This window comes from Bufo gargarizans, chromosome 10 (genome assembly GCF_014858855.1).
Source record: "Bufo gargarizans isolate SCDJY-AF-19 chromosome 10, ASM1485885v1, whole genome shotgun sequence".
Lineage (NCBI taxonomy): Eukaryota > Metazoa > Chordata > Amphibia > Anura > Bufonidae > Bufo > Bufo gargarizans.
This window is the reverse complement of record NC_058089.1, coordinates 46737449-46809180: the sequence shown is the minus strand read 5'-3', so window position 1 is coordinate 46809180 and position 71732 is coordinate 46737449. Positions and strand designations below refer to the sequence as shown.

At 47.4% G+C, this 71732-nt stretch overlaps 1 protein-coding gene, 1 long non-coding RNA gene and 8 other non-coding genes across 10 annotated transcripts; 1 reads left to right on the top strand and 9 right to left on the bottom strand.

Moving 5' to 3' along the window:
• Positions 1-29881: 29881 nt before the first annotated feature.
• On the bottom strand, positions 29882-29955 carry LOC122921173. Its single transcript, XR_006386990.1, has one exon. It is a non-coding gene; the product is annotated as a small nucleolar RNA SNORD30 (small nucleolar RNA).
• A 7262-nt stretch (positions 29956-37217) lies between these two features.
• Positions 37218-45683, bottom strand: LOC122920910. Its single transcript, XR_006386946.1, has 12 exons — positions 45631-45683; positions 45312-45336; positions 42320-42366; positions 42101-42147; positions 41255-41289; positions 41084-41125; positions 40797-40819; positions 40591-40628; positions 40361-40428; positions 39305-39349; positions 37964-37983; positions 37218-37780 (listed from the first exon to the last, which is right to left on the bottom strand). It is a non-coding gene; the product is annotated as an uncharacterized LOC122920910 (long non-coding RNA).
• On the bottom strand, positions 37844-37913 carry LOC122921179. Its single transcript, XR_006386996.1, has one exon. It is a non-coding gene; the product is annotated as a small nucleolar RNA SNORD31 (small nucleolar RNA).
• Positions 39423-39496, bottom strand: LOC122921172. The gene has a single exon (XR_006386989.1). It is a non-coding gene; the product is annotated as a small nucleolar RNA SNORD30 (small nucleolar RNA).
• On the bottom strand, positions 40495-40560 carry LOC122921162. The gene has a single exon (XR_006386979.1). It is a non-coding gene; the product is annotated as a small nucleolar RNA SNORD29 (small nucleolar RNA).
• Positions 40690-40757, bottom strand: LOC122921176. The gene has a single exon (XR_006386993.1). It is a non-coding gene; the product is annotated as a small nucleolar RNA SNORD31 (small nucleolar RNA).
• LOC122921182 lies at positions 40918-41045 on the bottom strand. The gene has a single exon (XR_006386999.1). It is a non-coding gene; the product is annotated as a small nucleolar RNA SNORD22 (small nucleolar RNA).
• Positions 41359-41439, bottom strand: LOC122921165. The gene has a single exon (XR_006386982.1). It is a non-coding gene; the product is annotated as a small nucleolar RNA SNORD28 (small nucleolar RNA).
• Positions 42649-42717, bottom strand: LOC122921171. Its single transcript, XR_006386988.1, has one exon. It is a non-coding gene; the product is annotated as a small nucleolar RNA SNORD26 (small nucleolar RNA).
• Positions 45684-54808: 9125 nt separating the features above from the next.
• Positions 54809-58199, top strand: LOC122920983 (MADS-box MEF2 type transcription factor MIG1-like). The gene is made up of 3 exons (XM_044270846.1): positions 54809-55177; positions 57001-57160; positions 57262-58199. Exons 1-3 carry the CDS (start codon positions 54994-54996, stop codon positions 58073-58075), a joined length of 1158 nt encoding a protein of 385 aa, XP_044126781.1. The 5' UTR covers positions 54809-54993; the 3' UTR covers positions 58076-58199.
• Positions 58200-71732: the final 13533 nt, after the last annotated feature.

Genomic DNA, 71732 nt, shown 5'->3' with positions numbered 1-71732 from the left:
CAGGCTCTCCATTATCTTATCTAATTCTGAACCAAAGAGTCTTCCTGGTTCATATGGCAAGCCACACAGATTGAATTTGGAGGCGTTATTGGCAACCCAGGGACGCAACCATAAGGGCCGCCGACTGGCGGCAGAGAGAGCCATGCCTTTGGCGGCTAATTTCAGGTGCTGTGTGGAAGCGTCACACAAAAAGTCTGTTCCAAGAAGCAAGGTCTTGAGCTGGTCTAGCACGTCAGTTCTGGAGACTCCAGATTCCTGGTCCAACTGAATTCTGAGAACGGGGGATCGAACAAACTCTGCGACTTCTAAAGGGAGGAACTGCAACTGAAGCAGAGGCTGCAGCGGCGGAATAGCTGCGTCTCAGCGTGCACTTGGCCCTCCGATCTAATGGATCCTGAAGGTTGCTTCCGTCATCAGAAGGAACTAAGGTCCTCTTAGACAACTTGGAGATCGCCATATCGACCTTCGGAGGCGGTACCCACAGTTCTGATTCCGACTCCTGGAGAGGAAACATCAGTTTAAATCTCTTTGTGAGAACTGGACCTTTTTCAGGATGCTTCCATTCAGTTAACATAAGCTTTTTTAAATCTTTGTCCACTTTAAAGGCCCTTGGTCCCCTAGAGGTGGACGGTGGAGCTTCTCCTTGCTCAACATCATGATCCCTTGATCGGATGGAGCGTATAAGTCTTTACGTCTTCTCAGCAGGAAAAAGATAAGTGCCATCAACCTCATCATTATAGGAGGAGGAACGGTCTTCAACCAAAATAATGTCTTCAGGTACAGGATAAAACTTTGGGCCTCTTAGAAGAAAGGGTGCTCTTGATTTCCATGATGGAATTACCCATGAATTCCTTCATCCAGCCGAACATGTCACCCATCGTGGGTTGCGTCGGAGGAGGACGGCATAAAGGACACCTATTGGTGCTTCTGTTTTCCCATGCTGGTCACCATTGGGAGACGCCATCTGAAAAAACAACTTGGAAAGTAGTTTAGCTTAGACTCACTGCACGCAGAGAGGGAGAGTCTGGCATCTGCTTTGATAGCTAACAGACCCTCCCCCTAGCATAGCTCCGCCCCCCGCCGGAGGTGACCCACTGTCACTACTTTATTTATAAAAATACCCGAAGGCTCCCCCCCGCCCCCCATTATGTGTGTAAATCTGGGGCATAAAAATACAAATTAGGCACACCAGGGGCCGAAGTGCAGCTAAAATAGGTGCCGAATATACGCGCGGCGCTGACCCGGAAGTCGTCATCTGACGCACTTACGGGTATGGCGCGCATGCGCGCGAAGCGCTGAGTGCGACCGAATACAGGCCGAGCCTCCACTCCAACGTGGGTTGCTGGGGGCTCACTCACCCGATCTCAGGGCTCCTGCAGCGGGATATCGCCGGGTTATAGAGGTGCCAACAGACCCCTACCATCTAACTGCGGCAGAAGCCGCAACCCAGCAGAACCTAGGAAAAAAAACGGCCACAAGGACCAAGAACTTGGCAGCAAACGAATCAAAAAGGTAACAGGCAGCACCTGAACCTGTCCTCAGTCCACAGGACAGATTAAAAAAAAGCACTGGTTTAAGGGCGGGCGTCCCTTTATAGGGGGTAGGTTAATTGTTTAATTGTCTTGGTAGCAATTTTAATCAATAAAAATTCCACCTGTCCTACCAGTTTCACAGGGGATAACTCCCCACTTGTGCTGCTGGTTAGGACATAAGGGAAGCAAATTTTCCCCACTTAAGGGGAAATAATTCTTTCCCGACTCTAATCAGACAACTCCCTGGATCAACGACCCCTCTCTAGTAACTATAACCTGTAATATTACACTCCAGAAATACATCCAGGCCCCTCTTAAACCCATTTAGTGAACTCACCATCACCAGCTCCTCAGGCAGAGAGTTCCATAGTCTCACTGCTCTTACTCTTACCATAAAGAATCCTCTTCTATGTGTACAAACCTTCTTTCCTCCAGACGCAGAGGATGTCCCCTCGTCACAGTCCTGGGGATAAATAGATGATGGGATAGATCTCTGTACTGACCGCTGATATATTTATACATAGTAATTAGATCTTCCCTCAGTCGTCTCTTTTTTCTAAAATGAATAACCCTAATGTTGATAATCTTCCTGGGTACTGTAGTACATCAATTCCAGTTATTACTTTAGTTGCCCCCCTCTGAACCCTCTCCAGCTCTGTAATGTCAGTCTTGTTCCCAGGAGCCTGGAACTGTACACAGTACTCCATGTGTGGTCTGACTAGTGATTTATAAAGTGGTAGGACTATGTTCTCATCACTGGTATCTATGGCCCTTTTGATGCAACCCATTCCCTTACGTCCTACCAGCAGCACAGATGGGGTTAACTGCCCCCCGTGGACTGGTAGGACCGGCGGAATTTTTAATGAGCCCAAAGATTAAACCAATAAAAGAACTCCAGCTCCCTTAAAGGGAGGGGTTCATCCCCCAGCCCACCGTGTTTTTTTCTGTCCTTTGGACAGGTGGACTGGCGAGTCTTCTCCCTGGTTTATTTTTTTATATACAGGGGGTTTGGGACGTTATCGGGTTGACCATGAGTCTCCTTTAGTCCCTCTTTTACTTATCTGAACATGCGCTTATATTTGCGCTCTTGCAGCATGGTTTTTCCATGCTCGCAGGTCCTCCCTCCGTCATCTCCCCTGCGATAGCCGGCAGCGCTCCCTGTTTGCCTGGGCGCCGCCATGACCGGAAGTGACGCGGCCCTAGCACAGCGTCACTTCCGGTTTCCTCGGCGTTAGCCGGCCGGTTTTTTTCTTTCCGGCCGTTTTTTTCTTGCGCAGGGGGGAATAGGTGGTTATGTGGGGACATTTTCTTATAGGCTTAGGCCTTTTCTTTCCCCTTTTTTCCAAAGGGAAGTTTGTTGTATAGCTGTGCTTAGGGGGAGGTTTTAGCCTGGACTTTGCCACTCCCCTGGGCGGAGCTACTCTATTTAAGCTCCCTGATTCCCTCAGTCGGTCTCTGGTTGCGCTGCTTTAACAAGCTAGCTCCAGAGTCTCCTGTTATTTGTGAGACATTGCCTTTGGACCGGTCTTTTTTTGCTTCAGCTATCTTTGTTCTCTCCTCTGGTTCGTGCTTAAAATCTGGAGGGTTTTTTCTTATTTCCATTTATGATGCTTAAATTCCTCTCCTTTTATTCCCTTTTAGCTATGGCCTCTCCCAGAGAGTCCGATCAGCCTCGGAAATCAGCCACCAAGAGGAGACACCTGGCTTGCTATGACTGCAATACGCCTCTTGAGGACAGCTGCCCATTTTCTAGGTGCAACAGCTGTCGTTCCGCCACTGCTACCGAGCCTTCCATGCAGGATATGTACCAGTGGGCTAAGACTTATGTCGACAACTCCATTAAAGGGGTCGTAAGCCTCCTTAACGAGAGACTACCGGTTCCCTCCCAAACACCTATGGAGGTGCCCGCCCCCACCGATAGGCCTATGCCCCTTTCTGTGGGGTCATCTTCCTCGGATGAGGAAGAAGCGACATCTGGTTTCTTTCCACCGGAAAAGACCCAGAAGCTTCTAAGGTCCATCAGGTCGGGGGACCATGATGTTGACGTAGGGGAGTCTTCCGATCCCGCCTGCCGGACCCAGCGGGTCTTTAGGGCAGATGAGACCCTTCTCTCCGTGATGCGCACGGAGTGGAAAAAGCCAGAAAAAGGCCCAGTCCTTACCAGGAAGTTTAAGCTAATGTTTCCTATGGCTATACCCTTAGTGGAATCATGGGGTTCCATTCCTAAGGTGGACATGGCGATTGCCAAGTTGTCCAGGCGCACTCTGGTCCCTGCAGACGATGGGTCTAGCCTGCAGGACCCTCTAGATAGGAGGGCAGAGTGCACCCTCAGAAGAGGTTACTCAGCGGCCGCAGCCTCGGCCTCGACTTCTATTGCTGCCACAGAGGTCTCCTCCTTCCTCAGAACCAAGCTGAACCAGATTCAGACGGATGTTGACCAGAGTGTCTCTCGGGACGATATTCTCGCTGCCTTTAAGTCCGTCAACTTAGCAATGGATTTTCTCTGTGACACAGCCCAACTCCAGTTAAAATTGGCGGCCAAGACTATGGCTTTAGTGTCTGCCGCCAGGAGACCTCTGTGGCTCAAACCTTGGAATGCGGATAACGCGTCCAAATATAACCTCTGTGGGCTCCCCTTTGAACCGAGCCGTCTATTCGGTTCTGAGCTAGACACCATCATGGAGGGTCTATCAGACAAAAAGGGGAAGAGCCTTCCCCAACAGCCCTTTCAAGGCAGGGGAAGACAAGCCCGCGGAGGCCGACCAGGACAGCAGGGACGTAAGGATTGGGGGGGGCCGCCTAGAAAATTTTCTAGGCGTTCCCGCAAACCCACCAGGGAGGCAAAGCCCTCCTGACTATGGGCCTCTCAGAGGCTCTTGGATAAACCCTGCTGTCCCTGCCGTTACGCCTCTCGATTTTCCCGTACCCCTCCCCCACCTCCCTGTGGGGGGGGCGTCTTCTCTTCTTCAGTCACGTGTGGGCCCAGGAAATACGAGACCCCTGGGTCCAAAATATAGTAACCGTCGGCTATCTAATAGACCTTATTTCTCCCCCCCAGGAAGATTCATTGCCACACGCAGTTTTTTGCCAACCAGGCAAAGGGTCTTGGAAGCCTATATCCAAGACTACCTTTCCAAGGGAGCCCTGGAGGAGGTACCGGCAGGGGAGAGGGGTCTAGGGATTTATTCTCCAGTATTCCTGGTACCCAAAAAGACGGGAGATCTTCGGATGATTATAGATTTGAGATTTCTCAATCGTTTCATAAAGAGGACCAGGTTCCACATGGAAACCATAAGGTCAGTCAGCCTCCTCCTCAACCCTGGGGATGTGATGGCTACTCTGGACCTCAAAGACGCTTACCTCCACATCCCGATCCATCCTTCCTCCCGGAAGTTTCTCAGGATCGCGGTCCAGATATCAGGAGTGTGCAAACATTTCCAGTTTGCCGCCCTTCCCTTCGGAATCTCGTCTGCCCCCCTGATCTTCACCAAGGTGGTAGTATCGGTAGTGGCAGCATTGAGACTCCAAGGTCTGACCATTGTCCCTTACCTGGACGACTGGCTTCTTCTAGCCCCTTCAGTCCCTCTACTTTCCCACCAACTTCATGTCGCAATTTCCTTTCTGCTCCGCCTAGGCTGGGTGGTCAACTGGTCGAAGTCGAACGTGAGCCCTTCGACTTCTATCCATTATCTGGGATTCATAGTCGACTCTTTGCAGATGTCCCTCCAGTTGACACCAGAAAGAAGAATGCGGATTCAGGACCTAGCAAGGTTCCTTTACGTACCACGACGAGTCTCCATACGGACCCTCATGAAGATGGTGGGGCTCATGTCAGCGGCTGCGGATGCAGTCCCTTGGGCTTTATGGCACCTCCGACCTCTTCAATCGGAGGTCTTAAGCAAGTGGAACGGCAGCCCCAGGGGGCTAGATTCCCTGTGCTCCCTATCCAATCAATCCCGGAATTCCCTCAGATGGTGGTTTCATCTACCAGAAGGGAAGTCTATGACCCAACCAGCTTGGCTCATATTGACCACAGACGCGTCCCTTGTAGGCTGGGGTGCTCATCTAGACGGGTCCCCAGTTCGGGGATCCTGGTCTCCTCAGGAGCGGCATCTTTCTTCAAACCTCCGCGAGATGCGTGCTATCCGGCTAGCCCTCCTTCACTTCGCCCCTCAGATTCGGGGCAAAGCAGTGAAAGTCCAGTCAGACAACATGACTGCCGTGCTTTATGTAAACAAGCAGGGAGGCACAAGATCCGTACCCCTTCTTTTAGAGATTGGGATAATTCTTCGGTGGGCAGAGCTGAACCTATCCCATCTATCCGCCACTCACATCAGAGGCTCCCTCAATGTCATCGCGGACCGCCTAAGTCGCGGCCTACCGACCATGGAATGGTCATTACATCCGGAGATCTTCAAACAATTAGTCCTCAGGTGGGGGATGCCAGAGGTGGATCGCATGGCAACCAAGTTCAACGCCAAGGTACAGAGGTTCTGTTCCCTTTACAGGGAGGACAACCCCCTGGCGATAGATGCTCTGACAATACCGTGGAGGTTCAGGCTGGCGTACATCTTCCCTCCTTTTTCCATGATCCCGAGGGTATTGATGAAAATCCGTCAGGATCAGGCCTCGGTAATAGCCATCATACCGTTTTTGCCCAGGAGATCCTGGTTTACCCAGCTCATTCAGATGAGTCGGGGACAATATTGGAGACTCCCCCCAGAGCAGACCCTGGTGTCGTGGGACACGCATCTCTGCCCAGATCTGCACAGATTCAACCTGACAGCCTGGAGGTTGACCAGTCCCTTCCCTGAGTCGGTCCTGAGAACATTATCGCATTCCAGAGCAGAGTCTACCAGAAAGGCCTACTCTCGGATTATGAGGATCTTCACCTCTTGGTGTAGCTCCAACCAGGTGGCGTTTGCAGATCCGCCCCTCGCAGCGATCCTACAGTTCCTTCAGGATGGGATAGACAGAGGTCTCTCCCCTTCTACCCTGAAGGTCCAAGTTTTTGCCATCTCGGCCTGTCTTAACAGACCATATTCTCGGGACCCGCTCATCAAGCGCTTCCTTAAAGGAGCGGAAAGATTGAAGCCTACAATACTGAGACCCGTTCCTCAATGGGATTTGTCAGTTGTTCTTAAGGGGCTAGCATCTCCCCCCTTTGAACCCTTGGAGGAGGCAAGTTTTAAACTTTTAACTCTTAAGATGGTTTTTCTTCTGGCCATAACTTCGGCCAAAAGAGTTTCGGAGCTTCAAGCTTTCTCCGCATCATACCCTTATACCATGTTTCTACAAGATAGGGTCCTTCTGAAATTTCTACCTTACTTTAGACCTAAGGTTTCTACCTTTCAAAATATTAATCAGGTAGTCTCTCTACCTGTATTGCTCTCTGCCTCCTCATCTGATGCTCCAGTCCGACATCCACTGGACATAGCTAGATGCCTTCAGATCTATGTGGATAGATCTAAAGAGTTCAGGATGGATGAAAATCTCTTTATCCTGTTTGCCGGTAAGTCAAAAGGCCGTAAAGCGTCTAAAACGACTATTAGTCGCTGGGTTAAGGAAGCCATTAGGGAAGCCTTTATTTCCCAAGCCTTAGATCCTCCGGAGTTTGTGAGGGCCCATTCTACAAGGGCCGTAGCTACCTCTGTTGCGGAGAGAAATCTTCTCCCCCTAGAGTTGATCTGTAAGGCAGCTTCCTGGAGCTGTGAGTCTACCTTCATCTCCCATTATAGGATCGATGCTAGGATATCGGAGTTCTCGGCCTTTGGGCAGACAGTCCTTACTTCTGCCGAGCATGAGGACCCTCCCTAGGGGATTCTTCTTGCTATCTCCCCATCTGTGCTGCTGGTAAGACGTAAGGGAATCGTTAATTTCTAACGATAATTTGTTTTCCCTTAGTCCTAACAGCAGCACACAAATTTCCCGCCCTAAAGTACTTTTTTTCTTGTAACATACACGGTGGGCTGGGGGATGAACCCCTCCCTTTAAGGGAGCTGGAGTTCTTTTATTGGTTTAATCTTTGGGCTCATTAAAAATTCCGCCGGTCCTACCAGTCCACGGGGGGCAGTTAACCCCATCTGTGCTGCTGTTAGGACTAAGGGAAAACAAATTATCGTTAGAAATTAACGATTATCTTATTGGCCTTGGCAGCAGCTGCCTGACATTGGTTTTTGCAGCTTAGTTTGCTGTTCACTAAAATTCCTAGGTCCTTTTCCATGTCAGTGTTAGATCTCTTGCACACTAAGGTATTTTATTTCCCTGTCCGTTCCGGGGTTTTTTGCGGTCTGTATGTGGAACCGTTCATTTCAATGGGTCCGCAAAAAAACAGAATGTACTCCGTGTGCATTCTGTTTCTGTATTTCCGTTCTGCTAAAAAATAGAATTTGTCCTATTATTGTCCATATAACGGACAAGGGAAGGATACAGGTGACTTGCAATATTCATTCCCATGTGCATAACCTTACATTTGTCAGTGTTAAACCTCATCTTTCACTTCTCTGCCCAAATGCTCCAATCTATCCAGATCCCTCTCTGTAGCAGTATACTGTAGATTTGTCTTTTATCGATACTAGGCTGTGCTACTGCACAGCCTAGTATCAGAGAATATGGATTGTGCTGCTCTCAGCAGCACAGGGAGGAAGTAAGCTGTCTCTCCGTCCCCCTCCCTGTGCTGCCTCCAATGAGAGCGCAGAGGAGGGGAGGGGCTGTGGCCTCTGCGCCACCAATGATAACTAACGTTTAATACATTACAAATGCAGGCGGCAGAAACACATTGCCGGAAACCTTCCTCCGACATGGCTTCTATCCACGGCAATTGCCACACCTGAAGGGTTTAACTGCCGCTGATCGCAGCGCCCTGTCAGAGGTCAGGTGCCGGCAATGTGTTTCTGCCGCCGGCTGTATTTGTATATTAAACGTTAATTATCATTGGTGGTGCAGCGCGCCCTTCCCCTGTATTAGAATTATTGATGGCAGTGGCCACAGAGACCCCTCACCTCCTCTCATTGGAGGCAGTGGCAGCTTCTGATCGGAGCCCCAGCAGTGTAATTGCGGGGCTCCGATCGGTTACCATGGCAGCCTGGACGCTACTGAAGCCCTGGCTGCCATGGTAAGTCCCCTGGCTGCACAGTGACGCACTTCCGGTCGCGCGTCCGAACTCACCGGCAACCTCAGCTCGCAATTCCAGCAGCGGCACGGAGGCGAACAGGTACAGGGGGTAAGGGGGGAAACGGCAGCGGAGGAGGACATAGGGAGGAGGACGGGCACCACGAATCTGGTCCCGTGCGCACCTCTCACCCGCTTACAGGCTATCATAGCTAGGGAACTCCTCCTTCTCACGCCGTCCTCAAACGGCCGGACGACAGGCAGGAGACAGAGACCAGTCCCCTGCCCGGACCTGTTGGAAAAAAACAAACAAACACAGAATTAAATCAACAATAGAAATAAATAATTTCTCCCCCGACACACAGGGGGAGAAACTCTAGGGGTAGAGTCATGCCTGCCTGACCGAACCCACAGGACAGAAAAAAAACAACTGGTCCTGTTGGGGACGGACTATATAAGGGGGAAGGGGGGATTAATTAACTAATGAATTAATTATTGATGATGCCGAATTTTATTCAACAAAAATTCCGCCTGTCCTAACCAGCTTCACAGGGGCAAATACCCCACTTGTGCTGCTGGTTAGGACGAAAGGGAACAGTCCTATCCTAATTTTTGGGGTGACAAGGTGACAAAAAAACTGCGAATCGCATGTTTTTTATTTATTTTTTTCTGTTACAGCGCTCACTGCATAGGAGATATTTTTTTAATAATGTAATAGTTTGGACTTTTCGGATGCAGCGCTATGTAATATGTTTATTTATTTATTTATATAAATAAGTTTATTTATTTATTGTTTATATATTTTATATGTAAAATTGAGAAAGGGGGGACTTAAACTTAATATTTTAGGGTACTTTCACACTAGCGTTTTTCTTTTCCGGCACTGAGTTCCGTCACAGGGGCTCTATACCGGAAAAGAACTGGTCAGGCGTATCCCCATGCATTCTGAATGGAAAGTAATCCGTTTAGGATGCATCAGGATTGAAAGGGATTTTTCATAATCTTACTTTTGATACATCACAGATTAAACATAGATTATACAAGCCTCATCTCTTGTGGAATACAGTACATCGAATTAGCACATCTCACATCCTTTGCCAGTTGCTGGACACAATAGCTGCCTCACTTAACAAAAGGCTATTTAACATCTCACCTCACATACAATGACAGAAACCTACGACAAGTCATTCAATTTATTAGCATGTAGAGTAAATCTGTTCAATATGTAAAATAACCCCTTTCATGTATTGTATATAGCTGTCACGGAAGGTGTACAGAAAACTAGAAGACACAAAATGAAGATCCGACTGACTGGATCCAAAACTAAGGAACAAAAGGGAGAGCCCTGAAACAGACCTGGCTCTCTCCCTAACTGCTCAGCCTATGCAAAAATCTCAATGGTAGATGATCGCATATCCTCGTACCTCGACTGTATAACACCTGAACACCCTATAATAGTGAGGGGACACGACCACCGGCTCCCTACACTTGATACGGAGGGAGTCAGGGTCACCTGGGATCCAGCAAACAGTAAAACACAAATTAATGAACAAAACTTATCTGTAGAAGACTCAGTAGTAGCATCAGCATGCACACACTCCAGGAAGTTGTATAAACTGCAAAGTGATGGAATATGGGAAGGGATTTAAAGGGATGCAATCAGAGCAACTACATGACAGCTGAGAGAGGCTAACGAGATGAGAAAATGAAAGCAAAACAAAAGGAACCCCAAGGAGGAGGTTCTGAAGGACGTCTGTCAGAGCTTCTCAGATGTCTGGTGGTGACAGTAACCCTCCTTCTACGAGTGGACCATTCGACTGCGGGTGGAAAGCAGAAGAGAATGACAATTGAACCCCCAAGCGAGAACAGAAAGCCTTCCAGAATCTGGAAACAAACTGTGTGCCCCTATCAGAGACTATGTCTGAAGGAATACCATGCAATTTGATCAATAAATGCCTGCGCCAGCGTCTTAGCATTGGGCAAGCCAGGAAAAGGAATGAAATGCACCTTTTTGCTAAAATGGTCCACCACCACCAGAATCACAGTCTTCCCTGAGGAACGAGGCAAGTCCGTAATGAAGTCCATGGACAGATGTGTCCAAGGACGGGAAGGAATGGGTAATGGAAGGAGAGGACCTGATGGCCGTGAATGAGGGACTTTGGCACGAGCGCAGGTCTCGCAGGCTGCCACAAAACCCTCAACCGACTTACGAAGTGCCGGTCACCAGAATCTCTGAGCGATGAGATCCACTGTGGCTCTTGCCCCCGGGTGCCCAGCAAGGACAGTATCGTGGTGTTCCTTAAAAATCTTGTGTCTTAAGGCGAGAGGCACAAACAACCTCCCAGGAGGACAAAGATCAGGAGCCTCTGACTGGGCTACCTGAACCTCTGCCTCCAATTCAGAATAAGCAGAGACCACCACACCTTCAAAAAAATGGGACCCGGGTCTTCAAAATTCCCACCTCCCGGAAAACAACGTGACAGGGCATCCACCTTCACATTCTTAACCCTAGGGCGGAACGTGACAACAAAATTAAACCTTGAAAAGAACAAAGACCATCTGGCCTGTCTCAGGTTCAGACGCTTGGCTGACTCCAAGTAGGCCAGATTCTTATGGTCAGTAAACATGGTAATAGTGTGTCTGGCTCCCTCTAGCCAATGGCGCCATTCCTCAAAAGTCAACTTGATGGCCAACAACTCCCTATCTCCCACATCGTAATTTCTCTCTGCGGAGGAGAGTTTCTTTGAGAAAAAGGCACACGGTCGCCATTTGGCAGGAGAGGGACCCTGAGACAAGACCGCACCCACACCCACCTCAGAAGCATCAACCTCAACTATGAAGGGTAGAGAAATATCAGGTTGTACCAAAATGGGAGCAGAAGCAAAACTCTCCTTGATATTAGAAAAGGCCTTACGCGCCTCTACCGACCAGGAGGAAAAATCTACCCCCTTTCTAGTCATATCAGTGAGTGGTTTAACAACAGAGGTATAATTCAAAATAAACTTCCTGTAATAATTGGCAAAACCCCAAAAACGCATCAGCGCCTTCTGATTCTCAGGAAGCTCCCACTCAAGCACATTGCGGACCTTCTCGGGGTCAATGCGAAAACCAGAAGCGGAGAGAAGAAACCCCAGAAATTGAATTTCTGGAACCGCAAACACACATTTTTCCAGTTTAGTTTACAATTTATTCTCCCGCAGGATGAGCAAGACCTGACGTAAGTGTTCCTTATGAGTTTTGAAATCAGGAGAAAAAATGTCATCTAGATACACTAATACAAATTTCACCATTAAATGATAAAAAATGCTGTTCACAAAATGCTGAAAGACGGCTGGAGCATTCATCAAACCAAAAGGCATGACCAAATTCTCAAAATAGCCCTCAGGGGTGTTGAAGGCCGTCTTCCATTCGTCTCCTTCTCTGACCCTGACCAGGTTGTATGCCCCTCTTAGATCCAACTTGGAAAAAACTTTAGCCCCAACAATCTGGTTAAACAGGTTCGGGATCAGAGGAAGCGGATAAGGGTCACGAATTGTGATACTGTTCAGCTCCCTGAAATCCAGACATGGTCTTAAAGAACCATCTTTTTTCTTAACAAAGAAAAAACCAGCGGCAACAGGTGACTTCGAGGTTCGTATGTGTCCCTTTCTCAGACTCTCAGAGATATAAGCACGCATAGCGACCCTTTCAGGTTGGGAGAGATTGTATAAACGAGATTTAGGCAGCTTGGCGCCTGGGGTGAGATTAATAGGGCAATCGTACTCCCTGTGAGGGGGCAAGTCCTGAACACCACTCTCCGAAAATTCAGAGAGAAAAGATGGTACAGTCTTAGTAGAAACCTCAGAAACAGATGTCTTGAGGCAATTCTCTCTGCAAAAGTCACTCCAACCATTTATTTGCCTCGCTTGCCAATCAATGGTGGGGTTATGTTTAGTGAGCAAGGGTAGCCCCAACACTAGAGGAGTAGGCAACCTGCTTAGGACGAAACATTACACATCCTCAACATGAGTATCACTCACAATCAAACGGATATTGTGAACTATGCCCTTTAACGATTTCTGAGAAAGTGGAACGGAATCAATAGCAAAAACAGGTATATCCTTTCCCAAAGTGCATACCTGGAAACCATGAGTTATAGCAAATTAATTATCAATGAGATTGACAGCTGCTCCACTATCTACAAAAATCTCACAAAAAATGTTCTTGCTCTCTAGCGCCACCCTAGCAGGTAGGACAAAACGGGAACTACAAGCAAACGGAAAACCTTCAATTTCCGCATCAACCTTGCCAATAGTAACTGATGGAACGTCTTTAGAGGATTTGTTTCTTTTTGTTACTTTATTACTTTAAAAAAACTGCCTGAATCTCCTAGAGGGACAAACATTTGCCAAATGATTTATACCTCCACAACAGAAACAAACCTTCCTATGAGGGCTGAATCTTCTATTGTCAGAGGCAATCAAACCCAGCTGCATGGGCTCCTGCTCAGAAGGGATTGAGAGCGACTGAGACCCCTGTGCACTGAATTAGACCGCCGCACTGTCCTTTGACTAGCATGCACACACTCCAGGAAGTTGTATAAACCGCAAAGTGATGCAGTATGGGAAGGGATTTAAAGGGATGCAATCAGTGCAACTACATAACAGCTGAGTGGGGCTAACGAGAGGAAAAAATAAAAAGCAAAACAAAAGGAACCTCAAGGAGGAGGTTCTGAAGGACGTCTGTCAGAGCTTCTTAGATGTCTGGTGGTGACAATAGCAGATACCAGTATTGTTTAACAAAGTTTCAGCTGTATATGGACAAACATGTTTCCCAAGACCTCCTAAGAAATACCAGGATTGTTCCAATTGGATCTTGAGAGACAATATGCACCCACCCCCAAAAAGCCCTATAAGTATGTGCTGGGAAAAAAAGATTTCAGATATTTAACAACCTGAGTTTAGTCTGGGCTGATATTTATCTCGTGATCAGAGCAAATGGGATATTCGTTGCACAGGGAAATATTCAGGGGTTTGAGGTCTGATGCCTCATCATATAACCATCATAAACCTGCCTGAGAAAAAACACTAACAAGGAGGTCTTCAGTTCAGTCATTTTGACTGATCAGGCAAAACATAAAAACTTGCCTGCATGCCGGATCCAGCATTTTTCCCCATAGGAATGTATTAGTGCCAGTTTCGGCATTCAAAATACCGGAATGCCGGATCCGTCCTTCCGGTGGCAGACCGGTAAAAATGTGTAAAAAGATACAAGACGGATCTGTCTGTCCGCATGACAAGCGGAGAGACGGATTTGTTCTTGCAATGCATTTGTGAGATGGATCCGCATCCGAATGCGTCTCACAAATGCTTTCAGTCACATCCAGAACGGCGGATCCGGCAGGCAGTTCCGACGATGGAACTGCTTGCGGGATTACACTACTACAAGTGTGAAAGTAGCTTTAGTGTTTTTTTTACTTTCTATTAGCCCCCCCCTTAGGGGCTGGAACCCTTGTCCTATTCACCCTTAGCCCCTTTTCACACGGGTGAGATTTCCGCGCAGGTGCAATGCGTGAGGAGAACGCATTGCACGGGCACTGAGTCCGGACCCATTCATTTCTATGGGGCTGTGCACATGAACAGTGATTTTCACGCATCACTTGCGTTGCGTGAAAATTGCTGCATTCTCTATATTGTGTGTTTTTCACGCAACGCAGGCCCTATAGAAGTGAATGGGGCTGCGTGAAAATCACTAGCATCTGCAAGCAAGTGTGGATGAGGTGCGATTTTCACGCATGGTTGCTAAGATGAAAGTCTATTCACTGTATTATTTTTCCTTATAACATGGTTATAAGGGAAAATAATAGCATTCTTTAATACAGAATGTTTAGTAGAAGGTCAATTAAGGGTTAAAAAAAAAATATTAACTCACCTCCTCCAATTGATTGCATAGCTGCCAGTCTCCTGTTCTTTCTTCAGGACCTATCAAAGGACCTGTAGTGACATCACTGTGCTTATCACATCATCCATCACTATGGTAATGGACCTTGTGATGAGCTCAAGTGACATAATGACGCCGGAGGCTCCGTCCTGCATCCCCAGAGCACCCCCTGGTCGTCATTTTGGATGAGGGACATCAGACACCCGCTGCAAGGGACACCACCTGAACACAACCACAACTGCTCCCCTTGATGCTGGGAGGCAGGCTTCAGCAAGCTGCTCCCCAAGGAGACATGCCACATGGGATAGGTCCCTCCACGGTGACGTAGACCCGGACTTTCCCCAGCCCCCCGGTGTGAGAACCCAAAGGTAGGAGCTTCCTAGGTACCTCCTTATCCAGGGTACAGAAAATCTGAAATGAGACGTGAAGGGGCTGTGAACCTTTTTTCTCTTATCTCAGTTTCCTGTGCTGGATGGGAGGACCTAGTGACATGGGTGTGGGGGGGGGGGGGCAGCAATATGGATGATAATGCATTAGTAAGTGCCTTGTATTAACTTTCCCCTCGCCCATGACGGCACCCCATGCAACTCAGGACCTCCCACCTGGACAGGAAACCTGAGAAGATAAAAGGTTCACACCCCCACCAAGCCCCAGATCAGGTTTCCTGTCATCCGGATGGGAGATCCTGAGAAGCATGTCCAGCGGAGATCCGCTGGGACTCCGGGGCAGCTTCTACGGTAGGGGACCTGTGGCCGTGTCCGGGAGCCGTTCCCCCTAGTGCTACTTCCGGGTTGGGGCCTCCACCAGGAATTGGGTAGGCTGCGTGCATCACCACTTGTGCGCATGCATGCGGCCGCGTTCTGCCTGGCGCTTCTTTGATGGCGTCGGCGGAGCTTCCTCTCCAGCCACAGGGCCGGAAGTAGAGCAGAGGCGCGTCCTTTAAAATCTAGAAATGCGGCTGCAGGAGCAGGCAGCCAGCGGATTGGCACACAGTGTTTGTGCTGAAGAGGATTCTAGCTTGTAGCAGTATGTCTGAACCCTCAGATGGACGCGCTGAACCCCTGGAACCCTTGAGGCCCGTCAGTCCGGTACAGGTCCTAAGGAGTGGGGAAGAAAAAATTTCTACATCTGTTGGTGAGAGTAATATTTTCCTTACTAATAGGGGTTGTTCTTATTCTTTGTAGATCTCAAAGCCACCCAAAAAATCTATTAGCAAGACCAAGCACAAAGAGTGTGCAGGATGTAAAATGGCCCTAGCAGCTTCATATCTTAAACCATTATGTCCAGCATGTATTGATAAGCTAGTGGCGGAAATGTCCTAGAGTTTAACCAGGTCTATGAAGTCGCTAATTAGGTGAGAAGTCAAAGCCTCTCTTAAAGCGTTCAGTAAGAGTCGTCCCAGATCCCCGGATAAATCCCCGGAGTATGACAGTTCAGATAATGACTCTTCTGACAATGAAGATAAAGAATCAGGGCAATTATTTTCCAGCAACTAATTCTTCAGAAGGGGAATATTCTGGGAGATCCTTTTTTCCTACTGAGGATACGCAGCCATCACTAAAGGCAGTAAGATCTACCATGCAACTGGAGGATATTAAACAATCTAAGTTAGTTGCGGACCAAGCCTTTCAAGCCCTAGGCCCAAAGAAGCACCGAGTATTTACAATTCACGACAATTTACAGGCCTTAATTAGGAAAGAATGGAAGAACCCTGACAGGAAATTCTTCATCCCCAATTCTGTTAAGAAGAAATACCCATATGACGAATCGGTGTCCACAGTGTGGGATAAGGCTCCGACCGTGGATTCCCCAGTCGCCAAGATAGCTAAAAAAAAGCGGCTCTTCCTTTTGACGACCTGAGTTGCCTGGCTGATCCGTTAGATAAGAAAGCTAATATCTATTTAAAACGGGCTTGGGAGACGGCAGCGACATGCCTTAGACCGGCTATAGCAGCCAGTTGGGTATCTAGGTCTCTCCGTCTTTGGTTAGACCAACTGGAAATTCACCTTAAAGTAAAGAAATCCAGGAAGAGCTCCTAGCTTCACTACCTACTTTTTCTAAGGCTGCAGACACATCTACAGACGTCATCCGGTTTGCTGCAAAGTCCTCTGCTATGACTAACGCAGCTAGAAGGGCAATATGGCTCAAATCTTAGATCCTGTCTGGATGACATCCTGGACGACAAGGGTTTCCCATTCCTCAAAAGAATTCCTTTTTTCGTTAACCCCAGCATGGATTTAGGAGGAAGGCCATATGACAAAAAAGAAAAAGACAGATTTCAGAGGAAATCAGGAGGATTTCTTTTTAGGACCCAAGATAGCAGACCTAAAGAGAAGCAATGACGCCAGACTCCAGGTTGTCATCCTTTCTCCTGGCTTGGTTAAGGATTACTCAGAACAAGTGGGTTCTGGGGGGATAGGGAAGGGATTCCGTTTGGAGTTCCTCGCCTATCCTCAGGATTTTTTCATTCAGACCCCTCTCCCCAGGGATTTGCAAAAGTCCAAGGCCCTAGAATCAGAAGTCCAACTACTGATAAACAAAGGAGTAGTATGCCAAGTACCAAGGGGGAGGAAGGCAGGGGGTTTTACTCCCCTCTATTTTTAGTTTAAAAAAAAAAATGGTTCCTTCCGCATGATATTGAACTTAAAAAAATAACTAAACAACTTTCTAAAATACAATTTTTTTGTATGTAAACATTAAAAACTACTGTGGATCTGTTATTCAAGGACTGCTGGATGGCCAGCATAGACCTAGAAGATGTGTACAATCATATACCAATTAATGCATCCTCCCCAAAAAATTTAAGAACTGCAGTCCATCTACAAGGTCATCTACTGCTTCTACCCCTTCGGTGGTGTCCCTTCTCTCCCTCTGCCACAAAAATTTTCAGAAAGGAGGAATCTTTTTCTATCTGCAATCCATCTAAAAGGGAAAGAGAAGCTCCTGGCAGATTACCTAAGCCGAAACAAGCTCAGTCAAGGGGAATGGAGTCTGAACGCAGAAACTTTTTCTCAGATTGTAATAAGATTTGGACTTCCTACAATAGATCTGTTTTCGTCCCGGAAAAACAAAAAGGTTGAAAGATTCTTCTCCCTCAACTATTCAGAAAATCCTACAGCAATAGATGGTCTGGCACAGGACTGGAATCAGGAGTTCGGGTAAACCTTCCCTCCATTTGCCCTGATTCCTCAAGTCCTGAAGAAAGTACAGAGGGAAGGAGCCCGCATCATACGAATAGCTCCATGATGGCCGAAGAGGAGCTGGTATTCAACCCTGATAAGCCTGACAACGGGTCCTCCTTGGATCATTCCTACAAGGGAGGATCTTCTCTACCAGGGTCCTGTCCTTCACCCCAATCCAGAGATTCTCCAGCTGGCAGCTTGGAAATTGACAGGGAAATCTGGTTAGTGAGAGGCCTTTCCGATAGAGTAGTCTCAACCTTGTTAGGTAGCAGGAAGGTAACAACAGCTAGGAAGTATAACAGGGTCTGGAAAATCTTTTCTTCCTTTTTAGGATCCAGTCCAGATCCTTTTATTCCTCCCGAAATCCGAAAGATCCTTGACTTCCTGCAGGCAGGTTTAGATAAGGGACTCAAGGCATCTACCTTAAGAGTTCAAGTAGCAGCATTGAGCTATTATTATTTTTTTCTTTTTCTTTTACAACAAACTAGCGGTCCATCCTTGGATCAAGCGCTTCCTGTCAGCAGCTGCCAGACTCCATCCTTCCCTAAGACCCCTATCCCCTAAATATGGTAGCCAGCTCTTTCCCAAGAACCTTTTGAGCCTCTGTCTGATCTCCCGATTGACATTCTCTCCATAAAAACAGCCTACTAGCTATCACCTCTGTGAGAAGGGTCTGAGATACAAGCCTTTTCAGCCTTTCCTCCCTATACTACAATTCAAGAGAACCAAGTAATTATTAGACCCTTGCCATCTTTCCTGCCTAAGGTAGTTTCAGAATTCCACAGAAATCAAGATATTGTATTACCTTCTTTTTTTCAGAATCCTTCCAACAGCTCAGAACAAACATTCCACTGTCTAGATGTTAGAAGGTGCCTGATAACATATCTAGAGGCAACTTCTTCTTGGAGGCTGGATGAGAATTTTCTGATCCAGTTTTTGGGAAAAAAAAAACAAGGGACATAAAGTATCCTCTGCTGTCATTTCTAGATGGATTAAAAAGGCCATAGTAAAAGCTTATGTTTCCTTGGGGCTTTCCCCTCTGTCAGGCTTTGGGGCTCACTACTAGGGCAGTCTTGACCTCCTTGGCGTAGATTTGTAGAGCAGCCACATGCATTCCTTAAACACTATAGACTGCAGCTTCACTCAGATGCATCCTTCGGTAAGAGGGTTCTTCAGGCTATGATCCCTCCTTAAATTTCTATATTTTTTTTTTTACTCGTTTTATTAAAGGATAACAAGTCAAGTATGGCACACACATGACATCACAGAGGCCCGCGCAGGGGCTAGTCAGAAATGCAGAAACAATGCTGTATAAAGACTAAAATAACATGTACCTGGAGTGACATATATGGGTTATGCATGACGGTTGCTCAGACGATGCAATTATAAGACAGAGCGATACAGCCTCAGTACATACTCAAAAGAACAGTTAGTATTGAACGCAGCGCTATCCATCAGGCAATACCTTGTGATAAAAAGAACCCCTAAGGGTCTCCATCCGTCAATTGCAGGCGCGAAGTGTGCAGAGTGAGTGGAGATAAACACCAGTCACCCCAAACCTTATCAAATGTTTGCGGACATCCTCTATGTTTGTAAACTATATTCTCCATGGAGACTGCATTATTTACTAGCGTGAGCCATTGTCCCTTTGAGGGGAGGGGGAATCTCCCATCCAATGCAGAGCAATCGCCTTCCTAGCTAGAAACTGTTTTTTTCTAAGAAAGTTCTGTGATAATGCGACCAAGACTCCTCATCCACTATACCCAAGATGCACATCTTGGGGCACAGCAGCAATGTCGGAGGGACCAGGGCCTTGAGAACCTCCAGTACCGATACCTAATACTGATGAATGATTGGACAATCCCAGATCATATGCCAAAAATTAGCACCCTCTGCACTGCACCTATGACACCTGGAATGATCTATCCTACCCATCTTTTGAAGTCTAGTGGGACTTAGATAACTGTAGTGTAGGATAAAGAGTTGTATCATTCTGTTATTAGTAGAAGGGGACACCCTAGTTGGGGCTATTAGAGCCTCCTCCCACTCCTCAGAAGTCAGAAAAGGTATGAGCATCTTCCATCTGGCCTCCACAGTCAACGGGGTCGCCATCATTCGACAATCTAGCAAATGAGTGTAGAGAGCTAATACTATCTCTCTAGGGCCCTGGGATCTCAGAACACCAATGATAGGATACTTAGATATGCATCTGTTGTCACCTCGAAATTGGGCCTGTAGTGCATGTCGCAGCTGGAGGTACCTGTAGAAAAGGGTGCGCGGCACCAGAAACCTGTCTTGGATCTGTGATCAACTGACCTCCCTCATATATATATATCCCCCAATACACGAATCCCATATCTCCTCCATTCTGACACCCCCTCCAGCCGAGATAGATGGGGAAACATGCAATTATCCCATATGGGAATCTCGCTAGGTAAATCCTTATACGTGTTCAACTTGGACGCCTGCCATATCTGATGGGCTAATTTGTGAATTGGAAGGGTGCACTTCTGTAAATGTCTAGAGCCTTCTAGTACGGGCCATAGCGTAAGAACTTGTAGGTGCTCATGCAGATAAACTCTGCATTGGGCCGTGGAGCCTCAGTGACCCAGTACCTCAAAAATCGCAACTGACTTGCTATAAAGTATTAAAAAAAAGTCAGGAAGGGCAGCACCCCCCTGCAGTTTTGACCTTTGAAGAACCAGGAGCGAGAGCTTCCTTCTGGCCTTACCCCCAGACAAAGGCCGTGATCAGAGCATGAATGCGCTTAAAGAATCCTCAGGGAATCGGGGTACAGGCATGAGACAACAGGTATAGACCCTTGGGTAGCAGAACCATTTTTACCAGGTTTAATCTTCCCGTAGCTGACAGTGGGAGGGATTCCCACGTTTTTAATTTATCTTGAAACAGCATTTCTAGGGGTTCAATATTCAAAGTATAGGAGAGCTGCGGCATCCTGGTGATCACCACCCCTAGATATTTGAACCTATCAACTACGGGTAAATTGTAGTGGCAATCCGGCCAGTCGTGTTCCCATAGAGGCATGATAGCAGATTTACCCCAATTTATGTGTAATCCAGAATATCGCCCAAAGGACGCGATGACTTCAATCGCTCTCGGGAGGGATACTTCCGGATCAGACATAAACAGAATCAAGTCATCCGCATACAGTCCTATTCCCTTACGTCCTCAACAGCAGCACAGATGGGGTTAACTGCCCCTGTGGACTGGTAGGACCGGCGGAATTTTAATGAGCCCAAGAACCAATAAACGATCTTCAGCTCCCTGAAAGGGAGGAGATCACCCCCCAGCCCACCGTGTTTTTTTCTGTCCTCTGGACAGGTGGACTGGCGTGTCGCTCCCTCTCTGGGAGCTGAAGATTGCTTAAGGGTTCCTTTTTCCCTCCTTAAAGCTTAGCTCGCTTTCTATGGATCTCAGTGCCTTTATTTTAGGCCTGATCATGGCGATTTCGGTCTGGGGTACTGTTGGGGAGGGGGGCGTCCCCTCCCCTCTTCTTTCATCATCTGTAGACGGTCCTCCGTTCCTCCGTTACCGCATGTGTGCGGCGCTATGGGCGCCGCCATTTTCCGGAAGTGACGCGCCATAGGTGCGCTACGTCACTTCCGGTTTTCCGAAGCGATGCGGTGATGTATAAAACTCTCCTTTCTTTAAACTGGCTCCCTAGAATGACATCCTGGACTTAGGAATTAGTCTGGGGAGACAATTTTTCGTTTAGGTAGAGCCAGTATAGGCTCTGGTTTTTCTGAGTGCTTGCTTTGGCAGCACATATACAAAAAAAAAAAAAAAAAAAGGGAGTGGTGCTGATCTCGTTTCAGGAACCCGCCCATTGGGCGGGGTTTCCTCCTTTTAAGTGCCCAGAGCCCATCAGTCAGTGCTCTGGTTGCGTTGCTTTCACAAGTTAGCTCCAGAGCTCTCCTGTGCTTTGTGATATTCCTGCAGTATTGCTTTGCTTGGGGTTTGTACTTCCTCTTCTTTCAGCTCTATTTCTTCTAGTGCTGGTGGGCCCCCTTAAGGTCTGATTTTCTCCACCTCCTGATGTTGTAGGTGTTATGACCTGTTTTGTTTCTTCCATTACAGACTATGGCTTCCCCTAAGGAGGATCAGCGGAAGGCTGGGGCCAAGAGGAAGCATTTGGCATGTTACGAATGTAACACACCCCTAGTTGACAGCTGTCCTTACTCCAGATGTGAGAGTTGTCACACGGCATCCACGGAACCCACGATGCAGGAGATGTTCCAATGGACCAAGACATACGTGGATGATTCCATCAAGGGAGTAGTTCAGCTACTTAATGAGAGGCTACCAGGTCCCTCTCAGACTCCCATGGAGGTGGTCGCACCGGTCGAAAGACCTACCCCCTGTTCAGTGGGGTCTTCTTCTTCTGAGGAAGAAGAATCTACTTCTTGCCGTTTTCCTCCAGAAAAGACGCAGAAGTTACTCAAGTCCATCAGGTCGGGGGACCAGGATGTTGACATGGGGGAGTCCTCCGATCCCGCCGGTCGGACACAGCGTGTCTTTAGAGCGGATGAGACCCTCCTCTCTGTGATGCGCACAGAGTGGAAAAAGCCTGAGAAGGGTCCAGTGCTTACCAGAAAATTCAGACTCATGTACCCGATGGCTAAACCCTTGGTGGAATCATGGGGTTCCGTTCCCAAGGTAGACATGGCTATAGCCAAGTTGTCCCGGCGCACTCTAGTCCCTGCAGACGATGGGTCTAGCCTGCAGGACCCTCTAGACCGGAGGGCAGAGTGCACCCTTAGGAGGGGTTACGCGGCGGCTGCTGCCTCCGCATCTACTTCCATTGCGGCCACTGAGGTAGCCACCTATCTACGTTCTAGGCTTAATCAAATCCAGACGGATGTGGACCAGAGCGTATCAAGAGACGACATCCTGGCAGCCTTCAAGTCAGCCAACCTGGCTATGGACTTTTTAGTTGATTCCTCCCAGATGCAGCTAAAGCTGGCCGCCAAAACTATGGCCCTAGTTTCAGCTGCCCGCAGACCACTCTGGCTGAAACCGTGGATCGCGGATAACGCATCCAAGTTTAACCTTTGTGGGCTCCCCTTCGAACCAGATAGGTTATTCGGGTCCGAATTGGACAAAATAATGGAGGGGCTCTCCGATAAAAAAGGGAAGAGCCTCCCCCAGCAGCCCTTTCGCCCCAGACAGGAAAAGAAGGGCGGAGGTCGTTCTGGGCAGCAGTCTAGGCACAGAGATTGGGGGGGGGGGGGGCCATCTCGTAAATATCCGAGATGCCCCCGCAAACCCACCAGGGAGGCAAAACCCTCCTGACTATGGGCCTCCTCGAGGCTCTTGGATAAGCCCTGCTGCCCCTGCAGTGTCTCCTCTAGATTTTCCCGTACCCCTCCCCCAGATTCCCGTGGGGGGCCGTCTTACCCACTTCAAAGACTCTTGGAGCCGGTTGATTGCAGACCCCTGGGTCCAGGACATAGTTTCCGCCGGGTACCGGGTAGATCTTATCTCTCTCCCCCCAGAGAGATTCATCGCCACACGAAGCTTCGGGTCTGCCAAACAGGTGGTCCTAGAATCTTACATTCAGGACTATATTTCCAAGGGAGCCCTGGAGGAGGTACCGGCAGGGGAGAGGGGCCTAGGGATTTATTCACCAGTGTTCCTGGTTCCCAAGAAGACAGGAGATCTCCGGATGATCATCGATTTGAGATTCCTCAATCGATTTATAAGGAAAACAAGGTTTCGCATGGAAACCATAAGGTCAGTCAGCCATATCCTGAATCTTGGGGACGTCATGGCTACTCTGGACCTCAAGGATGCGTACCTTCACATTCCGATCCATTCCGCTTCCCGGAAACTCCTCAGGATCGCGGTCCAGATCTCAGGGGTTTGCAGGCACTTTCAGTTCGCCGTGCTTCCCTTCGGAATCTCTTCTGCCCCCCTCATCTTCACCAAGGTGGTGGTTTCGGTGGTGGCAGCTTTGAGACTCCAAGGTCTGACTATTATTCCTTATCTGGACGATTGGCTTTTCATAGCCTCTTCAGTTCCGATCCTTACCCACCATCTTCAGGTCGCAGTCTCCTTTCTCTTCCGCCTAGGCTGGATTATCAACTGGCAGAAGTCGAATGTGAGCCCATCGACTTCAATTCATTACTTAGGATTCATGGTCGACTCTGTGGAGATGTCCCTCCGGTTGACTCCAGAAAGGAGAGCGCGGATTCAGGACCTGGCAAAGGTCCTTTATGTCCCTCGTCGAGTCTCTATCCGGACTCTCATGAAGATGCTGGGGCTCATGTCAGCGGCTGCGGTCCCTTGGGCGTTATGGCACCTCCGTCCTCTTCAGTCGGAGGTCTTACACCTATGGAACGGCAGCCCTGCGGGGCTAGATTCCCTGTGCTCCCTGTCCGGTCAAACCCGAAATTCCCTCAGATGGTGGTTTCAGCTACCAGCAGGGAAGTCTATGACCCAACCAGCTTGGGTCATATTGACTACAGATGCGTCCCTTGTAGGCTGGGGCGCTCACCTGGACGGATCCCCAATTCAGGGATCTTGGTCTCCTCTGGAGCGGCATCTTTCCTCCAATCTTCGCGAGATGCGAGCTATCCGGCTAGCCCTCATTCACTTTGCGCCTCAGATCCGGGGCAAAGCAGTGAAAGTCCAGTCAGACAATATGACTGCAGTCCTCTATATAAACAAACAGGGAGGCACAAGATCATTGCCCCTTCTGTCAGAGATCGGGGTAATTCTTCGGTGGGCAGAGCTGAACCTTTCCCATCTATCTGCCGTTCATATTCGAGGCTCCCTCAATATGATAGCGGACCGCTTAAGTCGAGGATTACCGACCATGGAGTGGTCTCTGCATCCGGAGATCTTCAGGCAGCTAGTTCACAGATGGGGTATGCCAGAAGTGGATCTCATGGCAACCAGGTTCAACGCCAAGGTGATGAGGTTCTGTTCCCTCTACAGGGAAGACAACCCCCTGGCGATAGATGCTCTGTCAATACCGTGGAGGTTCAGGTTGGCTTACATCTTCCCTCCCTTTTCCATGATACCGAGGGTATTGATGAAAATCCGTCAGGATCAGGCCTCGGTAATAGCCATCATACCGTTTTGGCCCAGAAGATCCTGGTTTACCCAGCTCATTCAGATGAGTCGGGGACAATACTGGAGACTCCCCCCGGAGCAGACCCTGGTGTCGTGGGACACTCACCTCTGCCCAGATCTGCACAGGTTCAACCTGACAGCCTGGAGGTTGATCAGTCCCTTCCCAATAGTGAAGGGCTTTCCGAGTCGGTCCTGAGAACTTTGTCGCATTCCCGAGCAGAGTCTACAAAGAAGGCCTACTCCAGGATCATGAGAATCTTCGAGGCATGGTGTGATTCCAGACAGGTGGCGTCTGCAGATCCGCCCCTTCCTGCGATACTTCAATTTCTTCAGGATGGATTAGATAGAGGCCTATCTCCAGCTACCTTGAAGGTACAGGTTTATGCCATCTCGGCCTGTCACAACAGGCCACATTCTCGGGACCCACTCATCAAACGCTTCCTGAAGGGAGCTGAAAGACTAAAGCCTACTATACTGAAACCTATCCCCCAGTGGGATCTTTCAGTAGTGCTCAGGGGGTTAGCATCTCCCCCTTTCGAGCCCTTGGAGGAGGTAAATTTTAAATTTTTGACTTTAAAGATGGTCTTTCTTCTGGCTATAGCTTCAGCCAAAAGAGTTTCTGAATTGCAGGCTTTCTCCGCAAATCACCCGTACATTATTTTTCTACAGGATAGAGTACTCCTGAAGTTTTTACCTTACTTCAGGCCTAAGGTGCCTACTTTCCAGAACATCAATCAGGTAATATCTTTACCAGTTTTGTTTACGGCCTCCTCCTCTGATACTCCAGCTAGAGACCCGCTGGATATTTCAAGATGCCTCCAGATCTATGTGGATAGATCTAGTGAGTTCAGGATAGATGAGAATCTTCTTATCCTGTTTGCCGGTAAGTCTTTGCTTTCGTCTCCCAATCCTTAGATCCTCCCGAGTTTGTGAGGGCCCATTCTACTAGGGCGGTCTCCACCTCGGTTGCGGAGAGAAGACTCCTCCCCTTAGAGTTGATCTGTAAGGCGGCCTCCTGGAGCTCTGAGTCAACCTTCATCTCCCATTATAGGATAGATGCTAGGATGGCAGAGTTTTCGGCTTTTGGGCAGACTGTTCTTAGTTCTGCCAGGCATGAGGACCCTCCCTAGGGGATTCTTCTTGCTATCTCCCCATCTGTGCTGCTGTTGAGGACGTAAGGGAATCGTTAATTTCTAACGATAATTTGTTTTCCCTTAGTCCTAACAGCAGCACACAAATATCCCACCCTAATTACATTATGCTTGTTAAAAACACGGTGGGCTGGGGGGTGATCTCCTCCCTTTCAGGGAGCTGAAGATCGTTTATTGGTTCTTGGGCTCATTAAAATTCCGCCGGTCCTACCAGTCCACAGGGGCAGTTAACCCCATCTGTGCTGCTGTTAGGACTAAGGGAAAACAAATTATCGTTAGAAATTAACGATTCTATCCTCCCTGCCTCCCGCAGTCACCCCTGTGTAAATAGGATCCTGCCTAATTCTTATTGCCAGGTGTTCTATCGATATTACGAACAAAAGAGGTGAGAGTGGGCATCCCTGCCTCGTACCCCTAAGTAGAGAAATCTTTTCAGAGTATGAGCCATTGAGCTGAATAAATGCAGAGGGATTATTATAGAGTATGCCAACCCATCTAATAAAATTGGGACCGGAGCCAAAGTTCCTCAGAACAGCTGTTAAAAAAGGGGCCATTCTAGGGAGTCAAAAGCTTTAGCCGTGTCTAGAGAGGCCAATGTCCACCTTGCTTTCTCGGCAACTCCCACCTGCGCTCTCCTGATATTGTCCGAGGTGGACCTCGCAGGCATAAAACCAGATTGGTCAGAGTGTATCACCGACGTTTATTATTTACATTTGGCCACTTCAGTGTCCCTAGGTTGACACGTGTTAATAATTCTAAAATGTAACATTTATTACTTGTCCTTAAAGTAACTTAATTAGAACTCTATAGTAACACTATAGTTAAAATTGTCAGCATTACCTGCCTGCCTTTTATTAGTTATGACAGTATGGTCTATAGTTATCGAGTACGTCCACTAGATGGCTCTATGCACCTGCAGCTACTTGTCTCATTACATCCTTTATTGTTGAGGCGTCTCTCTACTTGTGTACTGCATGCTGTTATCCCCACAGCGTGCTAGCTAATGTGCCGCCTTCCTGGACTATGCTCTTATACTCTGTATATCTCTCAGACATGAATGCAGACCAGGCTACCGCTGGCTAAATCACTAACATCACTAACCGCCCCCCCGACATGTTTCGCCAAACAGGCGTCTTCAGGGGTTTTGGGCAGAGGCCTGTTTGGCGAAACATGTCAGGAATCTTTTGCAGGTGTTTAGAGTTAATTAGTTGATTCAGATGATTAGGTTAATAGCTTGTTTAGAGAACCTTTTCATGATATGCTAATTTTTTTAGATAGGAATTTTGGGTTTTCATGAGCTGTATGCCAAAATCATCAATATTAAAACAATAAAAGGCTTGAACTACTTCAGTTGGTGTGTAATGAATCTAAAATATATGAAAGTCTAATGTTTATCAGTACATTACAGAAAATAATGAACTTTATCACAATATGCTAATTTGTTTAGAAGGACCTGTATCTTGAACCGTCTCCACTATGCGTCCATCAGTCTCTCTTAGGCGAAGAACTGGTGGAGCCATAGTATTGGCACATGCTATATGGGCAAGTAGTTTCCCTGCCTGATTGCCTGTCTCAAACGCCTGTCTCAAAGTTTCCTCTTGCTCTTTTCTTCCAAATGCAACATGTACTGTCTACCTTTAGACTTCCACTCCACTCTGTGCTCCTCCGTGGGGGACTCAGTAAACGCCCTCTCTGCCACCTTACAGCTAGTATATAATTCCTCCTCTTTACACTGTGCTTCTTCTCTTGACATATGATATGGAGGACTTAAAAGGGCTTCTGTCACCCCACTAAACTTTTTTTTTGGTTTACTTATAATCCCTACACTGCGATTTCTGCATACATAAGCTAAATAATTATTTCGGTCCAGTAGAATTTGTTAAAAACGTAATTTTTAAATATGCAAATTACCTTGCTACCAGCAAGTAGGGCGGCTACTTGCTGGTAGCAGCAGCATCCTCCGATTCTAAAGACGCTCCCTCCGCATGTTGATTGACAGGGCCAGGGAACAGGATCGTCCCCTGTTGGTCGCTTGAATTCAAAATATCGCGCCTGCGCCGTACCAGTCTTCAATCGGCGCAGGCACACTGAGAGGCGGCCACTCCATCCTCAATGCGCCTGTGCCGGGTGTAGATGTGACATCATCGGCGCAGGCGACCTCGAAAAAACACTTTCAGCTGATCAGGGATTCTGTCGGTTATACCAAATAGGGTAAGCCAAAAAGGGTGAACATGCATTTTACTGCCCGAGCTTAGAGAGCTAAATATCACCAACTCAGCCAATACCAGGGCATGATCAGAGGGTCCCTGGTGAATGTCCACCAAATCTGTGTATACCATGGAGTTGCCAAATAAATAGTCTAGTCTCGATAAAGCACCCCTGGAGGGTGCGAAACAAGAATATTCCCTAGCCCTCCACATATCTATCCATACCATCTCCTGAGATATCCTAGCAAGGGTCATGCAGTCCCCTTCCAGCCCACCTCTGTCAGCCCTGCCGCTAAATCTGTCCATGTCCTCACTCATCACCTGGTTGAAGTCTCCCATACACAAGAAGCGAGTAGCAGGATAATGACTCATAAATCCCACAACTGCCTGCAGCAGGGAAAGAGATGCAGGGGGCGAGTTATACAAATTGACAATCACGTAGGGGAGACAGTCAATATGAGCAAATACAAAAATGTACTGGCCCCTTGGGTCCACCACAGAGTGATGAATCTCGCACCGAAGGCTTCTATGAAACAGTAGTGCAACTTCTCTGGAGTGCAAACTGCCGCAGGCGCTAAATAGATGCTGGGCACAGGTTTTTTTTTTAAGCCTGTTTCCCATGTCAGGGGTGAGATGGGTCTCCTGAAGTCCCAATATATGATTAAAGGACCGAATCTGGGAGAACACTGCAATCCTCTTTTTAGGGTCACCCAGGCCTCTGACATGACATGACTCAAGGGGGCCATAATAGCACTTTTGTTGAATCAAGGACACATCCCCCCCCCCCCCCCTCCTCATACATTACGATTGCCATAATAAGTTCAGGCATCTGACCCTGCCCAGTACAACAGCCTCTCTGCAAATAAGTTGGATAAATTTAGCCATACTCGATATGAGCAAACCCCTAAATTTCAATTTATTGTCTATCGTGCATGGGGTGCTGTCATGGGTGAGGGTAAACCATATTGCTTACGGGAATCATTTTACCTCAATACACATGACTGCACCCCCTTAAATTCCCTCCCCCCCAAAAAAAGTGTATGTATAGATAGAGAATTTTTTTTTCTTTGTGTATATTATTTATATACCTATATGATGTAAAAAGCATGAATGTGCCGCTATACGGAGTACAATTCATTTCTCATGTAAGATAACCCCTTTAAGCCCCAACAACTAACACTTGCTATTGTTTAGGAGCCATGCATGTTCCAAGCTTGTTTTTCATTCGCTATCTGACGAATGTTTTAGGGTTACTTTCTTTGGACACCTATATTATGTTGTGTGTTTTGGCTGATTACCCCCTTACCTAAAAGGTCTTTATACTTTTTGAAGGCTACAGTTGACCCCTCTTGATTTTAATTTTTCTTAAAGAGGACCTTTCACTACAATAAAACTAAACTAAGTATCCAGACATAGAGAGCAGAGCCCAAGGATCTCACTGCACCAATTACCCCTGAGCGTTGCTCTGTTCTCCTGGCATCTTCAGATTTTTGGATCAACTGGGAGGAGCTTGCTGGCAACTCCTTCTCCCAGGCTGGAGTGATGGCCAATCGCAGTGCTCAGCTCATAGCCTGGAGGTTTTTTCTAGCTGAGCTGAGCGCTGTGATTGGCCAGCACTCCAGCCTGGGAGGAGACACTGGCAGGCTCCACAAGTTAACATTTGAGCTTTTTTGTTACCTCCAAGCCATCAGAAACAAATTCTCATCAGTACTATTCAGACGAACGAGATTCCATTAGATTAAGATTCATCATGCCAGTTGGAGGGAGGCCTGCTAGCAACATAACCCACTCATTACTGTATAGCTATAGCGTTCAGGCACTGATACAATTTGCTTAACAGCTGCATTAGGGCTCATGCACACAACCACATGCCATCATGTGGTCCATAAACTGCAGATCTGCAAGACAGATGCTGCCCGTGTGCATTCTGCAATGTGTAGTGGAACAGGCCACCCATAATAGAAGTGCCAATTTTCAGCAAAACAGACGCTTTTTGCAGGGCCACAGAACAGAGCAATGGATGCAGACAGTACCATTTAAGTGAATGGGTCCACATCCAAGCTGTATGAACTAAACAATGTTTGTGTGCATGAGCCCTTAAGGTAACTGTTACCAAAAACAGATGCAAGTGTAAAGGGATTATGCAGTGCTTACTACTGATAACCCATCCTCAGGTCAGTCTGCAACTCCTGGCACCTCTACCAATCTGTTTGAAGAGGTCCTGGCACTCATGCCGATTCTGGTTCAAAATTCTGTGCATTGTCTTTGTAAAGGCAGCACAATAATTACAACTGCTCCACCGCACTTGATACTAGGATGAGCAAGTATCCTGCACTGCTGAAGAGTAATTTGTGCTTACAAACACTAAATTGTGTTTTTCTTCCTTATACAGGGAAGAAAAAAAAAAAAAAAAGTCTAGTGTCAGAGGCAGGGCACAAGCCTCCATAGTGTCAGCTGCGATGCTAGGGAGGCTTGTTTCTGCTTTGCAATGCACATTTTTACCAAGAATGGATTATCTTGGTCCAAGTCACTCCATCAGATCTAGACAGTAGTTATGACTAGTCAATAAACATCCTGCTTCCACATTATGTGCTCATGTCCACAATGGCAGTTGGTCATACCTGAAATCCAGGTTCATTTCAAATCTGTTCAGACGTACATTGGTTCCAAGTGAAGATGGATCTAATTTTACAGACCCAATGGATAAGAGGATAGAGAATGCCCTACGCCGCAGTTATCTCACGGCCTCAGGGCAGTCTGAAGCAGCACTTGCTTCTTATGTGGTTGCCAAGAACCTGAGATCATGGCTTCTCCAGATGGAGGAGGACATAGATAAGGGGGTACCTAGAGATGACATCTTATTATTTTTTAAGAAGATAGCTCTGGCCTCTGACTTTCTTTGTGATGTGTCGGTACAACAAGCAAGATATTCTGCAAGATCCATGGCATTGTCTACTACAGGCAGAAGATCCCTATGGATAAAGCCTTGGGGGGCAGATGCCCACTCTAAGAGTACACTGTGTGCCATGGCATACCGTCCAAATAAACTCTTTGGGCCTGAGCTAGACACACTCATGGAGAACTTGTCAGACAAGAAGGGTAAATCCCTTCCTTATGTTTCCAGGAGAAAGTGGTTTTCTTCCTTTCGCACAGCCAATAGAGGCACGGGACGCAGAAGATCAGATGGAGGAGAAACATCCGTGTCACGAGGAGGTAGCTCCAGAGGAGCCTCTACACTGCGGAGAAGAGGCCGTGGAAGAGGAGCTCCACCCCCCAGACGCAAGCTGGAATTCTGACGCCAAAGGTATGCCTGTAGGGGGCAGATTGACCTACTTTCATATAGAATGGGAGAAGGTAGTAAAGGATCAATGGGTTGTAGATGCCGTAAGGCCCCCAGACAGGTATGTCATAACACAAAGTTTAAAAGGTCAGAAGCAATGCCTAATTGAACTCCTTTATAGCCTGTTATTTCAGATGAATGTTCTGGAACCTGTTCCGGAAGAAGAAATCTTCCAAGGAGTGTATTCAAAGGTTTTTCTAGTTCCAAAGCCTCAGATGAGGTGGAGAACTATTGTAGACCTAAGGTATCTCAACAGATTCATACGGAAGAAGAAATTCCATATGGAGACAGTTCAGTCCGCACTAAGTCTACTGGACCCAGGAGATTACCTTGCTACAATAGATTTAAAGGACGCGTATTTACACATCCCCATTCACAAGGGTTACCGAAAGTTCCTTCGCATCGCGGTCTTCTTAAGGGGACAACTACATCACCTGCAGTTTACGTCTCTCCCGTTCGGGATTTCGTCAGCCCCATTCACTTTCACAAAGGTGATAGCGGCAGTAGTAGCAGGCTTCAGAGAATTGGGAATAACAGTAATCCCATATTTGGACGACTGGCTGGTGAAGGGGTCAAGTGTGGAGATTCTCAACGCACATCTCCAGGTAATATTCAACAGACTCCAGTCTCTAGGCTGGTTAGTCAATACGGAGAAATCCAGTATCAGACCAGCCCAGCAGAAGCAGTTTCTGGGGATTTATCCTGGACACCAAGGCAATGACTGTTTCTCTTCCTATGAACAGGATGAATGCTCTGCACCAGAATATACGATTGTTGAGACAGATCCGACCGATTTTGCTTCGTCAGATGATGAGGACGCTCGGTCTCATGACTGCTGCTAGCCAGGCAATTCTGTGGGCAAATTGGCACATGAGGCAGTTACAGTGGGAGATACTACAGAAATGGGACAGAGACAACAATTCTCTGGATCAAATGACAATAGTCTCAAAGGAGACAAGAAACTCCCTGAGGTGGTGGATGGCTGTAAACAATGGCAGGACATTTGCCCTTCCTGTATGGACCGAAATCACAACCGATGCATCAGCTACAGGTTGGGGTGCCCACATGAAGGGGCAGAGCGTGAAAGGTACTTGGACCCCAGTAGAGAGACTAATGTCGTCAAATCTCAAAGAGATGAGAGCAGTCTACAATGCTCTAACGCAGTTCCACCCTATGGTCCGGGATCAAGCCATAAAGATAAAATCGGACAACAAAACCACCGTTGCGTACCTAAATCGCCAGGGAGGTACCAGATCCTTAGCCCTCCTCAAAGAGGCGGAACGGATCTTCGGATGGGCAGAGGCCAATATCCAACAGCTGTCAGCTGTATACATCAGAGGGAGGAGCAATGTAGTAGCTGACAGACTAAGCCGCGACTTACCCCTTCCGGGAGAATGGTCATTGGACCCACAAATATTTGCGCAGCTCATGAAGCGCTGGGGCCGTGCCCAGATAGATCTAATGGCTACTCGGAACAATGCAAAGGTTCCTCTATTTTGCTCCCTATTCAAGGGGGACAACCCCTGGAGGTTGGATGCCCTCTCAGTCCCGTGGGACTTCACACTGGCCTACATATTTCCGCCCATACCTATGATCCCAAAGGTCTTGCAGAAGATCAGACGGGACCAGGTCTCAACAATTCTAATCTGTCCGTACTGGCCCAAGAGGGCATGGTTTGCCTCACTGGTGGTGATGAGCAAGAACACCCTTTGGAAGCTCCCACAGATTCCGCACCTGGTGACGCAGGGCGACATATGTTGTCCGCATTTACGCCACCTGCAGTTGACAGCATAGATGTTGACTGCCCCCTTTTAATACAAGAGGGCTTGTCCGAGGCAGTGATAAGAACCCTGCTACAATCCAGAGCAGGCTCTACAAATAGAGCTTACCTAAGAATCAAGAAAACCTTCAATCTTTGGTGCGAGAAGAATGGAGTACCCTCTCAGTCTCCTACTATTCAGGATATTCAGAATTTTCTGCAGCAGGGGTTCGAAAAAGGCTTGAGGCCTGGCACGATTAAAGTCCAGATATCAGCCCTATCAGCTGCATTGGGAAGGAGATTATCACAGGAACCTCTAATACAGAGGTTTGTCAAGGCGGTAAGGAGGCTTAAGCCACAGGTCATCTACCCGATCCCAAAGTGGGACCTCTGCTTGGTTCTAAATCAGCTTTGCAATGCTCCCTTCGAAAGACTTCAAGAGTCAGAGATAAAGTTTTTGTCCCTCAAGGTCTGTTTTTTAGTGGCAATCACTTCAGCCAAGCGGGTGAGTGAAATTCAGGCCCTGGCATGTGCTGAGCCTTACACAATTTTTCTTCAAGATAAAGTATTGCTGAGGACTTTACCTTCCTTTCAACCGAAAGTGCCTTCTTTTACGAATCTAAATCAGCAGATTGAGTTGCCCGTTTTTTTCCCAGATCCGGTTTCAGAGGAGGAGTGTAGACTTCACTCCCTGGATGTAGGCAGATCATTAAAAATATATGTCCAGAGAAAAGGACAGTTTAGGAAGACAGACCACCTGTTTATATCATATTCAGGGAAGAACAAGGGGGGAAAACTAACAAAAGCCTCAATATCCAGATGGATACGAGAAGCTATCACTATCTGCTATGAACGTAATGGATCAGAAGCGCCAAAACCCATAAGGGCTCATTCCACTCGCGCTATAGCCACATCATGGGCAGAGAAAAAATCTGTCCCCATAGACCAGATCTGTAGAATAGCGTCCTGGAGCTCGTCCAACACGTTTGTGAAGCATTACAGACTGGATATGAGACAAACAGGAGAGATGGCTTTTGGCAGAGCGGTAATACAGTCCGCGGTATAAAGGAGAGCCCTCCCTGTAGGATTACTTGCTAAATCCCCGTGGGTGCTGCTGCTGTAGGACGACAAGGAAAGTGTAATTTTTCTTACCGTAAATTCTCTTTCCTTTAGTCCAAAGCAGCAGCACATACTTACCCACCCAATAAAGTGATTGTTGAAACTTACCTTGAGTGTTATTTTTTTATTTGTTTATTATGACTGGAAGTTCAGTTGGAAGTACACAATAGGAGGGACTAAGTTAGGCAGTTTTATAGGAGCTGTGTTAAATTGATTAATTGACATCTCCTGTCCTACATTTTCAGGAGGATTAGAAATGCCCGTGGGTGCTGCTGCTTTGGACTAAAGGAAAGAGAATTTACGGTAAGAAAAATTACACTTTCCTTTTGTTATTTGGTGCAGCTATGGATCTGGGTTCCTGTGTGTTTGCGGTGTTCATTTAGTATTGTGTGGACATCAGCTTGTCAGCACAGAGATCCAGTCAGCAAGGCTGTGGCAGGTAGGTGGAACTAGTGCCGTTCACCTGCCATATCCATAGGTCTGTTTGTGTTCCCCTTTTCCTTGCAGCTTGGCCAGTGAGACTCCTGTTCCTCCGTATCCAGAAGGAACAGGTCGTCTTACCCTGCTCCTAGTTTAGGGCCACCCTGAGGGCTAGCAGGGACTTCAAGGTTCCGGAGTATGAGCCCTCCTACCATCAGGGTCGGCTCATACAGCTAGGAGTCAGGGTCAGATTAGGGATGCAATTAGGAGGTGACCTGCTCCCTATTTCTGTGGTCCTGGCCAAGTAGCGACCTACCATCTTCTGGCATCGCACGGCTGAGGGTTTACCCCATCCTCAGCCGTGACACCACCTTGGTAAAGACTCTTGGAGCTTCAGATATGCCAAAGGGAAGCGCCCTTTATTGGAGGTGTATCAAATTCCCTTTTACCCAAACCACTTGTACTTAAAAAATTTTGGAATAGGCATCTTCTAGATCCAGGATTGCCATCCAGCAATTCTGAAAGAGTAGGTTTGTAGATGTTTTTATTGCCTCCATATGGAATTTTTTGAAAGTTAAGGATTTGTTTAGATTTTCAGATTCAATATTACTCTGAATGTCCCGTTTGTTTTTTTCACTAGAAACAAAGGGGAATAGAAACCCTTCCCTACCTCCCTCTTGGAACTGGGCAACCCCGCCCCCCTCCCTTGTCTAGAAGGGCAAATACTTCTGATTCTAAGCCTTGCCTCTTTTCATGGGTTCTTGGGGCAGAGTGTCTGGGTGAAAAATGCTGGAGGATGATAAAGGAATTCTAATAGAAAACCCTTCTCTATAACACTTAGGATCCATTTGTTTTGAGAAATGGACCCTAAAGCAGGAAGAAACTGAGACAACCTTCCCCCCACCTGACTTCTGGCATCATTGTTGTTTGTCTTTGGATCTATTTTCTTGAGGCTTGAACAAAAAAAAACACTAGATCTTTTAGGAAATCTCTCTCTCCTGTCACTAACTCCTAAAATTGGACCAGGGTTTACCAAAAAATGGAAGGCCTCTGGGGAACCGGGAATCTTTTATCTGAAGCCCTTTCTAGCATGTCATCTAATGAGGATCCAATAACCTAGAACCTTCACAGGGCTCAGTCAGAACGCTGGACTCATCTCTCAAGCATGGAGGAGACAGGACTCATCTAAGGTTAATTTACATATCTATAAAATAGTTTATTCTTTTTTTTTTTTTTTACACACAATAAAAGCGCAGAGCTATGGGGACTGGATATTGCGGATGTTCTAGCAGCCCACGTCCTCAGCTCTATACCCAAAATCCAGGTGACCGGTTCCCTTTAACAGGTTCTGTATCTTCAGCTGGGAACAGAGCCCTCCCTGCTGTATGCTCTTCTGAAAAGTAATCATCAGATAAGTTCTGGCTGGATTCGATATCATCCTCCCCAGAAATATCAGAATCAGTGTCTCTATTGTAACCTGCCTTCTCTGCTGATCTCCATTTGAGCTACTTAATAGAGGAACTTTCATTACAATAAAAAATCTAAACTAAGTATGCTGACATTGAGAGCGGCGCACAGGGCTCTCCCTGCACTTACTATTATCCCTGAAGCTACTGGGAGAACGGAGCGGCACCCAGGGATAATAGTAAGTGTCGGGAGATCCCTGGGTGCTGCTCTCCATGTCTGTATGCTTAGTTTAGATTTTTTATTGTTTAAAAAAAAGGTTCTCTTAAACACCCTGTCATTTATTGCTCTTTTACACTATGTAAGCCATGTGGGGTTTAATTTTATTTGCCTGTACTTTTTAACTCCAGGAATTCATTTAATATACTTCTACAAAGTAGATTTAAAGCACTCCCATTTAGCATTAGTGTCCTTATGCGAGTTACACCGAGTCTGTCCTGGAGTGTAGCACTCAGCCCTGGGAAATTCACTTTTTAAAACGAGTGTTTTTGCCCTACTAAGCTGAGTTTACAGTTTATTTGGATTATGTTGTGGTCTATTACCAAGGTTCTCATGGACAATGACATGTCGCTAAAGCGCTGCATTGTTAGAAGTTTGCCTCTCATAGGATCTTCTACAAACTGGCCCATAGAGTTATCCAGCAAAAAGATGAGAAATATATTCAGTTTGCAGCAGAGGCAGAACCATGTTCTGTTTTGGGGGCGCATTCACAGCTCTGGTGCCATAGAATATGTTGCAATAATTCAATGAACACAGAAATGTTAACTATGCCCATGTCCACAGACCCATTAACTATGTCACAGGATTCAGTCCTGATGCTAAATGCATCGCACCCCGATTGAAGACTTGCTTGTGTGAAAGAGGGCTTAAACCCTGCCCACTAACCATGTTAGCAAAAAGTTTAATTCAAACAAAATCACAATTCTGATCTGGTTTATTAGCTTATACAAGTCAATTTTGTATGAGGGTGTATAGAAACAGAACATGCATGCAGCTAGCAGCATTTGTAAGCCTTTGGCATCAGTGTCAGATTGTGTAACATGACCAATTTATGTTTACTAGGAGGTACTCTTGTGCTTGTAAGCACTGCTCTTATAAAGAGTGATGTATGAAACTGGTCACAGGCCCTTCCTGTGGCATCAGTTTAGTTACACTGGGACAGCATGCACACACGGGGGCCACAACCAGTGATTGACTGTAGGCAACATTAAACTGCATGTTTACACTGAGGAGCCAGGGAACAAGTTCTCTTTACAGGTCTGATGGGAGGGGTGTTGCCAAAACCACTTTCTTGCACGAGTCATATCAGATCACTGGCTTACTAAAACATTAATAGCTGCATACATTTGCTGCTCCCAGCACATGCGCAGGCTAGTAAGAGGAGCAGAACCCTTTAAGATTGCAGTCTCTAGTTGCTTGACAGTCAAATGCAAGGCTGATGTCAATCCAGAAGCATCACTAACCACTGGATCAGGAAAACTGTAAAAAATAAAAAGCACATTACTCCAAGACATCTTTAGACAAATGAAACGCAATCTATGCAGAAGCTCAGGAAACACCACTCAATCATAGACATCAGACTGGGGCGGTATAACAGATCATCACAGCCGATTAGAACATTACAGGTTACAGATTTGTTGATCTGCTAGAATGGAAACTTACCCAGGTGTTGACATGACAGCCTGTAAAAAGAAATTAAACACATTAGACAGTTCAAGATTAAGCAAGCTCAAAATCCCATCAGGGGGTCTCTTCAGGATAGCGACGATCCTTGTCACAGCCAACACAAGTGCCAGCTCAGGGTATAGTGGATGATTCATCACTGGAGACCCCCTTGGAATGCTTTCCCATCTACAAAACTGACAGATGTTTCCAAGTGTCAAATACTTGAAATGGTGCCCCAGTCAGCACATTCCACAAACTTCATTGGCCCAACGACTCATTCATAGCCAATTGAGCTAAACTATAGCCTTCAGTAAGCCATTTGTAGGCAACAGAAGGCACCTTAAACGGGAACTGGTCATCTCCACCATTGTTCACTGGGCTACAGTCAAGTACCATTACAGTACACAAGGGAGAGGAGGGCAAGACATAAGCCATGATTGTCAGGTTTCTTTCACATGTCCTACATGGAAAAAATCTTAGTCAGGGCAGGAGGGTGCCACAATTCAGACTTCTGCCTCGCAGAGCTGTTAGAGTGCAGGTAACATAGTAGGGATGACCAGTCACTAACTCACGGAATAAAGAGCTAAAAATGACCACTAAGACAATCCAATGGAGGACTTGTTCTGCAATATTACAACTGCAGACTATTAAAGTCTGGCTGCAGCATTGCCTTCTCCCCACTTCTGATGCTACAGATTACACCGCAATGTATGCTACATGACGTGTGTACAGTCTATATCAATCCATTTACAAATTGCAAATCACTGTGGATTACACAATTTTCTACCAATTAGACTAGAAAAGTTGAGCAATAATGCCAGTGAAATCTACAATGTGGCAGAGTGCCACAAAAGCTGGGTAACAGTATGTCAACCTGCAAGAGGGACTGCCAAGTATGAAGTGTACCAGAATAAATCTTTTACTAAGACTTGTAATTAGATGAGCGAATTTCATATTTTGAAATTCGCTCACTTTGGTGGTAAAATACTGCAGGATCTGGTCAAACTGCATTCTGTAGCAGTTTGCAGACACCCAAGCAGAAAGTAACACTTCACGCTATGCTTGGTTTTCTTCCTGGTTTAGTGATCTTTAAACCAGACATCCTCAAACTGCAGCTCTCCCGCTTTTGCAGAACTACAACTCCCAACATGCATGAACAGCCTACAGCAGGGCATTGTGGGAGTTGGTTTCACAACAGCTGGAGGGCTGCAGTTTGAGGGTGCCTGCTTTAAACATTTGGAACCTGACACATGGCAACTGGGAACACAAAAATGCAAGTTGGATAAACTAGCGTTTATTCAGAATTAGAGATGCCGTTACCAGATTAAGCCTGCTTACCAGAACAAGGCAGTCCTGTCCACTGCAACAGTCACCATCTCAAGCCTGAAAGAAAACCAATATTCAGTCATTACAAGCTACATCACAAGTTAACATTTGAGCTTTTTTGTTACCTCCAAGCCATCAGAAACAAATTCTCATCAGTACTATTCAGACGAACGAGATTCCATTAGATTAAGATTCATCATGCCAGTTGGAGGGAGGCCTGCTAGCAACATAACCCACTCATTACTGTATAGCTATAGCGTTCAGGCACTGATACAATTTGCTTAACAGCTGCATTAGGGCTCATGCACACAACCACATGCCATCATGTGGTCCATAAACTGCAGATCTGCAAGACAGATGCTGCCCGTGTGCATTCTGCAATGTGTAGTGGAACAGGCCACCCATAATAGAAGTGCCAATTTTCAGCAAAACAGACGCTTTTTGCAGGGCCACAGAACAGAGCAATGGATGCAGACAGTACCATTTAAGTGAATGGGTCCACATCCAAGCTGTATGAACTAAACAATGTTTGTGTGCATGAGCCCTTAAGGTAACTGTTACCAAAAACAGATGCAAGTGTAAAGGGATTATGCAGTGCTTAATACTGATAACCCATCCTCAGGTCAGTCTGCAACTCCTGGCACCTCTACCAATCTGTTTGAAGAGGTCCTGGCACTCATGCCGATTCTGGTTCAAAATTCTGTGCATTGTCTTTGTAAAGGCAGCACAATAATTACAACTGCTCCACCGCACTTGATACTAGGATGAGCAAGTATCCTGCACTGCTGAAGAGTAATTTGTGCTTACAAACTCTAAATTGTGTTTTTCTTCCTTATACAGGGAAGAAAAAAAAAAAAAAAGTCTAGTGTCAGAGGCAGGGCACAAGCCTCCATAGTGTCAGCTGCGATGCTAGGGAGGCTTGTTTCTGCTTTGCAATGCACATTTTTACCAAGAATGGATTATCTTGGTCCAAGTCACTGCATCAGATCTAGACAGTAGTTATGACTAGTCAATAAACATCCTGCTTCCACATTATGTGCTCATGTCCACAATGGCAGTTGGTCATACCTGAAATCCAGGTTCAGTCGAATGCTTGGTGCTTTAATAGTCACTTCATTCTTGAGTACAATTTTACCCTGCAGGAGAGGCTACAATTAGACTTTTTTTTAAAGCAAAACGCAAAAATAAAAAACAGAACACATGCTGCTCAGAAGTTCATAATTTTTCACTGTGCTATCAAAGTGAGCTAGTTAAACTCATCATTGCAGGCTTGTGCTTGGTACAAAGCCATTACCCACCTAGTATGTGGCAGTGTCCGCCATGTTCACCAGCAGTCCTGCAAGGACAGAAAAGTTTAGGATTCTACATACTCCTAAAACCATTGAGAAGCTATCCTGACAAACTCAGTATATACCAATCAGTCACTGAATATCAGACTGGGGCGGTAAAGGTCATCACAAGTATCACACCTAGAATCAGTCAACAACATGACACACTGAATTACCTGAGCCAGATGTCCACACCAACCTGTAAAATAAGACAAAGTTAGTAGTGACGAGTTCCTGCCAGCCAAAGCAAAGGCTACTAAACTGCCTTCTAGAATTTAGAGTGGCAGCACAAAGACAACCCTTGTCAGACTGTTCCGGCTGGAACATGCATCCTTCCTCTCCTACAGATGGTACCAGTGGGTTCACCTTTTCAGGCTCTGGCACCATACAGAAGGTCGGACATGTGAAGATATCATCATTTTGGGCAAAATGCAAATAGATGCTTTAAGGCAAAGAGACTTACCCAGGGGCAAGGCAATCCACAGAATCTTTCCAATGGCAAAATCTGTAACAAGAACAGAATTAATGCATTTCTAGGCATCACAGTCTTTGTTTTTAAAATGCTACAGAACTGTATACAACTGAATAAGCCCTTCAGACCACAGATATGCAGCCGGGCACCATTTATCCTTACCATGCTTCTGGACGGCATCCAAAGCCAAATTCACCCTGCAGAAAACAAATCCAGCATTAGACCAACTGAAAAAAATAAATAAAAATAGATTTACAGCATCTAAGCTCCATCAGAACTCCACCATGCTATTAAGTGTTCTTCACAGCAGTTCAGACGAACGAGACTTCATGAAGTCATCATATGGAGCATACATTATAAAACTGCAGACAGTTTTTTGCTACAACCTAAAGCTATGTAGCAGCTACACAATGCACAGCCTAGGCATACTAAGAACACAAGTCACCATGTACACATACGGTTGCAATTGCCTCCTAGAGATGACAGTGATACAAGCTGCACTCACTACTGAAGGTGAGGGCCTCAAAGAAAACCTCTAGTTACAAAAAAAAAATAAAAGTCTAAACTAAGCATACAGACATGGAGAGTGGCATCCAGGGTCCCCCCTGCACATATCCCTGGGCACTGCTCTGCTCTCCTGGCATCTTCAGCTCAACCAGGAGGAGCCTGCTCTCGTTCTCCTGGGAGTCTCAGAATCGCAGCACTCAGCCTGAGTTTTTCCTCCCAGGCTAGGCTATGAGCCAAGTGCTGCGACTAGCCTGCAAGAAGGAGACACCCAGGAGAACAAGAGCAGGCGCCTCCCGATTGAGCCAAAAAGCTGAAGATACCAGAGCGGCGCACAGGGATAATAGTAAGTGCAGGGAGATCCCTGGGCACCGCTCTCCGTGTCTGTATGCCTAGTTTTTTACAATAAAAAAAAAAAAATCTAAAGTCCTCTTTAAGGCAAGCAGCTGATGAAAATATAGGATGGAATCATTTACAGTCAGTGACAATTTTAAGAGTATTTACCTTTTGGTATGAAACATGGTTTAAAAGGCTGAGGCTCTAAAGGAAGCCTGGGGGGAGAAAAACCTGTTACTATAACTCCAGAGAACAAGGTACACCTCAAGAAACCACAGCTCATCTCAGAATTAAAGTGGCATCATTTACAAGTCAGCCATATGCTTGTCAAGATAATTCATCAGTGAAGAGGCACAATACACCCAAGTTACATTGCTGGCAACTCACCTGCAACAGTAGTCATCCAACATCCTCAGGCGGTATGTAGGGAGGCACTACAAAAATACAAAATTATAGCCACTAGTACACAAGCAATGGGTTATTTCACACTGCCTACTCAGACATTCATGTTTAGCTCCATTCAACTAATTTACTATGGTAGCTGCAGGAGTACCAGAGCACTTCATTGCTCCAATCAGGTCTTATCACCAAGATCAAATGTGGCCAGACCTATATTGGGGGACAAGCTAGAGTATTAAGAACCCATGCTTGGTAGTCCTGTACTGATCCAAGACCATTGCAGAGAGTTCTCACTTCACACAAGATTAAGTATGACAGCCACTCAGCCAGTGAGGTTATCTCCACTGTGAGCTCAGAAAGAGTTCAAGTGTATATCATCTTTGTGGCTCGTGTACAGAACAGACCCGGCAGAAATACAGCATCCGAGTATGCAATTAGTGAAGAACCCCTTTACAGAGCAAGGGCCCATTCATATGACTGTATGGTTGCTGTGTGAACTCCATGCTGCAGTGTGGACCCCTTAACTCAAATGGGTCTGATCCACAGGTTATGGCAAGATGTCCATGCCTCTCCGCTGCAGGAGATGGATAGGATTCCAATTCATGCCTTTGCACTGCAGAAGATAGGACATGTCTTATCCAGTTCCATATCTTCTGGATTGGACCAATTCAAGTGAATGGGTCTGCACCCATGATGGAGTTCACATGGCTGGTAATCAGGTTTTGCGGACCACTGTTTGCAGTCCACAAAGTTATGGTAACCATGCAGTCGTGTTAAGCCCCAAGAGTGGCTCTCCACTGTAGGAAGGGTGCACGGCTTACATAGCAATACAGCTTGTAATCTGTGCCTCCAGCTGCTGGAAGCCTCAAACTGGGCCAGTATGCCAACCAAGCAGTGTGGCTCAATCACTGATTTGTCACAATTCTCTGGGCCATGTACTGTGCAGGGAACCAGGACAATACCAGTCACTTTAATAGAGCCATGCTGCAACTGGCCGAACAGATGATCCATTCAAGAGAATCCCACATCAGTAGCTGCCTCAGGAAATCCTACTCTTAGGCCTGTTCAGTGGTTTTTGGCACTGCTCACCAAGTGGAATTCATGGCCAAAACACTATCCAGCATCCCATTTGTTTCAATGGGAGGTAGCACATGCTCTTACTGCAGGTGTAAGAGCACAGCTACTTCCAGTAGATGGCACTCTTTTACGGAGAGTCCTCACTGCATATTCCACATGGGGGGGGGGGAACCTTTCACTTGGAAAAAACCATTGTGAACCAAGTATCCTGACATACAGCAGCATCCAGGGATCTCACTGCACTTATTATCCCTGGGCGCCGCTCCGTTCTCCTGTTATGTCCTCTGGTATCTTTGCTCAGTAGGTTATAATAGGCAGAGTCTGCCCGTCTCCTCCTCCTAGGCTGTAGCGCTGGCCAATCGCAGCGCAGAGCTCACAGCCTTGAGTTTTTTTCCTCCCAGGTTGTGAGCTCTGCGATTGGCCAGCGCTACAGCCTAGGAGGAAAAGACGCCCAGCAGAACAAGGGCAGACTGCCTACTATAACCTACTGAGCGAAGATACTGGAGGACATAACTGGAGAATGGAGCGGTGCCCAGGGATAATAGTAAGTGCAGTGAGATCCCTGGGCGCCACTGTCAGGATACTTAGTTCACAGTGTTATTCCAGGTGAAAGATCCTCTTTAAAGAGGACCTTTCATGGGTTTGAAGTAAGTGAAATAAATATCTGTACCTGCTGGGTACCACCCACTGATGCCACCACCCTGCTTTTTTTTTTAAACTAGCGCTCCATTATGGCCCCCTGCAAATTTCACACTCTGTATACTAATACTGAGCATCAGAGCAATGGGGAGGAGAGTCTGTGGGCATCTCCTCCTTGCGCTGTCCAATCGCACTACAGAGCGCCACAGCCAGGGAGGCTACGTGCCTGATGCTCTGCAATTATACAGCACACTGGAGCACAAAATTTGCAGGGGCCATAGAAAAAAAAAACCTGCTGGTAGATATTTCTCACTACAAACCCATGAGGTCCTCTTTAAAGGGAGTTTGTCACCACCACATGGCCATATACAGTGCTTACGGTGTCCTATAGCACGCCTATACAGGATTGTAATGGTACCTTTGTTTTTCCAGCTTCTGCAAGTCAAGAAAGTATCAAAGTTTAATTAATATGCAAATGAGCACTGACACTCGCAAGTGCCCAGTGGTGGCAATTATTGTTTTTCCACCCTCCCATTCTCTGGCATCATCCTTCGGTCCAGCTGAGATCCCATGCACTGCAATGCCTATTGTGGGAACATCAACTACTGCACATGCACCAGCAAACACCACATTGCCACTGGTTTTGCACCGTTTGCCATCATGTGTGCAGTAGTTAAAGCAATGCTGTGCCAACAATGGGCATCACAGTGCACAGGATCTCAGCCAGACCGAAGGATGACACAAGGGAATAAGAGGGCAGGCAAACAAGGCAGAGCAGCCTTGGCTCCAACACAGTAAACGCCGCCGCTGGGCACTTGCGAGTGCTCATTTGCATAGGAATTAAACTCTTTAGACTTGCAGAAGCTGGAAAAACAAAGGTACCATTACATCCATGTATAGTTGTGCTGTAGGACAATGTAAGAGCACTGTATATGGCGGTGGAAGACTCCCTTTAAGGCAGAACCCTCACTGAATCTCCCATTGAAACAAGAAGCATCAAAAAAAAAAGTGAATAGCCAGAGATTCCAGGCTGAAGCAGATTTCCAAAAGGCATGTTTACTGTAATATAAAGGGTCACCTACAGGTTTCAGCACGTTTTCCATTCGGTTTTATGCAGAGCCCGCAGTCTGATGACCTATCCCGAGTATATCAGTAGCTGTAGCCCAGAACAGCCCTTTAACCCTTTACTGGAAGAGCAGGCCATGTGTGAAGGAAACATACCCACTAACCCAAGTCACTTAGAGATAGATGAATGCACACTTACCGTCCTGTCCGAGATAGAGCGGCACCTAGGAGAGTCAATAAAGCTCATTAGCATCTTGGAGACATCTTTCCTAAGAAACAAGCCGAGAACTGCACGTGACTCAGAGACTTCAGCTTCCTCACAGGTCTCAGAACAGGTCTGTGAATAGTCTCATCCTAGACGAGGAGCACACGGCCAGACTGCCTGACACGTGCGCGTCCAACGTGATCCCCCCATTATACTAGCCGGGCAGTGGCAGGGCGACCCCCCCGTGGAGCACACCGACCACCAGCACATGGTGCGCGGCCTACACCGAGGATGCCGCCGGATTACAACTCACCATCTCAGGAAGTCAGACGTAGGAAACGGCCAATTGTAAGAGAGCGGGCCCTTTTATAGCACAGGCGAAGTATGACGGGAATGTGGGCATGCGCAGGCGCCTTCTCTTGCTTTTTTTTCTCTTCAATAAGCTTTATTACATTTCGTGTAGGCGCAACAAAACGTCTCTGCCATATCGGATGTGATTTGCCCGATGTTCATCGGTTGTGTCTAAACTCCAGACACCAAACGGACCTGGTCGTTTTGCAGTATGGGAAATAGCCAGCTCTCTATGAGCTGTCTAAACTCCATACACGGTACGGACCTTTTTGCCCCCTAGTGGACGGGTCCGGAACAGAGCTAGTGTTTAGCCAGCTCACATTGATTTGGCTAAACTCCATACACGGTGCGGACCTGTCCTTACTAAGTATGGGGAATAGCCAACTCTATAGGAGCCGTCTAAACTCCATACACGGTACGGACCTCTTAGCCCCCTAGTGGTTAGGTACAGAACTATGATGGGATTTAGCTGATTCAAAGTGAATTGGCTAAACTCCATACTCTGTAAGGACCTTCTTAACCCTTTGTGGTATGTGATCCATTACAAATAATTTTGCCAAATAAAGTTGAACAGATGAGTGGTAGAAAATATCATTTTTATTTTTAATCCTTATAAGGCCTCCTGCAGAAGACCGGATGGTTTTGAAGTCCGTTTTAAAAGGATACGTTTTTAAATTTTTTTTGTTTCAGTACTGTCTCAGTTTCCGTTCCGTTTTTCTGTTTGGTTTGCGTTTTTTGAGGAACTTAAACAAGGCATATACAGTAATTACATTCTAAAATTCCGCTGGGCATAAAATTTTCAATAGACGGTTTATCAAAAAATTGAACAAATACGGAAAACATACGGATGCATTCTGTATCCGTTCATTTTACAGCCCCATTGACTTGAATGGAGCCACGGAACATGATTTGCGGGCAATAATATGACCTGTTCTATCTTTGAACTGAAAAACGTTAACTGAATGCATACGGAGTACATTCAGTTTTTTTCCATATATGGGATTTAAAAAGCCTTTTGCCAAACGGAAACAAAAAACTTTTGTGTGCAGGAGGCCTAACTGTTTAATATCACTATAAAACGTGAATCCATATCATGGACGCCCTTCACCCCGAGTCCTGTTAGAACAGGGTCTGAGCTCAGATGATGCTGCAGAGGAGCCTCTAATCACTGAGAAATGTCCGCCTTCCAGTGTCCGAGAAAACGAAAGTATCGGCTCAAATTTTCTATTCATCAAGTGTTATCTGTGAAATGTTACCATCAAATTATACATCCAGATTGCAATACTCTGGCGGTAACCTGTGATTTCACCATCATCATCATGGTCAAAGGAAAGCTCAGCATGAGCCCCATCAGATCTGCTGCTTGTTAGGTCCTCTTCAGACATGGAGTTTAGCCTGCTCACTGTGAACTGTCTATTTCCCATACACCAGACGGACCTTGTCTATGTGTTATATACAGAGAGGTTCTCCTGCTGGTGAGGTCCTCTTCAGACATGGAGTTTAGCCTGCTCACAGTGAACTGTCTATTTCCCATACACCAGACGGACCTTTTCTATGTGTTATATACAGAGAGGTTCTCCTGCTGGTGAGGTCCTCTTCAGACATGGAGTTTAGCCTGCTCACAGAAAACTGTCTATTTCCCATACACCAGATGGACCTTTTCTATGTGTTACCTACAGAGAGGTCCTCCTGCTGGTGAGGTCCTCTTCAGGTATGGAGTTTAGCCTGCTAACAGTGTAATGTCTATTTCCCATACACCAGACGGACCTTTTCTATGTGTTATATACAGAGAGGTTCTCCTGCTGGTGAGGTCCTCTTCAGGTATTGAGTTTAGCCTGCTCACAGTGTACTGTCTATTTCCCATACACCAGACTGACCTTTTCTATGTGTTATATACAGAGAGGTTCTCCTGCTGGTGAGGTCCTCTTCAGACATGGAGTTTAGCCTGCTAACAGTGTACTGTCTATTTCCCATACACCAGACTGACCTTTTCTATGTGTTATATACAGAGAGGTTCTCCTGCTGGAGAGGTCCTCTTCAGACATGGAGTTTAGCCTGCTCACAGTGAACTGTCTATTTCCCATACACCAGACGGACCTTTTCTATGTGTTATATATAGAGAGGTTCTCCTGCTGGTGAGGTCCTCTTCAGGCATGGAGTTTAGCCTGCTCACAGTGAACTGTCTATTTCCCATACACCAGACGGACCTTTTCTATGTGTTATATACAGAGAGGTTCTCCTGCTGGTGAGGTCCTCTTCAGTCATGGCGTTTAGCCTGCTCACAGTGAACTGTCTATTTCCCATACACCAGACGGACCTTTTCTATGTGTTATATACAGAGAGGTTCTCCTGCTGGTGAGGTCCTCTTCAGACATGGAGTTTAGCCTGCTAACAGTGTAATGTCTATTTCCCATACACCAGACGGACCTTTTCTATGTGTTATATACAAAGAGGTTTTCCTGCTGGTGAGGTCCTCTTCAGGTATGGAGTTTAGCCTGCTCACAGTGAACTGTCTATTTCCCATACACCAGACGGACCTTTTCTATGTGTTATATACAGAGAGGTTCTCCTGCTGGTGAGGTCCTCTTCAGACATGGAGTTTAGCCTGCTCACAGTGACCTGTCTATTTCCCATACACCAGACGGACCTTTTCTATGTGTTATATACAGAGAGGTTCTCCTGCTGGTGAGGTCCTCTTCAGACATGGCGTTTAGCCTGCTCACAGAGAACTGTCTATTTCCCATACACCAGATAGACCTTTTCTATGTGTTACCTACAGAGACATGGGTTTTAGCTGCCATTCAAACCGCTTCGGGTTCATGGTCTGACTGAAAATTGGAGTCTGGTAGAAAATGTCAGAATTCCAATATTGTCTAACGTTTGGCTTCTTTACTACGCCCATATGCAGCACGAGTCCCCAAAACTTCATCATCTCTGCTGCATCTACTGGGGTCCAACCTAGGGGTCTAGCGTATGGAGAACTCGGGTTCTGAGCAATGAATTGTTGGGCGTCTAAATTGGTTTCGGTCACCATTAGATTTACAAAATTTTCAGAGAAGATTTTGAAAAAAATCTAGCTCAGCGAAGTCCGCACAATCTATCAGAATTCCTGAGTGGCCCACGAACTCCGGAATTTGGGGCTGATAATGGTCAGGGGGTGGGGTCCATGTGGGCTCACTCTGGGGGGCTGCCTCCGCTGCTACCCTGGGGCACCTTCTAAAGCAGGCATGCTCAACCTGCGGCCCTCCAGCTGTTGCAAAACTACAACTCCCAGCATGCCCAAACAGCCTACGTCAGGGCATTGTGGGAGTTGTAGTTTTACAACAGCTGGAGGGCCGCAGGTTGAGCATGCCTGGTCTAAAGGGTCCCTCATCAGCGGATGAGGATGAGGGGGTAGAGGAAAGTGGCATCCTCTTCTTCCTCACTGGCAGACTCTGTATCGGAGGCAAGCATGGCGTATGCCCCTTCAGCTGAATATAGTCGTTGGGATGAATGGGACATTTTTATTTTATTGAGGTGTGAAACGTGTAAACCTTTATTTAGTGTGGGGAGTGTATGTAGTGTTTTCACACGTGAAGGGGCTTGTAATAAATTTGAAATTTAAATTTAGAAGAAAAGTTCTAAAAAAAATAAAAACATTTTCAGCAAAAAAAAAATAAAAATTACTTGCAGCGCAAACTGAGCAGACGCGATCAGTAATGGACACTACTGATCGGTGCTCAGTGGTTGCAAAATGCACATACACAGATGGTGCGTTCGTGCTGAAATCTAAACTGACTAACTGAAATTGAGATGGATATATATATGTATCTATCTAACTAACTAAAACTAACTACCACTAACTGCAGTTATTTTTTCACACACAAATGTGAAAAAGAAAAAAAACCTCAAATGTGCAAATGCTACTGAGCACACTACTGATTGTGCGCGCTGCAGAGCACCAAAGATCGTATAAAACGTTACTACATTGGCTAAAATATTTTACTTATATCTATATAGAAATATATAACTCTATATATATTTATATAAAGCCCTAACTACCAGTTCTTTTTTAACCCCCAAAAATTTTATATGAAAAGAATTTGCCAAAAAATCTGCACAAATAGTCCGCAGGTGCTGATCAGGCAGGTACGCACTGAAAAGCACTTGGCGGTCATAGGTTGCAAACAGAAAAAGTGACGCAGAGCTGGAAAATGGTTAAAAAAATAAATAAATGCACGGACCAAATGGTGTCCTTAAAAAAAGGATGGGGGGGACTGCAAAAATTGTGCAGCCATTCCAGATGTTGTTGTTCTTTCTTCTTTTCAGCAGCAAAGGCGTTAAATTCGTAGTGGTGGTACAGCACAAGTCCCAGCAAGCCACAGAACCTATCTGCAAGCAGTCACTAGCTAGAATGGTTGCTTGCAGGGACGTTCTGCCTCTTCCTGTGCAGCTATAGCGCTGCCATTGGCTGGAGCGTTGTTTCAGCCAATCGCAGCGCTGGCAGGGGACCCAAAACACTGGTGTTCCCTGCCTCACCTCGGAGGTGACCGGTGCTGACCAGTTCAGCACCGGCCACTGTCCTCTGACCTCCTCCCAGCAGCTGCTGACAGCTTCCTGTGCTGCGATGTGACGACACATTGATCATCCAATCGCAGCGCTTGGAGCTGCAGGGCATAGCTGCCTGCCGGTAAGAGCACCCATGGTGCAGCGATTCCACCCCGATCTTCCCCCAGACCTCATGAAGTACATGTACGTCATGGGTCCTTAAGGGGTTAAAACAGCACCCAGCAGCTATGGTGCTCACGAGCGGCCACCATATTTAAATACCCACCCACCGAGGTACAATCCTGATCAAAAGTTTAAGACTACTTGAAAAATGGCAAAAAATCATATTTTACATTGTTGGATCTTAACAAGGTTCCAAGTAGAGCTTCAATATGCAACAAGAAGAAATGAGAGTGTGACAAAACATTTTTTGAGCATTCAATTAATTAAAAATAACGATTAAACTGAAACAGGCTGTTTTTCAGCTGATCCAAATTTTCGGACCACATGCCTTTAGGCCTCTTTCACACGGGCGTTGCGGGAACATGCGTGATTTTTCCACGCGAGTGCAAAACATTGTAATGCGTTTTGCACGCGCGTGAGAAAAATCTGCATGTTTGGTACCCAAACCCGAACTTCTTCACAGAAGTTCGGGATCGGTGTTCGGTAGATTGTATTATTTTCCCTTATAACATGGTTATAAGGGAAAATAATAGCATTCTTAATACAGAATGCATAGTGCAATAGTGCTGGAGGGGTTAAAAAAATAATAATTTTTAACTCACCTTAATCCACTTGATCGCGTAGCCCGGCTTCTCTTCCGTCTTCTTTTTTGCTGTGTGCAGGAAAAGGACCTGTGGTGACGTCACTGCGGTCATCACATGGTCCGTCACATGATCTTTTACCATGGTGATGGATCATGTGATGACCGGAGTGACGTCACCACAGGTCCTTTTCCTGCACACAGCAAAGAAGAAGACAGAAGAGATGCCGGCTGAGCGATCAAGTGGATTAAGGTGAGTTAAATTATTATTATTTTTAACCCCTCCAGCCCTATTATACTATGCATTCTGTATTCAGAATACTATTATTTTCCCTTATAACCATGGTATAAGGGAAAATAATAATGATCGGGTCTCCATCCCGATCGTCTCCTAGCAACCGTGCGTGAAAATCGCACCGCATCCGCACTTGCTTGCGATTTTCACGCAGCCCCATTCACTTCTATGGGGAATGCGTTGCGTGGCAAACACACAATATAGAGCATGCTGCGATTTTCACGCAACACACAAGTGATGCGTGAAAATCACTGTTCGTGTGCACAGCCCCATAGAAATGAATGGGTCTGGATTCAGTGCGTGAGGTGAACGTATTGCACCCGGGCGGAAATCTCACCCGTGTGAAAGGGGCCTTAAAAGGCCAAATCTGTGGATTCATTGTCATTCTCTGTCAGGTAGTCACACGTTGTGATGACAAAGGCAAAAAAACTCTCCCTTTTTGAACGTGGTCGGGTTGCTGAACTGCATAAGCTGGGGGGGACACAGGTGGGACGCAGTAAGACAGTCATTTGGAATTATCATTTTTTATGATCCTGAGGGTTATGGAACAAAAAAAAGTCAAGTGTTAGACCCAAAAGCATTTCACCAGCACTGAGCCGGAGGATCCAGTTGGCTGTCCGTCAAGACACTGGACGATCCTCGACCCAAATTAAGGCCCTTACTGGTGCTGACTGCAGCCCCATAACCATCAGACGGCATCTGAGACTGAAGGGCTTCAAAAACAAAAAACGTCTTCAAAGACCTCGTCTCCTTGAACGCCACAGAACTGCTCGTTTGGACTTTGCAAGAAAACACCAAACATGGGACATTCAAAGGTGGAAGAAAGTTTTATTCTCTGATGAGAAAAAATTTAACCTTGATGGTCCTGATGGTTTCCAACGTTACTGGCATGACGAGCAGATCCCACCTGAGATGTTTTCTACGCGCCACAGTGGAGGGGGCGCCATAATGGTCTGGGGTGCTTTTTCCTTCAGTGGAACAATGGAGCTTCAAGAAGTGCAGGGGCGTCAAATGCAGGGCTGTGGAGTCAGAGGCAATTTTGGGTACCTGGAGTCGGAGTTGGCAAAAAATGAACCGACTCCAATCCCTACTAGATTTAAATTGGAATAAAAATAAAAAAAAGCAAGTTTAAATGTCCCAATTCACAAAAAGTTATAATTAATTACCATATTTTTCACCCTATAAGACACACCTAGGTTTTTGAGGAGGAAAATAAGAAAAAAAATATTTTTAACCAAAAGGTGTGCTTTTGAACTAATGGTGGTCTGTGGGTGGCACTGTTATGGGGGCATCTGTGGGTGGCACTGTTATGGGGGATCATTGTGGGGGCATCTGTGGATGACACATATATAGCATCTTATCTTATGTGTCATCCACAGATCCCCCCCATAACAGTGTCCCTGTGTAGTGAATGGGGCCCGGCCTCTGTTTCTGTAATGGCAGCGGGGCCCGGTGCCTGCTTCATTCATAAAGTCGGCGGAGCAGGCGCGTGACGCAGTGAGCTACGCTACGAGCGCCCGCCCGGCCTCCTGACTGCCAAGAAGTTTTTAAGATGATTGGAATACTTTAACAATACCCACAAGTTAGATATGATTACCGTATACTGCAGTGAGCGGGGCCCGGTGTAGTAGAATACAGTGACTGCACCGGGCCCCGCTGCCATTACAGAAACAGATGCCGGCCCCCAGCCCCTCCTCCCTCTCAGCCTATTCACCGGACGGTCGTAGCATTCACCCCCATAAGACGCACTGCTATTTTCCCCCCACTTTTGTGATAAATATGGTACTTCTCTACTGTAAGAATAAAGGCCCGTGCATGCAGTGCGTCACGTTACCGCAAAACGAACACGTTAAGTGACCATGAAGAAGCATGCTTTTCATATGCTTCACTATATGGCAGGCAACGCACAGTTAAGGAGCGGCAATACTTATACTTTCCATTGTGTTGTGTTCCGCTGTTACAGGGAACGCAACGTCCATGGTTAACCTCCTAGCCTCTCACTGATAGCTGATTAAGTAAATATGTTTTTTGCAGGACCAGAGACACTTGTATAAGGGAATGGATGGTCAATAGCTCAAGACTGAAGCTGTAAACCATCAGAAAAACTGCTGCCATTCAGCTAAGGCTATAAAAACTTGTAAACTCGATTGTTAGCTTAAACATGACTATGGGATTCTACTGGGGAAATCATGTTTTACAATAAATGCCCCGTCCTGGATCCCCCACTGCCCGATCATCAGCAGATCAGCACACAGCGGAGAAGGCAGCGGCTTCCTGGCCAGTAGTTCTGTGGTAATGACATTCGCATATTAAATACAAAGGAGTCGGAAGTACCAAAAACTGAGGAGTCGGACCATTTATCTACCGACTCCACAGCCCTGGTCAAACGGCCGCTGGCTATGTCCAGATGTTGCAGAGAGCATTCCTCATGACTGAGGGCCCTCGTCTGTGTGGTAACGACTGGGGTCTTCAACAGGGCAACGCTACAGTACACAATGCCCGCAGGACAAGGACTTCTTCCAGGAGAATAACATCACTCTTTTGGCCCATCCTGCGTGTTCCCCTGATGTAAATCCAATTGAGAACCTTTGGGGATGGATGGCAAAGGGAAGTTTACAAAAATGGACAACAGTTCCAGACAGTAGATGGCCTTCGTGCGGCCGTCTTCACCACTTGGAGAAATGTTCCCACTCACCTCATGGAAACGCTTGCATCAAGCATGCCGAAACAATAACGGTGGAGCTACTCATTACGGAGTTTATGTTTGGAAGTTGGATTTCTTTTTTTTTTTTTTTGGAGGTGTGGTCCTAAACTTTTGATCAGCTGAAAAACAGCCGGTTTCAGATTATTCGTTGTTTTCATTAAATTGAATGCTCAAAAAATGTTTGGTCTCGCTCTCATTTCTTCTTGTTGCATGCTGAAGCTCTACTTGGAACCTTGTTAAGATCCAGCCATGCTAAAAAGGATTTTTTTTGCCATTTTTCAAGTGGTCTCAAACTTTTGATCAGGACTGTATATTTACGTTGGGTGGTCAGAAAGGGGTTAAAGCACTGTACAGGGAGTCCCCCTTGTAGCAGTAAATGCTGTTCCTCACAGATCAGCAGGGCGGTGTAATGTGAGCGTCCATTAGGCCATTGTCAGTGTCAAGCGCAGTGAGCGTTGGAGGCTTCATCCGAAGGCACTTTGTTTAAAACTTCAGATTAATACTGTACAGTGATTAGACTACGTACAGTCTTAGAATGTATGGGCTCCGAGGAGCCGAAGTCAGTTATTCATGAAGTTGCATGAGACTCCATTGAATAACTCAGGTAGTTGATTTTTTAAGTGGAAAAGCACTTGAAACCGAACTCTGCTTCGGTCCCGTCTAGAACCTCTGAACCGAAGCAGAGTTCTGTTTACCCTGGGTTCACACCTGAGCGTTTTACAGCGCGTTCAAACGCGCTGTAAAACGCTCAAGACATGAAATCCAATGCTTCCCTATGGGAAGGGTTCACACATGAGCGTTTTACAGCGCGTTCAAACGCGCTGTAAAACGCCCGACGCTCAAACAAGTGCTTGAGCTTTTTTTTGGGCGTTTGTCGCGCGTTTTGGCCCATAGACTTCAATGGGAACGCGCAACGCTTGATTTTAGCGCGTTTTTGACACATAAAACGCGCGTTCGAACGCGCGTCTTGGATTTTGCAACATGCTGGAAAAGGCACAACACCAGGTGCAAAGCACAGTTTTGGAGAGAAGCCAGCATGGAGGAGTCCGGCTGTGACACAGAGACCCTCATCAGGCTGGTGCAAGCCAAACGCTGCCTGTATGACACACAGGATGGCAACTACAAAAATCGGAGGAGCAGGCAGCAGGCCTGGGAGGATATTGCCAAAAGCATCTGGCCAGATTGGAGCAGTTTAACCAAGACAGTGAAACAGGGAAAAGGTATGTCCATGTGTGTTGTAAAGTGAAAGTAAACTCCTTGTGTGCAGTGGTGTCCCAACTATATGTAATAGCCCTGGCCAGCTCTACCTGCAGCCCTCCAGCTGTTGTCAAACGCCACCTCCACAAATGCTGCCCTGTATTTTACTTGCTGGAGCCTGTGCAGGCATGCATGGACTTGGATTGTTTAGCAACAGCTAGAGGGACGCAGCATCACCATCCCTGTTCTTGTATATGGGCACTCAATGGCCTTAGTTTACAAAGAATAATGTGCACATTACATGTTGTAATAGTGTCCCCTCGCCCCTTTATTTTTTAGTACTGTCCTGGTTCACCCTCCCCCACATTCTGGTACAATGCAATGGGCCAGTATGATCAATTTGCAGTGGTTCCACTATCTTGTGCCAGACTGCGCTCTTTCAATCCGCAAATGTAGTAGCATTTTGAAATGTAGGCCTAAGTTTGGCTTGAGGGATTTGAATCCTAAGTTGTTATTGATATTGTGTATTTTTTAGAATGAGACTGTTTGTGGGCTATGGGTGGCAAGGCATATGTTAGGTGTTTGGGTTTGTAACGTGCCAGTATTGGGCACCTTGATGGGATCCGTTATTTCACCCTCCTTGGCTTATATTCTACTGGCCGAGTATTGGCCACTTAAATGGGACACATAATTTCGCCCATATTTCTAAACCCTTGTTAATGGGCGACTATTGATGGCCACTATAGGGGCATCCTCAAGGGGCACTATATAGGAAAAAAAAAAACAAATGCACAAAAGATCGTTTCCAAATTTTTCTTTTAGCCCTAGTCATAATCAAACAAATTAGAAAATCAAATAATATGTAAACACACTTTTCTGTCAAAAAATATAAATGAACAGAAACTTAGATGGCTTCCAACTGCCATGGTAACGCCCCATGTGGGCTCACAAAATATGTGTTGAAGTGGTCCCGGACAGCTGCACCGTGCCGGGTCCCACGCACACCACTCTGATTCCGACTCTCCAACGAATGGCTGAGGGAATCTTCGAAATTATACCCATCCCGTAGACGTACAAAATTGTGCAGAGCACACGCTGCCTTCACGGCCGAGATAGCGGTCTCCAATTTGAAATAAATGGGCGAATGGAGAAAGCGCCATTTGTTCGCTAAAATTCCAAAGGCGCACTCCACCACCCTGCGTGCCCTTGTCAGCCGGTAATTAAATACACGCCTGGCAATGGAGAGTCCCCGGCTGGAGTACGGCCTCATCAGATGGTCCCCCAGCGCAAAGGCCTCGTCCCCCACAAAAACGAAGGGCATAGCGGGAAAAGTGGTCCCAGGCAGTGTGGTGTTCCCCGGGAGGTCCAGCTCATTATTAGTGAGCATTTGCCCAAAGGCCGAATGCCCGAAAACTGCGGAGTCTGAGCTGCTGCCGTAGGACCCCACATCAATGTATCGGAAGCAATAGTTTGCATCAGCCACCGCAAAAAGCACAAAAGAAAAATATTTTTTATAATTAAAAAATTGACTCCCGCTCCTTATGGGCTTCTGAACGCGGATATGCTTCCCGTCTATTGCGCCGACACAGTTTGGGAAATTGCAGGATTGGAAAAACAGATCCGCAATTTGCAGCCAGTCCTCCTTCTGTGGTTGGGCCATCACAGCAGGATGAAGGACGTCCCAAATTGCCACGCAGGTTTCACGGATGATCATGCTGGCTGTGGACTTCCCAATGAGAAACGCAAAGTGGAGACTGGCCAATGACTGTCCGGTAGCTAAATACCTGAAACAAATGTACGAAAATAAAGAGATATTAACGGATGTTTTTTTTTTCCTTTTTCATAGTCAACACTATCAAAGGCAAATGGAAAAGCCTGAAAGATGCCTTTATCCGCCATCGCCGCAAACAAAAGGAGCAGAGGAGCGGATCCTCCCCAGGCGGACGCTCCAGTTATGTGCATGCAGCACAAATGTCGTTTTTGATATCGTGCACCGAAATGCGGAGGTGAGTCAAGGGCATACACATTGAGGAGAGGATGTGGTATGACATTACATACATTCAATTTCATATGGGGAACATACTTACCTATATTTTCCACTTCACAGCACCGATAGTAGCTGGGAACACAGCCAGGCGCAAGGTGATGAGGAAGAGGACGAGGGCACAATGGACAGTGAGCCGGGCCCATCTATGGGGCCAATGAGTCCTCCAGCCCCCCCCCCCACTCCGACTTTCGTCAGCCCCATGCAGACTGGCCAAGCCGTACCAGAGGCAACTCGGCAGCCCCGACATAAAAGGAGGAGAACGGAGAGACAGGAGGACCGCCTAATCGGCTGCCTGGATGCCCTGGCACATCCTGTGCCAAAACTAAGCAGCGACGCATATTTTCTCCTCAGTCTAGAGGAGAAAATGCTGCATGTGCCGAGACATATGATCACCAAAGTAAGGGAGGAGGTGACTAAAACCATAGACAAGTATTGCCTCCCTTACGAGCTAGCAACGTCTAGCACTGCCCCACAGCATCCCCCACAGCATCCCCCACAGCATCCACCACAGCAGCCACCACAGCATCCACCACAGCAGCCACCACAGCAGCCACCACAGCAGCCACCACAATATGGCCACCAATATGGGGCACAATATTGCCCACAATATGCCCCACAATATGGCCCACTACATCCCCAACAACACCCTCACACATACCCAGCACACACATACACACAAAGTAACATACAACACCCTCTTGAGACATGGCAGACACAACACACATCATACCCATATCCCTCTTCAAGCACGGGCCCAAGCACCTCCACCATCACCACCACTGAAATGCCACCCGCCAATCAGTCTCGCGGAGCCAGAGAGACACGGCGGGATCCCGAGGCAGAGTTTTCTGGGCCGCAATATGAAACCCTGTGATAAACGGAGAAGAGGGAAATTCTCCGGCTCAAGGTTTTGGGAGCCAAAAAGGGCACTTATCTTGAAAATTGTTGGTATTATTTATATGTTATTTTGACTACATTGCTCCTTTGTTTGGAAAACAGTTGAAACACATTTGATTTTGAAATGTATGATGTGAATACATTCACCAAAGTTTAAAAAAAATTGAAACAACTGTTTGGACTATTTTTGGAAAGTGAGGGGTAAAACATGGCCAAATGTGGATACATGATGCATGTATGGGATATCTATGCCACACGTTGACAACATACACATCACATACCCCCCGCACAAACACTCATACGTCACAAACAGCAAGAGAAACAGGGCGAAACTCAGATCATGGCACAACACACTGCAAATGGTTTAAATGGCCACAATAATAGGCTACTTACCGCAAAGTAATGACCAGTCTTTCCACTGGTGGGATGCAGTCCCGCATGAAGGTGTCCTGACGCTGCAAATGAGGGGACAACAGCACCAGGAGCTCGTCAAAGCTGGGAAACAATAAAATGTTCATGGTTAACAATACAAAAATCACAAAACACTTAGCTTAACCATTGAAAAAGCATTGCAACCACGTATACGTACTAACCTGTGGATGGACATCCTGGTGTAGTCAAAAAACTGGTCCTCATGGGCACGGAGGTTGGCATACAGTGCCCAGAACTGGCCCCTCTCCTGTCTATTTGCAATAACAGGATGGACCCAGAAACGTCGCCTGCTGTCCCGCCTTCTCCTCAAGCGTTCCAGCTGGATAGCTGCAACAAGTGCCGCAACACGTCGCCGTCTATAACATTCCATGACTCCAAACCACACACTCTACCAACACACATGAAATTTCACACCTCCAATGCGCTAGGATTGGCCAAACTTCATATACACAGGGATATTTGCTGATTGGACAACACTGCAGTCAATCACAGAAACGCGCGTCAAACGCGCGTTTACTATTGCAAAAAACGTGCATAAAAACGCGCATAAAAACGCGCGTTAAACGCGCGTTAAAACGCGCGTCTCAGAAACGCTCAGGTGTGAACCCAGGGTTAAAGTTTTACGCTGGGTTCACACCTGAGCGTTTTACAGCACGTTCAAACGTGCTGTAAAACGCTCAACACATGAAAACCAATGCTTCCCTATGGCCCTGGTTCACACTTGAGCGTTTTACAGCACGTTCAAACGCGCTGTAAAACGCTCAACACATGAAAACCAATGCTTCCCTATGGCCCTGGTTCACACTTGAGCGTTTTACAGCACGTTCAAACGCGCTGTAAAACGCTCAACACATGAAAACCAATGCTTCCCTATGGCCCTGGTTCACACTTGAGCGTTTTACAGCACGTTTGAACGCGCTGTAAAACGCCTTACGCTCAAAAAAGTTCTTGAGCTTTTTGGGGCGTTTTGTCGCGCGTTCCTGTACATAGACTTTCGGGAACGCGCGACAATGGGCGTTCGCTTGTCTCTGTATGCGCGATTGCAAACGCTGGTACAATCGGGCATACAGAGCGCTCCTTTCAGAACGCTCAGGTGTGAACCCAGGGTCAAAGTGTTTTTCCACTTTAAAAATCCACTACTCGCGTTATTCAATGGGGTCTCGCACAACTTTGTTAATAACTGACTTTGGCTCTTCGGAGCCCATACATTCTAAGACTGTACAGAGACGAATCACTGCACAGTATTACTCACAAGTTTTGAATGAAGCATCGGAAGCTTCACTCAACACTGACCATTACAGACGTCTGCACCCGTCTCTATGCACAGCTACAAGCGCCGAGAATACAGAACTGCAATAAAAAATAATAAAAATAGAGAAATGAACATAAATATATAGAATACCTTTTTTTGGGGTTCAACAATAAGTTTTTATTAAACAGTAAAACCTGCAGCTTTCACTTCGACTTGTACAGTAGAAAATATATAAGAATAAATATCGGGTGCGGAGAAGATGGAAACCTGTTCTATTCAGTAACACGTGTGACATACAACGTGGCCCCCCAGATAGCAGCCCGCAAACAAAATCACACAGCGCCCCCCCCCCCATCCAATATTATACGGGGCCCTACCCCCCCCGCATACAATATTATACGCCCCCCCCCCCGCGTTCCAATATTATACGGCCCCCCCGCATACAATCCCGCACCGCAGCGCCCCCCCAGCATACAATCCCGCACCGCCCCCCCCATCATACAATCCCGCACCGCCCCCCCCCATCATCATACAATCCCATCCCGTACCGCACCGCCCCCCCCCCATCATACAATCCTGCACCGCCCCCCCATCATCATACAATCCCATCCCACACGGCCCCCCCCATCATACAATCCCGCACCGCCCCCCCCCCCATCATACAATCCCGCACCGCCCCCCCCCCATCATACAATCCCGCACCGCCCCCCCATCATCATACAATCCCGCACCGCCCCCCCATCATCATACAATCCCGCACCGCCCCCCCCATCATCATACAATCCCGCACCGCCCCCCCATCATCATACAATCCCGCACCGCCCCCCCATCATACAATCCCGCACCGCCCCACCCCATGATCATACAATCCCGCACCGCCCCACCCCACCCCATCATCATACAATCCCGCACCTCCCCACCCCATCATCATACAATCCCGCACCGCCCCACCCATCATCATACAATCCCGCACCTCCCCACCCATCATCATACAATCCCGCACCGCCCCCCCCATCATCATACAATCCCGCACCGCCCCCCCCCCATCATCATACAATCCCGCACCGCCCCCCCCATCATACAATCCCGCACCGCCCCCCCATCATCATACAATCCCGCACCGCCCCCCCCATCATCATACAATCCCGCACCGCCCCCCCCCATCATCATACAATCCCGCACCGCCCCCCCATCATCATACAATCCCGCACCGCCCCCCCATCATCATACAATCCCGCACCGCCCCCCCATCATCATACAATCCCATCCCGCACCGCACCGCCCCGCCCCCCCCCCCCCATCATACAATCCTGCACCGCCCCCCATCATCATACAATCCCACACGACCCCCCCCATCATACAATCCCGCACCGCCCCCCCCCATCATACAATCCCGCACCCCCCCGTCATAAAATCCTGCACCGCCCCCCCCATCATACAATCCCGCACCGCCCCCCCCATCATACAATCCCGCACCGCCCCCCCCATCATACAATCCCGCACCGCCCCCCCCATCATACAATCCCGCACCGCCCCCCCATCATACAATCCCGCACCGCCCCCCCATCATCATACAATCCCGCACCGCCCCCCCATCATCATACAATCCCGCACCGCCCCCATCATACAATCCCGCACCGCCCCATCATACAATCCCACACCGCACCGCCCCCCCATCATACAATCCCGCACCGCCCCCCCCATCATCATACAATCCCGCACCGCCCCCCCCCATCATACAATCCCGCACCGCCCCCCCCATCATCATACAATCCCATCCCGCACCGCACCGCCCCCCCCCCATCATACAATCCTGCACCGCCCCCCATCATCATACAATCCCATCCCACACGACCCCCCCCCATCATACAATCCCGCACAGCCCCCCCCCCATCATACAATCCCGCACCGCCCCCCCATCATCATACAATCCCGCACCGCCCCCCCCCCATCATACAATCCCGCACCGCCCCCCCCCCATCATACAATCCCGCACCGCCCCCCCATCATCATACAATCCCATCCCGCACCGCACCGCCCCCCCCCATCATACAATCCTGCACCGCCCCCCATCATCATACAATCCCATCCCACACGACCCCCCCCCATCATACAATCCCGCACCGCCCCCCCATCATCATACAATCCCGCACCGCCCCCCCCATCATCATACAATCCCGCACCGCCCCCCCCCATCATACAATCCCGCACCGCCCCCCCCCATCATACAATCCCGCACCGCCCCCCCCCCATCATACAATCCCGCACCGCCCCCCCCATCATACAATCCCGCACCGCCCCCCCATCATCATACAATCCCATCCCGCACCGCACCGCCCCCCCCCATCATACAATCCTGCACCGCCCCCCATCATCATACAATCCCATCCCACACGACCCCCCCATCATACAATCCCGCACAGCCCCCCCCCATCATACAATCCCGCACCGCCCCCCCCATCATACAATCCCGCACCGCCCCCCCCATCATACAATCCCGCACCGCCCCCCCCCCATCATACAATCCCGCACCCCCCCCCCCGTCATAAAATCCCGCACCGCCCCCCCCATCATACAATCCCGCACCGCCCCCCCATCATACAATCCCGCACCGCCCCCCCATCATACAATCCCGCACCGCCCCCCCATCATACAATCCCGCACCGCCCCCCATCATACAATCCCGCACCGCCCCCCCATCATACAATCCCGCACCGCCCCGCCCCATCATACAATCCCGCACCGCCCCATCATACAATCCCGCACCGCCCCATCATACAATCCCGCACCGCCCCATCATACAATCCCGCACCGCCCCATCATACAATCCCGCACCGCCCCATCATACAATCCCGCACCGCACCCCCCCCCATCATACAATCCCGCACCGCCCCCCCCATCATCATACAATCCCGCACCGCCCCCCCATCATCATACAATCCCGCACCGCCCCCCCCCATCATCATACAATCCCGCACCGCCCCCCCCATCATACAATCCCGCACCGCACCGCCCATCATACAATCCCGCACCGCACCGCCCCCCCATCATACAATCCCGCACCGCCCCCCCATCATCATACAATCCCGCACCGCCCCCCCCATCATACAATCCCGCACCGCCCCCCCCATCATACAATCCCGCACCGCCCCCCCATCATCATACAATCCCACACCATAGTCCCCCCCATCATACAATCCCACACCATAGTCCCCCCCATCATACAATCCCACACCATAGTCCCCCCCATCATACAATCCCACACCATAGTAGCCCCTCCTCACACCTCCTAGAATTGTCAGGCCCCCTCCACAGGCTTCACATGTACCTCTCAGGCAGACACTCTCCCCTGTCAGTGCTAAAGACGCTGGTGCGCAGAGCGAGAGCAGCCATGCCTGATCAAGTTCCTGCTGTAATATAACTTCTGAAGCGCGCGCTGGCTGCCGACCCACGTGACCTAGAAATGTCACGTGATAGTGTGACGTCAGAAGGTCCGTTTGGTGTCTGGAGTTTAGACACTACCGATGTTCATCACACTACAATCATTGAATTGTAGGCCTGGGTTTATGGGTTTATAGAATAAAACGCTTTTGAACAAAATGTTTACCCCTTAGTAAAAACAGTTTTGGGCCTTAGTGACCAACATGTTAATGTATACATAACTTATTGATTAAAGGGGTTTTCCAAGATTTGATGACTTATCCTCTGGATAGGCCATCTGTATGTGATCAGTGGGCTCTGACACATGGGACCCCCGCTGATCGGCTGGATGGGAGGGCACCGCAGCCTTCGCTCTACTTTTCCTAGGTCAGTGATGTCGTGTTCATTACTCATTTGGCCTACCACAGACTCTCCCCCCCCCCAATAGTCCCTCTTATGGAGGGACAGTCCCTATTTTTAACCCCTCTGTCCCTCTTCTCCTTAAAGGGATTCTTTCACCTCTTTTTACCCTATAGAGATGCGGACATGCACGGCTAGATCGCCGCCAGCATGTCCGCAATATACCTGTCCCATATCTGAGTGCTTTTATTGAGTATAAAAAATAAATTTAGATCGCCGTAATCTCGTGATGTGCGAGCTCGCGCATGCGCAGTGTCAGCAAAGTGTTCCTTCCCTGTGCTGGCATCAGCCTCAGGGAAGGAACTGTGCATGCGCAAGCTCGCACACCGCGAGATTACGGCGATCTGACTTCGTGAGCAAGGAGGAGATTCCTGGTTACAGGCGGTGCTGGGCTCCTTCTCAGGGGGGCATGGCTGGGCTCCAGAACGGCTAGTGCAGCCCCTTGGGCACCTTACCAGGCTGATTTACATGTATTTATAAAATCATTTTTTTACACTCAATAAAAGCACTCAGAGATAATGGGACAGGTATATTGCGGACATGCTGGCAGCGATCTAGCCGTGCATGTCCGCATCTCTATAGGGTAAAACGAGGTGAGAGAATCCCTTTAAATGTCCCTCTTTTTGATCTGATGTATACATTTGCATTATTACACAATATTGACCCATAAACTGGTTCCTCTCTTTATATTAGAGCCTGTTTTTTTTAATATTATTTCATTATGTAATGCAGCAGGGATTTTAGAAATGTCTATATTCAGATTATTTTTGCGCTATTTGCAAACTATGTCCCTCTTTGACCGTCCAAAAAGTTGTGAGGTATGCCTAGGGGCAGCTCAGCCTCATCCAAGTGAATGGAACTGAGCTACGATACCAAGCACAGCTGCTATACAATGTACATCACTGTGCTTGGTGAGCATGGAGAAGGCAGCAGCTCTGACAGGAGCGCCCTTGACGTCTCAAAACAGCTGATGGGCAGGGGCGTAACTACCATTGTGGCAGACCATGCGACTGCTATGGGGCGCAGGGCCCAGTTGGGATTATCCCCTCTTCTACTGGGGCTCTTCTACAACTTTTAGCAAATGAGGCAGTGGCCAAAGGGTCATTAAAAGGGGTTTAGGCAGAAACCCTTCTGTCCTGTGTGGGGGGCCTGGTTTGATCCTTGCTATGGGGCCCTTACTTTTCTATGTATGCCACTGGGTCCTGGGTGTCGGACTTCCACCAACCAAATACTGATTACCTATTCCGAGGATAGGTCATCAGTAGACAAATCATGGAAATCCCTTTTAAAGGGGTTTTGCCATCTCAGACAATGGGGGCATATCGCTGGGACCCGCACCTACAATGAGAACGGAGAGGGGAAATGAACAGAGGGCCGCGAGCACTGGCTCATACAAATGAATGGGAGAATAGGCCGCGCGTGCACAGTGTGCTCCCATTCACTTCTATGGGAGTAGCGGGTAGCAGCGCTTGGTGGTGGACGGACCCCAGGAAATCCAGGGTCCTCCAGCCACAGCTCTCCCCGCTCTCCCCAGAGATGGGACCCGCACCTATCAGACAATGGAGGCATATCCTAGCGATATGCCCCCATTGTATGTGATGGGAATACCCCTTTAACTATTCTTGGAGGGGGGCGATGGGAAAAAAACAGCAATACCACCATTAAATTTTTACATTGTAACTTTTTCAACATTGACATAACTTTATTCTCTGTGTCAGTACGATTACTGCAATACTATATATATATATATATATATATATATATATATATATTGTGGACATTTTATTATGCAGACATTTTATCTTAGGATGTGTGTGTGGTTTTATAGATTGTCACCTGTCTCCCTGTGTCGGATTTAGCCAAAGAACGCTCTAGCAGAGGGAACTTGGGTTGAATCGGGACTAGTGGTAAAACCGTCAGTATGAAAACCTTCTCATGGGCTTGGAGACGTGTTCTCAGTGTGTAGGGGGGCGTTTGCTGGTTTGTGAGCACTAAGTGCAAGCACTGGGCTTCTTCCCTTCAAATGTTTATACACATTAGAGAAGTGAAGTCTGCATAACGAGAGATACATATTATACCTCTGCTGCGGCTTCGCTATCCCTTTCTGGATACTGTGAGACAGTGACAGGTCTCATGCAGGTTAGAGGCAAGGAAGGGGTGGATAGTTCGGTCCAGACCCCTATTCCACCACAGGTGAGACCAGCTGGAAGTAATCAGGCTGGCACAAAGCACCTCCCAGGGTGTCAGCAAGGGGGGGAGTGTGTTGCCTGTGGACAGAGGCCTGGAGGCTCTGTGTGGTCCAAGCCAGGAGGGCTGAGAGACCACGATTCCCCATGTGTGCTGAGACACTGGACTGGAGACAGTGGGCGTACTGTGCTCTGTACAGCCAGGAGGCTGTGGGACATTGGCTGAGAAAGCCGCTTGTGTTCACAGGGTGTGAACAAGGACTTAGGTGAGTCAGGAAACTCTGTGTTAGTTAGAGCCTAGCCGGGCAAGTGTTTTATTTATTTTATGTGGATGTCACATGTGTTAGGTGAAGCTGCGACTTCATGATAACCTGTATTAGTTGGAGCAATAAATGCACGGTTTGGACCTGAAACCTGGTGTCCTAAAGTCGTATCTGTGAGAATGACCCCCAAATAAGAGGCGATCCCTTACAATACATATCTGCTTTTAAGACATGCATATCTGCCTTGTTGGTATACTCGTACCGTATACTGACAATAGCCGTAGCAATGTCTCGCAGATAATCTCAAACCTATAAGAACCAGTAGAATGATCTTCATTAGATACTGGTCACTTTTGAGAAGTATTGAATGAGGTCCATGCTTACAGTGATGGGGGGTGGGCGGCCACCTGGCTGGTCAGACAATGGACATGACTCATCCTTCCTTATACAGGGATGGGGTGTGTGCATTGTTTGTCCAGCCACATTGATTGCCCTTCCCTGTCCTTTGACATGTCATCACTTCCTGTATGTCATCACTTCCTGTATCCTTGTCTTGGGACAGACCCTTTTACACCTTTTGTTAGTAAATAAAAGAAACAGACTGGGCAAGGAGAGGAGGAGTTGCTCAGAATTGCAAGCAAGATGGTAACACCTGGGTCTGGCTCGGACTGCGGCTAAGGGAATAGGGATTTACCTTTTTCCTTACACAAACTTTGATGCAAGCTGATTACAACTATTAATATTTCTACCACAATATTATATATAATGAGGCAGTGACAGCCTCATATATGAAGGAAGGTATGTGTCTCCGATAATGGTGCAGGAAAAATATTAGAGGGGGTGCATATCATGCTTTACTGTGTTCAGGCCTTGGTGGAGTAAAAGCCAATTGCTTATGCGGCCACTAGGATAGATAATGGACGCTCTGGTTAACTAGCATAGCTGGTATCAGCTAATCCGGGCCTGGCTTTTACTAGGAATAAGCAAAGAGCTGGGTGGGTGCTTATTTCCCACGATCCACTTCCGGTTTCAAACGTGGACCATGTCCACGGTTGTGTTTAAAAGTCAACAGCATGAAGCAGGGTGTGTCTGTATGAGTGAGAGGCTTACAGATTGGTGCAAGGTATGTGTGAAGCAGCACTGGCCTGAGGACGGTTCTAAGTGAGACCTGAGCCTGTGTTGCTCTATTCATGTGTTATGGACTGACTACCTGAACCGGCTGTACAGAGCTGTAAGTTGGCTGGAACAATAAATAAACTATTGAAGTGACTTTGTTGTGCCCCAGCCTTTCTTCAATACTGGTCGTAGAAGCTGACGGCTCTAATATAATATATATATTTTATTTAAAAAAAAAATATTTTGCATCGTCGTATACCTAGTCCAATAACTTTTTTTTTTCCTACAGAGCTGTGTAAGAGTTAAATTTTTACTTGTAGTTTTCATTGGTAGCATTTTGAGGTACGTAACACTTTTTGATTGCTTTTTATTCCTTTTTTTTTTGTAGTGAATAAGCATAAATCTGCAATTTTAGCATTTTTTGGGAGGGGTTTTTAATTTTTTTTATGGCATTCACCATGCGGGATAAATTGACAATTGTATAGTGCAGGTCATCATGAATCTTTACCATTATTTACTATTACTATTTATTAGTCCCACATTGCTTCTATAATACACCATACTACTTGTGTATTATACTGTCAGTGGGATACTGACAGGCACTATCAAGCTGCAACTTTGGGACAGCCTGATAGGTACACAATGAGGGCAAGCCCCCAGCTGCAATGTTAAGACATCGGCACCCTGGAATGTCATTCACAGCTATGCCAATGCCTAACAGAGGGAGCCACCCCCATTAAAACCACAGATCGCTATTGATCACAGCATCTAAGGGGTTAAACGGCCAGGATCGGCACTGGTACATTAGCCTGTCTTATAAACTCCATTCTAGTTCATCCAAAAATGTTTCATGAGGTTGAGGTCAGGGCACCAAACTCGCCCAACTGTACCTTTTATAAATCTTGTTATGTGCACTGGGCACTATCATGCTGAAACAGAAAAGTTGGAAGCATACAATTGTCTAAAGTGTCTTAACATAGTAACATCGTTTATAAGGCTGAAAAAAGACATCTGTCCATCCAGTTCAGCCTTTTATTGATCCAGAGGAAGGCAAAAAGAAAACACTGAGGTAGAAGCCAATTTACCCCACATAAGGGAAAAAAATTCCTTCCCGACTCCAATCAGAAAACTGCCTGGATCAACGACCCCTCTCTAGTAACTATAACCTGTAATATTACACTCCAGAAATACATCCAGGCCCCTCTTGAACCCCTTTAGGGAACTCACTATCACCAGCTCCTCAGACATTGAGTTCCATAGTCTCACTGCTCTTACCGTAAAGAATCATCTTCTATGTGTACAAACATTCCTTCCGCCAGATGCAGAGGATGTCCCCTCGTCACAGTCCTAGGGATAAATAATTGATGGGAGAGATCTCTGTACTGACCGCTGATATATTTATACATAGTAATAAGATCTCCCCTTAGGGCTCTTTCACACCTGCGTTATTGTCTTCCGGCATAGAGTTCCGTCGTCGGGGCTCTATGCCGGAAGAATCCTGATCAGGATTATCCTAATGCATTCTGAATGGAGTGAAATCCGTTCAGGATGCATCAGGATGTCTTCAGTTCCGGAACAGAACGTTTTCTGGCCGGAGAAAATACCGCAGCATGCTGCGCTTTTTGCTCCGGCCAAAAAAACGGAAGACTTGTCGCAAGGCCGGATCTGGAATGAATGCCCATTGAAAGGCATTGATCCGGCCTTAAGCTAAACGTCGTTTTGGCATATTGCCGGATACGACGTTTAGCTTTTTTAGAGTGGTTACCATGGCTGCTGGGACGCTAAAGTCCTGGCAGCCATGGTAAAGTGTAGTGGGGAGCAGGAGAGCAGCATACTTACCATCCGTGCGGCTCCCGGGGCGCTCCAGAGTGACGTCAGGGCGCCCCAGGCGCATGGATGACGTGATCGCATGGCACGTTATCCATGCGCCTGGGGCGCTCTGACGTCACTCTGGAGCGCCCCGGGAGCCGCACGGATGGTAAGTATACCGCTCCCCGCTCCTACTATGGCAACCAGGACTTTAATAGCGTCCTGGGTGCCATAGTAACACTGAAAGAATTTTGAAGACGGATCCGTCTTCAAATGCTTTCAGTACACTTGCGTTTTTCGGGATCCGGCGTGTAATTCCGGCAAGTGGAGTACACGCCGGATCCGGACAACGCAAGTGTGAAAGAGGCCTTAGTCGTCTTTTTTCTAAAATGAATAACCCTAATGTTGATAATCTTCCTGGGTACTGTAGTCCATCCATTCCAGTTATTACTTTAGTTAGCCTGGAACTGTACACAGTACTCCATGTGTGGTCTGACTAGTGATTTGTAAAGTGGTAGGACTATGTTCTCATCACGGGCATCTATGCCCCTTTTGATGCAACCCATTATCTTATTGGCCTTGGCAGCAGCTGCCTGACACTGGTTTCTACAGCTTAGTTTGCTGTTCACTAAAATTCCTAGGTCCTTTTCCATGTCAGTGTTAGATCTCTTGCACACAAAGGTATTTTCTTTCCCTGTCCGTTCCGGGTTTTTTTGCAGTCCGTATGCAGAACCGTTCATTTCAATGGGTCCGCGAAAAAAACGGAATGTACTCCGTGTGCTTTCCGTTTCCGTATTTCCATTCCGCTAAGAGATAGAACTTGTCCTATTATTGTCCGCATAACCGACAAGGATAGTACTGTTCTATTAGGGGCCAGCTGTTCAGTTCCGCAAAATATGGAATGCATACGGACGTAATCCGTATTTTTAGTGGATCCGGTTTTTGCGGACCGCAAAATACATACGGTTGTGTGCAAGAGGCCTTACTTAGTGTTTTACCATTTAGTATGTACAGATGACTTGCAATATTCATTCCCATGCGCATAACCTTACATTTGTCAGTGTTAAACCTCATCTTTCACTTCTCTGCCCAAGCCTCCAATCTATCCAGATCCCTCTCTGTAGCAGTATACTGTAGATTTGTCTTTTATCGATACTAGGCTGTGCTACTGCACAGCCTAGTATCAGAGAATATGGATCGTGCTGCTCTCAGCAGCACAGGGAGGAAGGAAGCAGTCTCTCCCTCATCCCCCTGTGCTGCCTCCAATGAGAGCGCAGAGGAGGGGAGGGGCTGTGGCCACTGCGCCACCAATGATAACTAACGTTTAATACATTACAAATGCAGGCGGGTGCGTGGCCTGCACGCTGATGGCGCCGGTCGCATAGCGCTTCTGCTCCGGGCTTAACCGCTTAGAAGCAGCTCACAGCTACTACTCCCGCGATCTACCGTAACTTACTGAGGCTCCACTAGGTGCTGCAAACATGGGGAAGGTCAGAAGACGCCCTGCTCCAGCGAAATTGACCGAATTCTTCGGCAAAATGACGCCAGTGGAGACCGGACAGAGAGGGACCCCACCTCCGGCGGGTGCGTCGGCCTCCCCGGCGGGAACGCCATTGCCATCTATGCACAGATCTGCTGACAGGCATGGACCTGAGCGGGACACCTTCGATACTACCCAGCTCACAGCAGACGTTATGCGCTCCATGCTAGATAATCTGCGCTCCTCTATGAAAGAGGACATGCTGGGACTCTTAAAGGACCTCCGAAAAGACATTCAAAGTATTGGGGATCGCACCTCCCATCTGGAGGTCAAAATGGCCGAATTCGCTGCGTCCCATAACACCCTTATCGACGCCCACGAGGCCATGGAGGACGATATAGCTAAACTCACAGCCAAGCTGCAGGACCTGGAAGACAGACACAGGCGAAACAACGTTAGAATCCGCGGGATCCCAGAGTCTGTCGAGGCTAATGAGCTGGAACACCTCCTGCAACAACTGATTAAAGCGGCGCTGCCTGAGTCCACCGAAATGGACTTAATAATCGATCGCATCCACAGGGTGCCTAAGCCTAAGGGGCTTTATTCGTCTCTCCCCCGCGATGTCATCGCACAAATTCACTTCTACACCGTAAAAGAGGCGTTCCTGAGGATTTTGCGGCAAAATCCGACCCCGACGGAGGAGTTTACCGGCATAGCGGTTTACACAGATCTGCCCGCGGCTACCCTTGCGAAAAGGAGATAATTTGCCCCGGTTACCGCAGTATTAAAGGGACTCTGTCACCAGTTTCTAACCCCCCCTTTTAAAACTATTGTTCTCTCCATGGTGCCCTTGTCATTACAAAGCTGTTGTTATAAGATAAATCCGCCGTCTAGTTTTGATAAAAATCGCTTTTATCTAACCTGTCAATCTTCTGGATAAGGTGCCCAGGGCGTTTCTGAAGGTCTGAATCTGCCGCTCTCCGCCGCCGCCGTTGGTGCCCAGCTCCTCCCATGATCCTTTCAGCGCCACCTGGATGTAATGAAATCCGCCTCCGGCTCTCCTCAGTGCCCCCTCCTCCTTTTCAAAGATCCCGCGCGTGCGCACAGGCCTGTGCCTGATGCGCCCGTGCGGACTTTTAGATTCTGCCTCGTTGAGCGAAGTGCACGTGCGCGCGCGCTTCGCTCAACGAGGCAGAATCTAAAAGTCCGCACGGGCGCATCAGGCACAGGCCTGTGCGCACGCGCGGGATCTTTGA

Bases quoted from the DNA above. Each gene is read 5' to 3' on its own strand.
- LOC122920983 (XM_044270846.1), top strand. From the start codon at position 54,994: ATGGAGGAGTCCGGCTGTGACACAGAGACCCTCATCAGGCTGGTGCAA. The intron at 55,178-57,000 runs GTATGTCCATGT...CCTTTTTCATAG, and splicing joins GACAGTGAAACAGGGAAAAG to TCAACACTATCAAAGGCAAA. The intron at 57,161-57,261 runs GTGAGTCAAGGG...TCCACTTCACAG, and splicing joins TCGTGCACCGAAATGCGGAG to CACCGATAGTAGCTGGGAAC.